The sequence below is a fragment of the Eleutherodactylus coqui genome, chromosome 1 (genome assembly GCF_035609145.1).
Source record: "Eleutherodactylus coqui strain aEleCoq1 chromosome 1, aEleCoq1.hap1, whole genome shotgun sequence".
In the NCBI taxonomy this organism is placed as follows: domain Eukaryota; kingdom Metazoa; phylum Chordata; class Amphibia; order Anura; family Eleutherodactylidae; genus Eleutherodactylus; species Eleutherodactylus coqui.
Genome location: NC_089837.1, coordinates 52,939,087 through 53,001,390, shown reverse-complemented (window position 1 = coordinate 53,001,390; position 62,304 = coordinate 52,939,087). Strand labels below are relative to the sequence as shown.

Here is a 62,304-nt window from a genome sequence, read left to right as displayed (position 1 = left end):
ATATTAGGCTTCAAAGTGCTTTGGTTCACGAGCTACAGGTCTTTATCTAGGGGGTTGTCATGTGATTACAGCGCGCAACCTGAAAAAAGTGGCGATTTCAATCTATTGCCAAGCCAGTTCTAATGACTCTAGAGCAATGAAACTTCACACACTAGAACTTTTGGTGCTGAATTCAGCTAAGCTACTCAGACTGCCACTCTTATCATCATTCTGCCACCACTGCATGTCAAAGTAGCTGAAAAATTCTATCGCGCAAAATAAAATTCATATTTTAAGCAGTAATAACTCATAATCAATGCAATCCAACTCAGCTATGAATTTATCGATGTGTACTCCATAGAAATGGTTCTCATTATTCACATTATGGACCCAAAAGGATGCATAGCTCTTAAGATACAAGGAGTCAAAAATGGCAAAAAATATTTTTATGCAAATTTTTACCTTTTTTCAGAGGCAAAAATCGGAATGTACTCCATTTTTTTTTAAAATTATTTTTGCTCTATTTGAAAGAGAATTTTTTGCTCTACAAGATTCGATGTCTTTCATTTTGTTCCCAGACCTTCTAGATGGGAAAATATCAATGTCTGTGAAAGTCCTATGTACTCGTGGAAATCAAATAATAAAATAAGTGTAAGTTTTGCATGGATGTATAATTAGTTTAGAAATCGTGAGAAGGTAAATTATTTTTGGAATGAGACAACTTTTTGTGCTCAAGAAACTTATGTGATCAAAAATTGCATGGCGAGTTCAGGTGAGCCACAAGCTTTGGCCTAAGATGGTCAGAATATCATTGAGTGTTGCATAATGATTGTGGTTAGAGATGAGCGAGCACCAAAATGCTCGGGTGCTCGTTACTCGGGACGAAATTATCGCGATGCTCGAGGGTTCGTTTCGAGTAACGAACCCCATTGAAGTCAATGGGCGACCCGAGCATTTTTGTATATCGCCGATGCTCGCTAAGGTTTTCATTTGTGAAAATCGGGGCAATTCAAGAAAGTGATGGGAACGACACAGCAACGGATAGGGCAGGCGAGGGGCTACATGTTGGGCTGCATCTCAAGTTCCCAGGTCCCACTATTAAGCCACAATAGCGGCAAGAGTGCCCCCCCCCACACTGTCAGCATAAAGATCGTTCTCCTCTGCCACAGCTGTAACAGCTGTGGCAGAGAAGAACGATGTTAGCCCATTGAATTCAATGGAGCCGGCAATACAGCAGGTTCCACTGAAAGCAATGGGCTGCCGGCGTGCGTGGGATGAATTGTCGGGAAGGGCTTAAATATAGAAGCCCTTCCCTGCAATTCATCCAGAAATGTGTAAAAATAAAAAAATATATACCGTATATACCGGCGTATAAGGCGACGGGGCGTATAAGGCGACCCCCCAACTGTCACCTTATACGCCGGGAATACAGCGGAGCAAAAAATAAAAATCATTACTCACTTCCCCCGGCGTTCTGCGGCGCTGCTGCAGGCTGTCGCTCCCTCCTGGTCCCCGGCAGAGCATTGCTTTCTGGACGCAGGGCTTGAAATCCCCGCCTCCAGGAAACACACGTGCCTTCAGCCAATCACAGCCAATGACAGTGATGTCATTGAATGGCTGTGATTGGCTGACGGCGTGTGTTAGCTAATCACAGTAGCTTTCTGGAGGCGGGGATTTTAAGCCCTGCGTCCAGAAAGCTGCCGCCTTATATGCCGGTATATACTTACCTTGTCCCAGCAGACGGAGTTCAGCGCGGCCGGCCTACAGTGGGTGTGAAGGAGGTGTGAGTCAGAGTCAGAGTCAGTGAGTCTTTTTTGGCATTATTCTCTTCATCATCAAGTGAGTCTGAATCCCCTTTACCCCGAGAAGGCATCCAAGAATTGCCACTTCAGAGAGCTGTGATTTATAAGGCTCAGTGGATTACCCCAGAAAATTTCAGATCCCAGATCTGCTGCATTAAATTGTTTCTCTGAACTCTCAGTAAAATCAGAGGGCTCAAAAAGGTTGACTTTTTAAATAATTTTTTGTTGATTTTATAGCCCACATTGTCAAACTAATATATACGACCAGAATTTCATCACCAAGAAAAGCACAACTCTAGTTTTGCAAAACCCCACAAATGGACCCCTGTGAATGCATCAGAAATTGCAAGATTTTTGGGCATTGTATTATGTATGGAATGGGGCACCCACTGCTGGACCATGGGAATCACCTACACCTGGATAGTTTTTACACCAGTGTTCCCCTATTCTAGAGCCTCATTTCCAGAAAAAACTGCACATGTGACACTGTTAGAAAGAAACAAAGCCTCCCTGTCATTGCTTGGGCAAATTCTCAGTTTGTGAGAGTAGGCACTATGCAGTGACAAAGTATTGTGTGTCAAGTATAAAGACAAGTGGGATGTCCTTATATTTACCACAATACACAGCAATAGTAGTACGCCTTGCCCAGTATAAGACCTGCAAGCCAAACTGTCTCCTTGACAATAGTACATGGAAGGGGTTAACCTGTCTGAGCAAGTGCTTGGGCCATACAATGCCATGCAGAAAACAAGGGTGTGATATAGAAAACTGACAGTACATATCTGTTAGGCCAGCTACCGGTGTTTGCCACACTCTTGCCATTCCTAGCAGACGCCAGCATCGCTCCACTCCTCCATGAATGGATTTTAACTTCTAATTTCCATCAGCACTGCAGGAGTTAATCCTGTCCAGTGCTCTCAGCTCAGCTGCAAGGTTATCAGCTATTACCTCCCTATTTAGCTGAGGTAGGGTTCCTGAGTGTTGGTGTTTTCTTGTTCCTGCTCCCAGCAAAGGTATTCCGTTTCTGATTCCCGTACATTGATCTCTGGATCTGTTATTTGGATTTTGCTTGAACTCTGCCTGCACCTACCGTTGGACTTGTGACCTGAACCTTGCTTGTACGCCGCTTATACACCACCTGTGTACTTCAGAGCTGAATACAGCCAGACAGATGTATGCATGTATGCACAGCTACCGTGACAGGTCCTGGTCCAAAAGGACCCCAATCGTGAATCAATGTAGAGAAGGATGGCAACATCCGTGGTGCAGTTAAACGTTGATTTTATTCCTCTAAACATTTCGACCCTTTGCAGGTCTTTTTTCTAGTATAAAATTTACCCCACATGCAACAGTTAAATACAGACATCAAGCAATCAGAATAAGGTTCATACCCATATGGTACCACCCTCTATGAAACACAGATATTTCTCATCAGTGATTACTGACCACATTACAATTTTCCACTGATGTCATCATGGCGATCTCCCGCTACAGACATCCATCAGCGCGTCCCGATCTTGTTACCGTGCATGCGCCAAGTTCCATCATTCACTGCACTATACCGGGACACAGCGGCATCTCTCGTTTCTTCACAGGGATCCATCGCGCATGCACAAGATTCCCCGAGACTTGACAAACTAACATCACCATGGATATCTCCAACGCATTTTCATGCATGCGTGGTACTCATCTAAGTCACACAGACTATTTTGGAACATGGCAGAACAGATCTACCTAATAGTATTTTTATATCCCCAATTTTCCAGTTGTCATTACCTTATTAGGTTATTTAGCATCTGATGTTTATAAGATGCTCAAAATTTCTCATAAAATCATGCATATAAGAGCATTCTCATACATATCTTTGTAAATGAATAGAGTTATATGATAATGGATTGATTAAATACAGATATGTATTGATTTTGATATATATATATATATATATATATATATATATATATATATATATATATATATATGTATACATATGCATGAGAATGCTCTTATATGCATGATTTTATGAGGAATTTTGAGCATCCTTTAAACATCAGACACTAAATCACCTAATAAGCTAATGACAACTGGAAAATTGGTACCTCTACACACAGCACAATGGAAATTTGATAAAAATAGGATATATCTGGAGAACATGTTGGAGCCATTCTAGATGAGAGGTGTTGTCTAAAACCTTGTCCATTTTCAGCTTAGCAGTATGTTAGTGTTAAACCTACTAAGAAAATGTCCTCATAGGTTCCTTCAAAATATGGTGACCATTAGATCGGTATGGAAAGTTTCTCTCTGCATTATTCAACTGATGGACGATGAGTTGGAGGACATTGGCTTGGATGAAATTTGCTTGGAGAATGTTGGCTTCGAAGGCATTGTCTCTTCATAAAAGAATTTTATGGATATCCTAAATTCATGCAAGTGCTCCTCATGCTTCTTAGGGATCTTTTGGCCAGCAAACCAACTAGAAATTGTGTACTTTTCACACTGTTATAGGGATATCCGATATAGTCCATTGCAAGAAGTTATATATAGATTGAAAACAGACATTGTGGACTTACATATGAATATCCACTCAGGATACACATTGTTGAGATTGTAGGTTCTTGTTATTGGTAACAAGCTTTTCCCTTTGTAAATATTTTACCTCTAACCTATCTAATCGCTGATTCAAATTTTCAGTACAAGTGACACTCATCAGTCACACACGAGGTATAGCACAGATCTTATGGGGCAACGGTTCAGCTGTGAATCCATCTGCAGGAGTGAGGTCTAATGTAGCCCCAGGAGGAGCCTGGAATGTGAAGTTCTGCAGCAGCTTTGTAAAAAATATGAAGACCTCCATTTTTGCCAAGTTTTCTCCGACACAACTTCTCTTACCTATAACAATGGAATATGATGTGAAGAGTGAAAATTAGTACTTTTCAAGGGTAAAGAGTAAATAAAATGCTATAGGCCTTCAACCTGGACTGTTAACATTTTGGTAGGTCCTGTGTTAAAAGATCATGAGTGGGTCAGCCTTTTCGGAACATTTACACAACCCCCAACAGTCAAAAACTGAAAAGAGGTACAATCATCCTCTCCTTGCACAGATGTGCCCAAGGCGCTACCACAAAGATGCCCTCTAGACTACTAGCTACAAATGCCCCATACAGATCACCCCAGAAGCATGTACATTCAGGGTGCCTACCTCAGATGCTCCTGGGTTGGACTGGGAATTTTCTGCATAGTTTGTCATTTGGTTAAAATAGCCATGCCCCAGTCATGTATTGGGGATTTATTCAGTGTCAGTGTGCTTATTTCCATAGTTGTTCCCTCAATAAATCTGATGTTCTCACTGACACCTTGGAGTCACCCTTGATAAATCCTACAAAATGGTAATCATGGCCACTATCATTAATCTTAACACTCCTTGGAGTGCTTCTGTTTGCCTTTTGGGAGGGAGGAGGTAACAAAGAAAGCAGGGGCTCCTACATTGAGCTCTGGACCCTTGAGGACTCTGAATGTGTTAAACTAGTTGGGCCCTGAATTTTGATACAAGTGAATCATTACATTTCTCAATTTAGTGGGGTTGATGGTGGAGTGGTTTTCTCCTTTCAACTCATTACTCCAACAACATACTAAAAGAAAACATCTGAGAAAACCTCTTACCAGCTGAAAAAGGCATGAAGGCTTCTTTCTTTACAAAATTTCCACTGGAATCCAAAAAGTGTTCTGGGTAAAACTCATCGGCTTTTACAAAATGGTCCTTGTCATAAAGTACAGAGCTCAGCAGCGGAATCACATGTGTTCCCTGGAGATTTGAAAATTGACATAAGTCATATTTACAGTGGGTATTAATTGATTAGGTTTATCATCTTACTAACAGGAAGGTAACAAATGTCTTCTGACACCAGACAAGAGGGGGAAGTTCATGGCAATTTTATTCTGAATGACCAACTTGTTAGTGACCCCTGTAATTTTACGGTTTTAGCCCATCTGTATGGAAATCAGGTGTGTGACCTTGGAGTGCAACATAAAATAAATGAGCACATTTTCTGTGGCTCAGTTTCAGCGTGAATCCACATTAGAATAGGTAAACTAGAGTAATCTGAGTGACATCCAATAAGGCCCAGTCATCTGTGCTAGAGTAGCCAGGGTTAGACTTACTACCAGTCTTGTGGGGTTTTATGATGCAGTGATGTTGAGAATGTACCAAGAATGCTGAGATCAAGAAAAAGCCTCCAGAGAGGGGATCCAGTGATGTAAACAACTTGCCATTCCTTAGCACAGATATGCTATAACGGCAGATAACTAGTTTGAGTGCCATTGCTGTCTGAGAGAAATAGAAATGCAAGACTCCAGTGGGCATAAGAGTGCAAAAATTGGGTCAGCGAGCAGTGGAAAAACAGAACCTAGACAAATGGATCCAGATTTTTGTTGCACCATGTTGATGGGAAGGTAGGAATTTGACACGAGCAACCAGAATTAATGAACTTATGTGTTAGGTCCTTGACTACCGACTTTCCTTCCTTTCTCTTGGTGGCAATCACAGCCCATGTGCAGTCATTGACAGCAAGATGTTGATCCTTCTCTGACACAGGGCATTTATCACTGCTGCCGTTAGAGTGTACACGAACCCTACTTTTCCATCCCTGGCCAATCCTAACAGGTTTTGGGTCATTTAAAACTCCCTCTGCCTCTAGAGAGTGCCTAAGCAATAAGTCTAGTGTACAAAGGTGCTAGATTATACTGACTGTTTCATGGTTTTGATCCGTGTCTTTATCACTCAAACTTTCTCAACATCTCCACTCCTGACCTTGACTTGTTTATTGACCATGTTTGCTCTGTTTGCTCCCTGAGCCCTGGTCTGATTCATCATTGTGCAAGAATTCTACCTGCTTTGACCTCAGCTCTGTTGTATGACCATGTCTGTCTGCTCCTCGGTTACCATAACACAGTAGCAATAAGCAGTTTACTTCAGCTAGCACATAATGGAGACTATATTTGGTGTGATAGTCTATGGTTCCATCCAGTGAGGACCAGATGCTGATTGGTGGGTCAAAGCATGGATTCCAGGGAATCCCAGGGTGCAGCCTCAGATCTAGCCCTAAGCCAAATCAGTTTTGTAGCACATCAGGTGCACATCTGCTGTCCTGGCATCTTGCCTGCCATGTGTCAATAGTTCAGGCTGGTGGAGTAATGATGTGAGAATTATTTTTCTGATACAACCAGCATCGTTGAACACCTGTGGATGATGTCAACAAATTTGCTTGGTTCTTAAGGCCAAAAATTGTTCGTTACGCTACTAAATGAGTGTGTCTAATAAAGTGGCCATTCAGCATATATGCATTAAACGAAAATGTAATGTATGGGCTGGACTACAGAATCTAACCACTTGTTCTTCCATGAGGCAGCATATACTCTGAGGAGCAACGAAAGATATGAGCCTTTAGAAGCCTCAAATCATCTTTTTACTTACTTTGGGCAGAAGATATCCCCTGAAGTTAACATCTTGAGTAGTAGCACGTGGGAAAGGGATTGGAAGAACATTTCCAAAACGCTGTATTTCATGGATGACGGCATCAGTATATGGCATCTGTTTACGATGAATCAATTGAGGATCAGCCAACCCAATAACTTTCTCTATCTCACTTTGGACCCTTCCTGTTGCCAACAAAAAAAATCCATAAACCCATATGTGAAACAAATAAGAAAAAGTTGTGTCAATGTAAATTGTAAAAAGTTGTGTCATCAGTTTTGATTACATTTAGATTGCAGATCCACATTAGCCTTTGATCACATGATGCACTTCATAATGTAACATATGCAGTTTATAGCAATTCTTACTTTGGATTTCTGGATATTTCATCATCAGTAGAAGACTCCATCTCAGGGTAGTTGAGATTGCTTCCAAGCCAGCCGCAAATAGGTCCGAAATGAGCGTTAATAAATTTTTATTGCTGAAGTATATTTGAGGTTTTTCCTAAGATATAAAATAGATCATATGAACATTAGAGTTATAATAATGAGATGGAATGTCTCTATGTAATAAGCCAATATACAAATCTCAATATAGGCGTATTGCTCAAATTGTAGAAAACACACTCTACCTGTTCACCATTGACTTTTAAAGAGGAGGAACAATGTTCTCATCATGTGCCCCTAGACCTCTTTTGATGCACCCCATGAACCTATTTGCCTTGGCAGCAGCTGCCTGACACTGCTTGCTCCAGTTAAACTAAAACCTTCAAGTCCTTTTCCATGTCAATGTTTCCCATTTTACTTGTAATGGTGATATGCATTTCCTCTGCCCATATGCATAACTTTACATTTAGCAGTGTTAACTCTTAGTTGCCACTCTTCTGCCCAAGCCCCCAGTTTATCCAGATCCAAGCAATCTCCTTGTGTACTCTCTTGTATTAATATCTTAATCTTTGTGTCATCTTCAAATATTGATATTTTACTGCACAATTCTTCTACCAGGTTATTAATATATAAGAATGAATAGGACCCAAAACCGGCCCCTGTGGTACTCCACGAGTAACGGTGACCCAATCAGAGTATATACAATTTATAACCATGTTCTGCTTCCTATCACTGAGCCAGTTACTAACCCACTTACACACATTCTCACCTTGACTAAGCATTATAACCAACCTTTTATATGGCAGAGTATCAAACAATTTGGAAAAGTCCAGATACTCGAGATCCAATGACTCTCCCCGATCCAGTCTAGAACTTAACTCCTCGTAGAAGCTGATCGGGCTGGTTTGACAAGAAAGATTTCTCCTAAACCCATGCTGATACAGAGTTATACAGCTTTTTCTCTTGAGGTACTCCAGGATAGCATCTCTTAGAAACCCTTCAACAATTTTACCCACAATAGAAGTTAGACCTACCGGCCTGCAGTTTCCGGGTTTACTTTGACCCCTTTTTCAATATTGTTACCACATTGGCTATGTGCCAGTCCAGTAGAACAGACCCCATCACTATAGAGTCATTAAATATAAGAAACATGGGTCTGTGTATCATATTACTTAATTCCCTTAAAACCCAGGGGTGTATGCCATCGGGACCCAGTGATTTGTCCATATTAATCTTTTTAAGATGGCTCTGTACTACTTCCTTGGTTAGACTAGTGACATTTAGTGGAGAGTTTACATTATCAGTTTGAATCTCATCTGGCATTTAATTTTCCTCTCTGAATAAACTGACGAAAAAGCTATATAACCCCTTAGCACCATAGGGCAGAAGTTTCCATCCTGGCTGTGGGATGTTTAATGCAACTCGACATAAGTTAACGTTCTGTTGATGGCAAAGGTTTATAAACAGAGTCCCTGCCATCATGCAGTTACTGATAGCCAGCCTCCTGCTGCAACAGCTGGGGTACACGAGGACAGTGACCCCTGCTGTTAACCCCTACATTCCACAATCTATGTAGATCGTGGTATGTTAAAGGTTGACAGAGGAAAGGCGCTGTCTCTGTAATGTCATCAGACCCCCCGCGATGTAATCATGGATGGTCGATGGGTTGTCATGTCCACAGGGTGCCAAATATCGGTGTCCCTGCTTGCCATTGCCTATGATCCCTATTACAAGCAATAACTCATTGCAGTACATAAGTTCTGCAATGCCTTATCAGAATGATCATACCTGCTATGGTTCAGGTCCCCTACAGGGACATAAAAAGTGTGAGAAAGAAAATGGAGTTAAAAAAAAAAAATAAAGAAAGAATTCTTTTTTTTTTCCACCTCTTTATACAAAAACACATGTTTGGTATCATGACCATAATGGCCGGTACTTTAATTTGAGCACACTATTACAAAACAGAAAAAATGCTTGTTTTGTTTTCTACCTCCCAAAAAGGGCAATACAATTGATCCAAAAAGCCATATGTACCCCAAAACGGTACAAATAAAAACTACAGCTCGTGATGCAAAAAACAAGCCCTTGTAGACATGGAAGAATAAAAACGTTATGGGGCTCTGAATGCAGCAATGTAAAAATAATTATAATTTCTAAAAAGAAAGGGGTTTTATTGTGCAAAAGTGGAAAAACCTAAAAAATTGTAACTCTTGATGTAATCGTACTGACGGTAGAAAAAAATGTATTGTCTCATTCATGCTGTATGATTGACACTGTAAAAAAGAAAAGAAAAAACAATGGCATAACTGATGTGTTTTCTCTCACTGCTCTAAAAAAAAAAATAAAGGTTTTGGAATACATTATATATACACAAAAATGGTACTAATAAAAACTATAGCTTGCCCTACAAAAAACAACCCTTACATGGCCATGTCAAAGGAAAAAAAAAGTTATGGCTTTTGAACTGTGGGGATAAAAAATACCCAAAAATCATTGCATTCTCATGGCCAAAACAAGTCATGTCCTTAAGGGGTTAATAGTTTTATTTTCTTCTCATCACCCTGTACAAGTTTTCCTAGATTTATTAAATGGCCAACACTTTGGTCTTTGGCAATAAGTCTGTTGGGTTGTGCTGCTGGGATCTGTTCCATATGGGTTTCCAGCAGCACAGCTTCATGGGTTGGGGATAATGGAGCTGGCTAGGTGTGGAGTTTCTCCAGCCAGCCAATCCCCACTGGTCTGCTGCACATAAATACCAGCTCCTCTGGCTAGAGGATGCTGGTCATTTTATTCTTTATGTATTATTACCGCTCAGAGCTTGGTGTTATGCATGTTTAGTCATAAGTTTCTCTCGAACCTTCCCTGAGGATGGTCTAAACACCTGTATTCCCTGTCTGCATTTTATGCAGACCCTCTCTTCCCTTCTTTGACAGGTGTGGCCTGCAGATGTCTGACGTGGTTCCCTTTATGCCAATTTGGTGTCTAACTCTTTCCCCTTGGTGTGAGGACACTCCGACTAGCTATTGTTTACCATCTGTATGCATGAGAGTTCTGAGTGGGGTTCCTGTTGTGTGTGTGGGTGTGAACAGCAACATGTTATGTGTGTCTATGCAGGTGGCCAGACATGAAGTGTGAAAAGACCTGTTCTGTATGTAGTTGTGAACAGCTACATGTTGTGTGTCTTTGCAGGTGTTGAGACATGAGGTGTGAACATACCTGTTCTGTGTGCAGGTGTGAACAGTGATATGTTCTATGTTTTGTACATTTCTCCAGGTACCTAATCAGGGATAGCTAGGTCCCAGGTGACGACCATGGGGCTGTCCTTATTAGGACACCTACCCCACTTAAAAGCAGGGGTTCCCCACTTCCCCATATTAGTAAAGGACAGGTTTCTCCTATCTTTGCCTGGTGTAGTGTAATCTGTCCTTGCAGATACTTTGAGTTTTGTTGCCATTTTGTTAGGACACCTTTTTGCGTCCGAGCTGAGTGGTGCACCTGGAGGACATAAAGTCTCCCTATCTGCATCTTTGCTACCTTTATCTGATTTTTACATTTATTATTTTCCTTATAGGTTTTTAGTGCTTCTTCCTTGCCTTCTTGTTTTAGTAGTTTAAATGCTTTATTTTTGCTTTTTTTTACATCTTACAATTTTATTAAGCTACCTGCTGATATACCCGGCTTCGCCCAAGTTAATTTGGTACTGGTGTTTATCTGGTGTTCTCACGGAAAATCTTATGAAGTCGTGGTTACTTTAGAGACCAGAGGAAATAAATACGTTCTCTATTTTGCATGGTTCTTCGCGTTACCCAGGAAACACCATGTGGAGGTAACCATGCAATGTTTCCTTTATATAAAATGACATCAGGAAGTGAGAGAATTAGATTACATACGTAAAATTTGGATGCTAATTCTTTTGCGATTATAATTGAATAATCAAGTTGGGACCCATTAGCTTTTCCTATTTATGACATAATCTATGCTCGTGCCAAATTTCAAATTTCTTTGACATTGGGAAGTTGAAGAATTAGTGGCGAGTCAGTCAGTGAGGGCATTAGTCTATATATTATATATATGTTTATTAAGCATATTGGTATTTTTTTTTACTAATTTTTTTATTCCTGTATGGTATGAACCTCTCACAGTAATTAGGATGTTTTTAACATTCCCCATTTATTGTCTGTACTCTTATCCTTGAGGACATTATCCCAGTGAATAAGGTTAAGGGCATCACTAAGCTGATCAGACTTGGCTTTTCTTCCCTCCACTAAGTCTACTTCACCTCTATCATCTCCGCACACCCTCACAATCCTAAACACCTTTGATACTTTTCACTCCCTTCTCAGCCCTAAATTGCAGCCTCCGGAGACAGATCTTAGTGCCGAAGAGCTGACTGCTTACTTCAAAAGGAAAAAAAATCGATGACATCCATCAAGAAATAGTCTCCCAATCCAAGACTAGCCCCGATTCCACTCTTCAGTACTGCATCCAGCTCTTGCTCACTGTTAAAATCGAGCTACGATTACTCCCTAATTCTTTTCAACCTCTCCGCTGCATTTGACAGTGTCAACCACAAACTCCTCCTCAATATGCTTCGCGCCATCCGCCTAAAGGCCACTGGTCTTTCCGGATTCTTCAACCTATCTGACCGCTCATTCAGCATATCGTTTGCAAGATCTACCTCCTCTCCTCTTCCCCTTGCTGATCAGTCCTTGGTCCACTCTTTCCCATTTACACAGCTCCTATTGGACGAACCATCGGGAGATTTGGCTATCAGTACCATCTCTAAGCAGACGACATCCAGTCATACACCTCTTCCCGTGACATCACAACACCATTCCTTAAGAATGTCACCGACTGTCTGCTGTCTCTAACACTGTCTTCTCTATCAAAACCTCTCAAAAACTGACCTGCTGGTGTTTCCACTCTCTGCTAACCACCTTCATCTTCACATCTCCATCTCAGTGTGTGGCACCACTTTAACTCCCAGATCGCATGCCTGCTGTCTTGGGGTTTTATTTGACTTTGATCTCTCCTTTACCCTACATCCAAGCTCTTGCTTAACAGGTCATTGGCACTTAAAGAACATCGCAAGAAACTGCCCTTTTCTCACCATGGACACGCTGAAAATGCTTACTGTTGCCCTCATCCAATCTCAGCTCAATTATTGCAGCTAACTGCTGATTGACCTCCCCAGCACCAGACTCTCCCCTTTCCAATCCATCCTGAATGCGGCAGCCAGGGTCATACTTCTGTCCAGCCGCTGCTCAGATGCCTCTGCCCTGTTCTAGTCATTGCACTGGCTGCCCGTCCAATACAGAATTCAATTCAAACTACCATCATCCACTTTTAAGTCTGCTACCCATGTCTGCCCTCCTCTTTTGGCTCCGGGCAGACACAAGCATTGCTCTGCTCCGTCTGTGTGTATGGACTGTCTTTTCTTCCAGTACTGATAGAGTTAAGCAGTTATCTGGCTCTCAGCCCAGCTGTGGGGTTAATAGGCATTACTTTCCTATTTAAGATGGGCTGAGGTACTTCTTCCTTGCCTGAGAATTGTTGTGTTAGTCTCTCACACCCAGCTTTCCCAGGTCACCTGTTCCTGTCTCTGTTGTCTGTTTAATCCTGTGCCTGTATCTGTATTTGGTTTTTTACTTGCCTTCCTGTCTCTGCACGCTATCCCATTTGTGTGTTTGGCTGTCATCCTGCATAGCCTTCCCATTCCTGTCTTCTCAGTCGGCCCTTTGTCTTGTATGTTGGCTGTGTCCTGACGTTTGTTTCATAGCCTGTTGTGAGCCTGCTCCAGTCACTCAGCTTAGGCATCCTGTACCCATTCCTGTGTGTTTGTTTACTGTCTCATCCTGTCCCTGTTCTTGCTTGTGTCTTTGTGCATGTCTGCTGCCTAATCCGGACCTAGTACTGTTCCCAGTTCAGTAGTTAGTACAGCATTGTCCTGTGGCATTGGTGTGTCCTGTGCCCAGTACTTTTCTCCTGTGTCCCGTTAGGAATAGTCCAGCCCAAGAGGAAGACAGTGGGTTCATTCCCCTCAGGACACCTACCCCTCCTATAGGCAGGAGTTCTCCCATCTCTGTTACTAACAAGGGGCTAGATTTCCCATCTGACCACCAGGGGTCAGCTGCCAGCCACTCTGGGAGTATCCCAAAAGCCAAACCGGTTGGTTGGTCCAGTGGGTCTACACTCATATGTAACATCCACAAAGCTCTCCAAAGCACTGGCCCACCCTCTATTGCATCCCTTATATTAATCCACCACCCAGCCCATGCCCTCCAACAAAATCATTAAGGGCACCTTTAACTCGAACCTCCCATTCCCGCCTCCAAAACTTCTCCAGAGCTGCAGTCCTCTGGAACGCACTACACAAAACTATCTGGGCAAACCCCAAAACTTCAGGCGTGCTCTAAAAACACACCTCTTCAGGGAGGCATACCATATCTTCTAAACCAAACCTTCTGAACTCCACCTTATAACATGCTCCCTGTCCTACTGATTGCAATCCCTGCTAGCTGCAATAAAATGCCCCCTGTTTTGTAAGTACTGCGGAATATGTTTGTGTTATTTAAATCAAGATTTTTATTACTACTAAAGTTTAGTATTTTTGCAGCTGCTCTATAAAATTGTCTCTTGAAGGACAAGTTGAAATGTATTATATTATGGTCCCTCTTTCCCAGGTGCCTCTCCAATCTGCACCCGTTAATCTTTTAGGTCTATTGGTTAGTATTAAATACAAAATGGCGGTCCCCTAGTCGAGTTCTGTACAAGTAAGGTATTTATAATAATCTTTATTTGTATAGCGCCAACATATTCCGCAGCCCTTATATAGACAGGGGAAATACAGAAAGACAAAAGTACAAAAATTACAGAACTACGGTTACATAGTAATCAGTTGATGAAAACCATAGGGGTGAGGGTCCTGCTCTAGCGAGCTTGCATACTACAAGTAATGGGGTGATACAGAAGGTAAAGGGGCTGGAGACGTGCACAGTATGGCGAGGTGGAGAGTGAGGGATGCTGTACACAGAAAATAGTCAGACATTTCACCATGTGACAACAGAATCGTTATGACTGCAGGGGCGGTTTATGATGGCTAGCAGGGATTGCAGTCAGTAAGGCAGGGAGCATGCTATCAGGCGGCGTACAGAGGAGATTGTTCAGGGAATGCGGTATTCCTTCCTGAAGATTTGCGTTTTTAGGCCACGCCTGAAGTTTTTCGAGTCCTGGATTGCCCGGGTAGCCTTTGGTAGTGCGTTCCAGAGGACCGGTGCTGCTCTGGAGAAGTCTTGGAGGCGGGAATGAGAAGTTCGAATTAGAGGGGTGCACAGTCTATTTTCGTTAGAGCAGAGTGCCTGGGCTGGGTAATGGATTGAGATAAGGGAGGCAATATAGGGTGGCGCTGCGCTGTGGAGGGCTTTGTGCGGATTCTTGCGATGTTCTTGAGGTGCAGCTGACATGTTCGGGTAAGAGATTGGATGTAGGGGGTAAATGAGAGATCGGAGTCAAATATGACCCCAAGGTAGCAGGCATGCTGTCTAGGAGTTATGGTGGTGTCACACACTGAGATGGAGAGGTCAGGATAGGTAGTGCAGGGGGAAACACAAGCAGGTCAGTTTTAGAGAGGTTTAGTTTTAGTTAGAGAGAGGACATAGTGTTAGAGACAGCAGACAGTCAGTGATGTTTTAGAGGAAAGGTGCAGAGATGTCACGGGAAGAGGTGTATAGCTGGGTGCCATCAGCATAGATGTGGTATTGGAGGCCAAATCTCCAGATGGTTTGTCCGATAGGGGCTGTGCAGATAGAGAAAAGGAGGGGGTCGAGGACCGAGCTCTGGGGGACCCCAACAGCAAGAGGGAAGAGGAGGAGAGGTAGAGCCAGCAAAGGAGACGCTGAAAGAGCGGTCAGATAGGTAGGGGGAGAACCAGGAGAGAGCAGTGTCCTTTTGGCCGATGGAGCGAAGCATACTGAGGAGGAGTTTGTGGTCAACAGTGTCAAATGCTGCGGAGAGCAGCTTTATGAGATCCGCAGGTTTCGGCTTCCCAGTTTATATCCGGATAGTTAAAGTTCCCCATAATATTCACCTCATTATGATTTGCTGCTTCATCAATATGTTTCAATAGATTTTCAGTAGCTTCTGTTATATTTGGTGGTCTATAGAAAACCCTTGAGGATTTTATTGTTTTCCCTCCATGTATTTCTATGCATAGAGACTGCACATGTTAATCTACCTCCCATATATCTTCCTGTAATATGGGCTTTAAACAGGATTTTATAAAAAGACAAACCCCTCCTTTCTATTTTTTATGAACCCTTCTGAACAGATTCTAAGACTTAAGTTCACCGCCCAGTCACAGCTTTCTTTCAACCAGGTCTCCGTTATTCCCATTATGCTGCAGTTTTCCTCAGACATTACTACTAGTTCATCTACGTTATTGGTCAGACTTCTAGCATTAATTAGCATACAGTTTAGAAGGTTTTGGTTATTTTTGATATTACCTGTATCCCTACTAACTGTTCCAACTCTATTAACCCCTCCCACTGTTCAATCCCCATTTCCATTACTTAGTCCTTGGTCACTGTTTACATTGTCTTCATCTCTCTGGTTGCCATCTTCTCCAGTCACTAGTTTAAACACCTCTTTTAGCCATCTTTCTTTAGCACAGCTGCATCCTTCCCATTGAGCTGCAGCCTATTCCTACGGTAGAACCTGTAGCCAACAGCAAAGTCAGCCCAGTTCTTCAAGAACCTAAACCCCTCCTTCCTATACCAACTCTGGAGCCACTTGTTTACCTCCCTAATCTCCCGCTGCCTTTCTGGTGTAGCATATGGTACAGGTAATATTTCAGATAAAACTATTTTAGAGGTCCTTGCCCTAAGCTTATATCCTAGTTTCCTGAAATAATTTTTAAGGACCTTTTACCTACCTCTAACTTTATTATTGGTGCCAATGTGTACTGTGATCACTGGATCCTTACTAGTTACTCCCAGTAATTTGTTGACCCAATCTGCAATATGTAGAACTCGAGCTAAAGGAAGACAAAACACCATTCAACAAACTCTTTGTAGCAGATTGCCCTGTCTCTCCCCTTAATAATTGAGTCTCCTATAACCAGGACCTGTCTAGCCTGCCCTGCACTCCTATTCTTCTTACTGGAGCATACATCCCCCTGGTGGTCAGAGGCCATATCATGCAGCAGTACTAATCCTGCAATGGCATCCCCCCTCATTTGCCAAATTTGGCTTGTTGGGTTGTGCCAGCTCAGAACCAGCCTCCCTGGTTCTCTCATCTCTACTCCTCCTTCAAACTGTCACCCAGCTAGCTGTCTGCTCATCCTGCTCTCCCAAACTACCATCCTCCCCCAAATCTACCCCAGCAAGTGCCCGCTCAATGAGCAAACTTCTTTTCATGTTGGTCAATGGATCTCAGTGTTGTAAACTGTTCATTTAGATCCAGAATCTGGGCATCCAAATGCGCAACACGCTCACATCTCATAGGCTGTTCAAGGACTGCATACATGGCACAAGATATACACTGGGTGGAATTGTTAGTCATAGAGCACATTCTAAATGGGGACCGTACAGATAGATTAGATGAAAGTAGTATATGCAAAAATTCAAATAGATAAACAGTAAACACAAATGAATTTCCCCAAGTCCCTGACTCCAAAGTCACTAATCAAGTAACACTTACTTCACAGTACAGCTATGTCAGCCACTCACACACACTTAGCTTGCAGGCTCACTTAGGTTTGGATTCATAGAACTCTAACTTTCAGTGCTTCTGTTCCTCCTCTGTTTCCTCCTCCATAGTAAATCATATGCTCTAGACTATCGTTCAAAGTTCATACTCAGTTAATTCTATCATACGTCTGTAAAAACCAAAATTTAATGACAAATCATAAAATACAATAAAAACCAAAATTTAATGACAAATCATAAAATACAATTAAAACAACTATCAATCGACAAACTGCAAGAAACTGATATTCTTAATATACTGGAACCACTATTCTTTATGAAGTGTCTCTAGATTCTTATGAGCCGATCACCCATAACAGGTTTGCACACCTATGGAGTTCCTTCATTAACAGAAAGTCAATTTCAGAGAAACACCCATCATTTGAAATAATCCAATCTATTTCAGTGTTCACCTGCCGGGTTCCAGCACTTACCACCTTTTTAAGACGGCGGAACCTCGTAACTCTAAGCTATAAATGCTGAGTTTTAACTGTCAAACATATCACCGCGTATTGGTATTCCCTGCACCCCAGCTACTCAAAGTCCTGTCACTGCTAGGAAGCAACCCGCAGATTGACCAGTGGAGTATCCCATTAGCTGGCTGAAACCTGTGGTACCAAGCACATATGCACTCGTATCAAGATATTTCTGCACCACTGTGTTCAAACAGCTCCAGGTCTCCTCATCTCTACAGACAATATGATGGGTGCAAATTGATAAGTAGTGGAATTGAGCAGGAACAAGTAACATTTATTCCAAGTATGATTAATCTCATTAACCCACAGCTATTTGTTTTGCTGCAATCTTTTATTGTTAGAGTTCCAGGACCGCCATGGGTACCACATTCGCTCCAATTATGCAAATTTGTTTATGGGGTTTGGGAACATAAATTCATATGTCCCAAACTGGGCACTGACCTGGTCATATGGCGGTTATATATTGACGATATAATTTTTGTTTGTTCTGGTACCCAAGAAAAATTGGATAAATTTATTTCTGAGATTACTGTAAACAATTAGAACTTACAATTTATGGCCATTATTGGAGTGAATAGAGTTAAGTATTTGGATTTGGAAATCAAGTGTGGTGATGGTAAGGTTGAATGTAAGGCCTCACGTCCATGGGTGGATCAGATTTTGCATGCGGATTTCCGCAACAGGAGACATGCGGGAACTATTTGCAAGAGATCGGGGATGTAATGGTTTTCCGCGCGGATCACTGCGGAAAAAAAATCCACAACCCCACCTGCGAGCCTGTTCCCCACCTTCCTATTTGATTTTAACCTTGAAACCTGCAGTGCATCCGCAATTCTATTTGCAGATGCACTGCAAATTGTCCGTACCTATTAACCTCTATTGAGCCCATCTGCACTGAATCTTCACTGAAATGGAGCATGCTACGATTTGTTTTCCGCACCAACGGTCCGTAAATCAAATCTGCATGCATAAATTCATTTCAGATGTTAATGCTTTCCCACAAAGGGCACTTTGAATTGTGGATCTTCTGCGTGAGTAACGTGGGTGTATTCTGCAAATCAAATCCACCCATGGACATTGGGCCTACTGTTTAAAGTGCAAACGTACTAGTGAGCGGGTCTTTGAAACTGATGCAGAAAATTTAACTAAAACAGTTTGTAGAGAAGCTATATCCTGAGAATATTTTAGTTACCTCATTGGAAAAAAAAACTAGGGGTTTGGATAAAACCTTGCTCTTTTAATAAGTAAATCAAGTTTAAAGACTTGATAAAACAGAAACGTTTAGCCAAACATATTTTAGAAGGGTTATTTATAGGCATTGGAATCTGTTGGGAGAAAATACAATGTTGGGTCTAATATTACCAGAGAAACCGCAATAGTATTTAATAGAGCCCCAAATTAAGTTTAGTGATAGCAACAACAATGAAAAAAATTGAGGGAAATTAAATCTACACCTTGGTGCTATATGGAAACTTTTTTTGGTGTGGCAGATGTGTAAATTGTAAAAAAATAAATATAGTTTTCAGAGGATAACAGCAATTGTTAAATCTATAGTTAATTATGAATACTAGGGAGTCTTATGCCTCCAGCCTACCTTCAAGGCTGGAGATTCTGCTAGGTTTTTATTTCATTTTATTTGGTTCTTTTATCAAACATCTGAGCACCTAAGGGTTATGCTGGTTCCATATTATTTAGGGACCGTGACTGGGCACTATTGTTGATTGCTAATAGTCTGCTTCCAGCATAAGATTAATATAGGGATTCTTGAGGCGGGAGACTGTTCTAGGACCATTCTGTTGCTGGTTATAGCATTGGGGATCTTTGCCTATGCACTACAGCTGAACCATTAATCCTAGCATTGATAGGCATTGTCCCTGTATGGAATAAGAATATAAAAAACAAATCAGCGCCTACTCGTCCGTAATGAATTTAAAAAATTAAACGTGAATACAAGTACTCACCTGGTGCTCGGTATGACCCCCTGCCAAGAGGGTCCACCGGCACCTAAATCCTTGTTTGCTCGTAATAGTTTCCAGGGATTCTCTATCCGGATTTACGGGAGAGCGATCATCAGGGTAACAGCCCACACCCGGCTGTTTGCATGAACACGTTCCAGAAGCCAAGAAAATATCCCCAGCGCTTTTGGTCTCCCAGGATATCAACGGACACGGAGGTCCATATAATTATATTTTATTTAATAATTGCTTTAGTAGTTGCTACGCGTTTCGGCGGACTGAACCGCCCTCTTCAAGCATAAAGTCAACATTAACAAGACAAACATTTATACATTTAGTTAACACTCACATGGATCCGCGGACGCCGCTTGTCGGAACCATCTTGCGGTCACGTGGGATCATACGTAATGGTCACATGCTCTACACGTCACTATCTACATCATGTCATCTTTCCCGTTACTACAACCACATTCATTCATAAAAACCGGCATTTGTTTTTCAAACTGTTTGTTATCCCCACATTACTTATTCTTTATACGTTGTTTCTTTTTACCTATTTGTTTTTGTAAAACGTTATTCGAACATCACGTGATTTGCTTTTATACCTAAATTCTTATCCATATATATATATATATATATATATATATATATATATATATATATATACATACATACATACATACATACACACACATATATACACCTACACACACAAAATTATTACCTTCACATCTAATCTGTTTAAACGCATAATAAAACTTCTAAATTTATCCATATTTTAACCTCCAATCAAATATAGGCATTCATAAAAATTCCTAAAAACATATATCATTAAATATGCATAGAAAATTACCATAGAAATATTTACCATATTGAAAGTTATATCTACTAGAGATGAGCGAACGTACTTGTCCGAGCTTGATACTCGTTCGAGTATTAGCGTGTTCGAGATGCTCATTACTCGTAACGAGTACCACGCGATGTTCGAGTTACTTTCACTTTCATCTCTGAGACGTTAGCGCGCTTTTCTGGCCAATTGAAAGACAGGGAAGGCATTACAACTTCCCCCTGCGAAGTTCAAGCCCTATACCACCCCCCTGCAGTGAGTGGCTGGCGAGATCCGGTGTCACCTGAGTATATAAATCGGCCCCTCCCGCGGCTCGCCACAGATGCATTCTGACAGAGATCAGGGAAAGTGCTGCTGATGCCGGAGCTGCTATAGGGAGAGCGTTAGGAGTGATTTTAGGCTTCAAGAACCCCAACGGTCCTTCTTAGGGCCACATCTGACCATGTGCAGTACTGTTGAGGCTGTTTTTTGCAGTGTTGCACAATTTTTTTTTTTTTGTATATCGGCCGTGCAGAGCATTGCGTCCAGAGCATTGCGTCCTGCAGTAATTTTACATAGTCCACGGCCAGTAGTGGTGGTGAGGCAGGGACAGTGAAAGACATATCCAGTCTATATACGCAGTGGGCTTTTCCAAAAAAATTTGGGAAAAAAAATCTATTTGGGCTGCCTGTGACTGTCCTGACTGTACTGCGTCTCTGCTGGGGGTAGTTGTCCTAATTCATACGCAGCCAGCTAAGTGTTACAGCAGGCTTGCGCAAAATTCTTTCCTGCCTCTGCTGTGCATTCCGTAAGCGAAGTCAGCCTGCAACCACAGGCCAAAAAGCGGCACATTTAATTACAGCATTCTGTTTCTGCACTACTGGTAACACAGCATGCAGAGGGGTAGGGGTAGGCCTAGAGGACGTGGACGCGGGCGAGGACGGGGAGGCCCAAGTCAGGGTGTGGGCACAAGCCGAGCTCCTGATCCAGGTGTATCGCAGCCGACTGCTGCGGGATTAGGAGAGAGGCACGTTTCTGGCGTCCCCACATTCATCTCACAATTAATGGGTCCACGCGGTAGACCTTTATTAGAAAATGAGCAGTGTGAGCAGGTCCTGTCGTGGATGGTAGAAAGTGCATCCAGCAATCTATCGACCACCCAGAATTCTGCGCCGTCCACTGCTGCAACTCTGAATCCTCGGCTGCTGCTCCTCCTTCCTCCCAGCCTCCTCACTCCATTACAATGACACATTCTGAGGAGCAGGCAGACTCCCAGGAACTGTTCTCGGGCCCCTGCCCAGAATGGGCAACAATGGTTGCAAATCCTCTCCCACTGGAGGAGTTTGTCGTGACCGATGCCCAACCTTTGGAAAGTTCCCGGGGTCCGGGGGATGAGGCTGGGGACTTCCGGCAACTGTCTCAAGAGCTTTCAGTGGGTGAGGAGGACGATGACGATGAGACACAGTTGTCTATCACTCAGGTAGTAGTAATTGGAGTCAGTACGAGGGAGGAGCGCACAGAGGATTCGGAGGAAGAGCAGCAGGACGATGAGGTGACTGACCCCACCTGGTTTGCTACGCATACTGAGGACAGGTCTTCAGAGGGGGAGGCAAGTGCAGCAGCAGGGCAGGTTGGAAGAGGCAGTGCGGTGGCCAGGGGTAGAGGCAGGGCCAGACCGAATAATCCACCCACTGTTTCCCAAAGCGCCCCCTCGCGCCATGCCACCCTGCAGAGGCCAAGGTGCGCAAAGGTCTGGCAGTTTTTCACTGAGAGTGCAGACGACCGACGAACAGTGGTGTGCAACCTTTGTCGCGCCAAGATCAGCCGGGGAGCCACCACCACCAGCCTCACCACCACCAACATGCGCAGACATATGATGGCCAAGCACCCCACAAGGTGGGACGAAGGCCGTTCACCGCCTCCGGTTTGCACCGCTGCCTCTCCCCCTGTGCCCCAACCTGCCACTGAGATCCAACCCCCCTCTCAGGACACAGGCACTACCGTCTCCTGGCCTGCACCCACACCCTCACCTCCGCTGTGCTCGGCCCCATCCACCAATGTCTCTCAGCGCACCGTCCAGCCGTCGCTAGCGCAAGTGTTGGAGAGCAAGCGCAAGTACGCCGCCACGCACCCGCGCGCTCAAGCGTTAAACGTGCACATAGCCAAATTTATCAGCCTGGAGATGCTGCCGTATAGGGTTGTGGAAACGGAGGCTTTCAAAGGTATGATGGCGGCGGCGGCCCCGCGCTACTCAGTTCCGAGTCGCCACTACTTTTCCCGATGTGCCGTCCCAGGCCTGCACGACCACGTCTCCCGCAACATTGTACGCGCATTCACCAACGCGGTTACTGCCAAGGTCCACTTAACAACGGACACGTGGACAAGCACAGGCGGGCAGGGCCACTATATCTCCCTGACGGCACATTGGGTGAATTTAGTGGAGGCTGGGACAGAGTCTGAGCCTGGGACCGCTCACGTCCTACCCACCCCCAGAATTGCGGGCCCCAGCTCGGTGGTGGTATCTGCGGCGGTGTATGCTTCCTCCACTAAACCACCCTCCTCCTCCTTCTCCTCCGCAACCTCTGTCTCGCAATCAAGATGTGTCAGCAGCAGCACGTCGCCAGCAGTCGGTGACGCGCGGCACGGCAGCACACCGGTGGGCAAGCGTCAGCAGGCCGTGCTGAAACTACTCAGCTTAGGAGAGAAGAGGCACACGGCCCACGAACTGCTGCAGGGTCTGACAGAGCAGACCGACCGCTGGCTTGCGCCGCTGAGCCTCCAACCGGGCATGGTCGTGTGTGACAACGGCCGTAACCTGGTGGCGGCTCTGCAGCTCGGCAGCCTCACGCACGTGCCATGCCTGGCCCACGTCTTTAATTTGGTGGTTCAGCGCTTTCTGAAAAGCTACCCACGCTTGTCAGACCTGCTCGGAAAGGTGCACCGGCTCTGCGCACATTTCCGCAAGTCCCACACGGACGCTACCACCCTGCGCACCCTGCAACATCGGTTTCATCTGCCAGTGCACCGACTGCTGTGCGACGTGCCCACACAGTGGAACTCTACGCTCCACATGTTGGCCAGGCTCTATGAGCAGCGTAGAGCTATAGTGGAATACCAACTCCAACATGGGTGGCGCAGTGGGAGTCAGCCTCCTCAATTCTTTACAGAAGAGTGGGCCTGGTTGGCAGACATCTGCCAGGTCCTTCGAAACTTTTAGGAGTCTACCCAGATGGTGAGCGGCGATGCTGCTATTAGCGTCACCATTCCTCTGCTATGCCTCTTGAGAAGTTCCCTGCAAAGCATAAAGGCAGACGCTTTGGACTCGGAAACAGAGGCGGGGGAAGACAGTATGTCGCTGGATAGTCAGAGCACCCTCCTGTCTATATCTCAGCGCATTGAGGAGGAGGAGCATGAGGAGGATGAGGAGGAGGGGGAAGATACAGCTTGGCCCACTGCTGAGGGTACCCATGCTGCTTGCCTGTCATCCTTTCAGCGTGTATGGCCTGAGGAGGAGGAGGAGGAGGATCCTGAAAGTGATCTTCCTAGTGAGGACAGCCATGTGTTGCGTACAGGTACCCTGGCACACATGGCTGACTGCATGCTAGGATGCCTTTCTCGTGACCCTTGCGTTACACGCATTCTGGCCACTACGGATTACTGGGTGTACACACTGCTCGACCCACGGTATAAGGAGAACCTTTCCACTCTCATACCCAAAGAGGAAAGGGGTTCGAGAGTGATGCTATACCACAGGACCCTGGCGGACAAACTGATGGTAAAATTCCCATCCGACAGCGCTAGTGGCCGAAGGCGCAGTTCCGAGGGCCAGGTAGCAGGGGAGACACAGAGATCAGGCAGCATGTACAGCACAGGCAGGGGAACACTCTCTAAGGCCTTTGACAGCTTTCTGGCTCCCCAGCAAGACTGTGTCACCGCTCCCCAGTCAAGGCTGAGTCGGCGGGAGCACTGTAAAAGGATGGTGAGGGAGTACGAAGCCGATCGCACGACCGTCCTCCGTGACGCCTCTGCCCCCTACAACTACTGGGTGTCGAAGCTGGACACGTGGCCTGAACTCGCGCTGTATGCCCTGGAGGTGCTTGCTTGTCCTGTGGCTAGCGTCTTGTCAGAGAGGGTGTTTAGTGCGGCTGGGGGAATCATCACAGATAAGCGTACCCGCCTGCCAACCGACAGTGCCGACAGGCTTACACTCATCAAGATGAACAAAGCCTGGATTTCACCAGACTTCTCTTCTCCACCAGCGGACAGCAGCGATACCTAAACAATACGTAGGCTGCACCCGCGGATGGAAGCATTGTTCTCTATCACCATCAAAAACGTGGACCTTTTAGTTTCATCAATCTGTGTATAATATTCATCCTCCTGCTCCTGCTCCTCCTCCTGAAACCTCACGTAATCACGCCGAAAGGGCAATTTTTCTTAGGCCCACAAGGCTCAGTCATATAATTTTTTAAACAATTTTTATACGTTTCAATGCTCATTAAAGCGTTGAAACTTGCACCTGAACCAATTTTTATTTTAACTGGGCTGCCTCCAGGCCTAGTTTCAAATTAAGCCACATTAACCAAAGCGATTAATGGGTTTCACCTGCCCTCTTGGTTGGGCATGGGCAATTTTTCTGAGGTACATTAGTACTGTTGGTACACCAATTTTTTGGGGCCCTCGCCTACAGTGTAATCCAATTAATTTTTTGCCCACCTGCATTAAAGCTGACGTTACATCAGCTGTGCTGGGCACTGCAATGGGATATATTTATGTACCGCCGGTGGGTTCCAGGGAGCCACCCATGCTGTGGGTCCACAGGGAGTTGTAACTGCATGTGTCCACTTCTAAAGAACCCCAGTGTGACTGGGGCATGCAGTGTGGGCCGAAGCCCACCTGCATTTAACATGACATTACCTCAGCTGTGATGGGCAATGCAATGGGATATATTTATGTACCGCCGGTGGCTTCCTGGCACCCACCCATGTTGTGGGTCCACAGGGAGTTGTAACTGCATGTGTCCACTTCTAAAGAACCCCAGTGTGACTGGGGCATGCAGTGTGGGCCGAAGCCCACCTGCATTTAATCGGACATTACCTCAGCTGTGATGGGCACTGCAATGGGATACATTTATGTACAGCCAGTGGGTTCCAGGGAGCCACCCATGCTGTGGGTGCACACGGAATTCCCATTGCGGAGTTGTACCTGCCTGTGACTATTTATTAAAAAAAACGCGGTCTGACTGGTGCATGCAGACACCTTGACAGAATGAATAGTGTGTGGCACATAGGTTCCCCATTGCTATGCCCACGTGTGCAGCTCTTGATGGCGGTGGCACAGGATTATATTTCTCATTGCTTCTGTACAGCATTGTGGGCTATCGCCCCGCCCCTTTTAAAGAGGGTCGCTGCCTAGCCGTGCCAACCCTCTGCAGTGTGTGCCTGCGGTTCCTCCTCATGGCAGACGCACTTATAAATAGACATGAGGGTGGTGTGGCTATGAGGCCAGCGTGTGGCATGAGTGCAGCTGAAGGCTGCGCAGGGACACTTTGGTGTGCGCTGTGGACACTGGGTCATGTGGGGGGGGGGTTGGGCAGCATGTAACCCAAGAGAAGTGGCAGCGGAGTGTCATGCAGGCAGTGATTGTGCTTTGTTGGAGGTAGTGTGGTGCTTAGCTAAGGTATGCATTGCTAATGAGGGCTTTTCAGAAGTAAAAGTTGTTGGGGGGGGCCCACTCTTGCCGCTATTGTGGCTTAATAGTGGGACTTGGGAACTTGAGATGCAGCCCAACATGTAGCCCCTCGCCTGCCCTATCCATTGCTGTGTCGTTCCCATCACTTTCTTGAATTGCCCAGATTTTCACAAATGAAAACCTTAGCGAGCATCGGCGATATACAAAAATGCTCGGGTCGCCCCTTGACTTCAATGGGGTTCGTTACTCGAAACGAACCCTCGAGCATCGCGATAATTTCGTCCCGAGTAACGAGCACCCGAGCATTTTGGTGCTCGCTCATCTCTAATATTTAACATTTCTAGCCAAAAATTATATAAAAATGATATTGAATTATTATCAAAAGGGTTATCGTTTTGCCCCAGTAGCAATATAAATTTGTTTGACATATTTGTAGACCTCCATCAATTTTTGAGAAAAATTACCTTAAATAGATATTTTATTTTAAATAAAAATAACCAACTAGAAGAAAATGTCATAGAATTTTATTTAGATGAACCAATCAAAACTGACCTCAAACCTGTGAGTAATTTTTATCCAGTAGAGAGTAAGGGTCCTTTTATAGAGATTTTTTATAATAATGTTTTAAAAGATTTAACGGATCTAGAACGGGATAGCAAAAAACAAAATACTAAAAAGAATTTAACCAGACAACAAATTAACACTATAAACCGTTTTAAAAATAATAATGAATTAGTAATAAAGAAAGCAGACAAGGGAGGAGGAATAGTTCTTATGGATTTAGCTAGATACAATAAAGAGAGCCTAAATATTTTGGAAAATCAGGACCAATACATAGAATTAAAAATAGACCCCACGAATAAGAAAAAAAGCCTTAGATGCATTAGTTCAGGAAGGCATTGATAATCAGGGCGTTACAAAATTGGAAGGGAAATACATAATGCAAATACAACCTGAAATCCCATATTTTCACCATCTGCCAAAAGTTCCCAAAAATAGTTTAGACCCTCCGGGCAGACCCATAATTGCGGGAATACAATCTGTCACAAGCCGACTCGGAGAGTACATCGATAGGCAATTACAGAAGTATATGCATAGCTTACCCACATATATTAAAGACTCGGGACACCTAAAAGAAACACTTAAAGACATTAAATGGAGAGATACATATATTTGGTGTTCCCTTGATGTAGAGGGACTTTATTCCTGCATCCCACATGACAAAGGCATACAGGCAGTAAAAAAGTTTTTAGAATTAGATCCATTAATGCCGGCATCCTAAGTACAGTTCATATTAAAATCTATTTTATTCATTTTAGAAAATAATTATTTTACTTATAGTAATAGATATTTTAATCAAATACGGGGGACAGCGATAGGCAGCAAATTAGCACCAACCTACGCAAATTTATACGTTGGTGCGTTTGAAGAAAGCAGAGATTTTTAGATAGTAGGATTATTTTACATAAAAGATATATAGATGATGTTTTAATTATTTGGGACGGGGGAGAAAAGGAATTACAGCAATTCACCCATGATCTTAATATAAATGATTATAATTTAAAATTTACAGTCAACGTTGATAAGAAAAAAATGACATTTTCAGACCTAGAATTAAATCAGGAAAATAATGAAATTTTTACCCTCACTCATTTTAAAAAGGTTGACTGTAATAATTATATAGATTTTAATAGCTGTCATGCCCGCCATTGGATAGTCAATATTCCATATGGACAATATAAAAGAATTGGGCGTAATTGCACAAAAACAACAGATTACATTTTACAATCAGAAATTTTAAAAAATAAATTTTTAGAGAAAAATTATCCAAAAACTTTGATAAATGCTGCCCACAATAAAGTGTTAAAAGAGAGAATATGCACAAAAAAACCCCATAGAAAGCAGTAAAAAAGATAGAGAAAGACAACAAAAATAATTTTACTAAAAAGTCGTTTTTTATAACAAAATATAATAATCAAGCTAATAAAATTAGAAACATTTTAAAAAAAACATTGGTCAGTGCTACAAAGTGATCCTGTTTTCAAACCATTTTCAGAAACAGACCTGAGATTAGTTTTTAGAAATAATAGAACACTAGAAGGGTTAATTGCACCATCCAAAGCAGAATTAAAGAATAAAAATAAAAATAAAAACATTCCCATTAACCAAATAAAAATAAAAAAAATTTGAAAAAGGAGTATTTAAATGCCGTAAAAGTAGATGTAAATGTTGTGCTCACATACAACAGCAGAAAGACACACTAACATTAAACATAGAAGGAAAGGACATCATTGTCCAATATAACAATAGAATTGACTGCGATAGTACAAATATAATATACCTCCTTGAATGTGAATGCGGTTTGAAATATGTAGGTAGAACAAAAAATGCAGCCAGAGCCCGTTTAGCAAACCATAAATTTAATCTAAAACGAGGTTTCAGCAATCATAGTGTGTCTAGACACTTTGCAGAAAAGCATAAATGTCAGTCCCGATCTCTAAAAATTACACCGCTAGAGCAGACATTCAGTAAATCTATAAATGAATTAAAACGAAAGGAAATGTTCTGGATTTACAGATTACAAACATTACAACCATCTGGGCTGAATGAAATTTTAGAAAAAATATAAATAATGTTTTTTTTATCTATTGTTAGTGCATTAATTTAACGGACATAATAAATGAATAGGAATAAATTGTATGGATAGGACATTAATACAAATATGATGTGCAATAAAAGGATACATTTATTAACTAATTTTAGTTAGATAATATCAGTTATATTTTATTATTATGATTGATGACGTTTTTTATGTATATTTAATTTCAGATTCTACGGTATTAGTGGGATAAAAATATAAATATGATGTGCAATAATAGGATTAATTAATCAACTAATTTTAGATAGATAGTATCTGTTATAATTGAATTATGATATATATTCTATGACGATTTTTCTATGCATATTTAATAATAATAATTTTAGGTTATATGGTATTAGTTATAATTTTTAGTAGATATAACTTTCAATATGGTAAATATTTCTATGGTAATTTTCTATGCATATTTAATGATATATGTTTTTAGGAATTTTTATGAATGCCTATATTTGATTGGAGGTTAAAATATGGATAAATTTAGAATTTTTATTATGCGTTTAAACAGATTAGATGTGAAGGTAATAATTTTGTATATAGATCTATATCTATATCTATAAAGACAAAAGGACTGACTGACTGGCCAAAAATTCTCCAACTTCCCGATGTCGTAGAAACATGAAATTTGGCACACGCATAGATTATCTCCAAAATAGGAAAAGTAATTGAGTCCCAACTCGATTATTCAATTCTAGCGCAAAAGAATTGCCGTCGAAATTTTACGTACGTAATCTAAATCTGTCACTTTCCAATGTCATAGAAGCTTAAAATTTGGCACGAGCATTGATTATGTCATAAATGGGAAAAGTTATTGGGTCCCAACACGATTATTCAATTCTATGCACAAAAGAATTAGCGTCCAAATTTTACGTACGGAATCTAATTCTCTCACTTCCCGATGTCATAGAAACAGGAAATTTGGCAGGAGCATTGATTATGTCATAAATAGGAAAAGTTAATGGGTCCCAACTCGATTATTGAATTCTATGCGCAAAACAATTAGCGTCCAAATTTTACGTACGGAATCTAATTATCTCACTTTCCGGTGTCATAGAATCGTGAAATTTGGCAGGAGCATTGATTATGTCATAAATAGGAAACGCTAATGGGTCCCAACTCGATTATTTAATTCTAGCGCAAAAGAATTGGCGTCGAAATTTTACGTGCGGAATGTAATTTTTTCACTTTCCGGTGTCATAGAAACGGGAAATTTGGCACGAGCATTGATTATGTCATAAATAGGAAACGCTAATGGGTCCCAACTCGATTATTCAATTCTATGCGCAAAAGAATTAGCGTCCAAATTTTACGTACATAATCTAAATCTCTCACTTCCCAATGTAATAGAAACATGAAATTTGGCACGGGCATTGATTATGTCATAAATAAGAAAAGTTAATGTGTCCCAACTCGATTATTCAATTCTATGCGCAAAAGAATTAGCGTCCAAAATTTTACGTACGGAATCTAATTTTCTCACTTTCTGGTGTCATAGAAACGTGAAATTTGGCACGAGCATTGATTACGTCATAAATAGGAAAAGTTCATAGGTCCCAACTCGATTATTCAATTCTAGCGCAAAAGAATTAGCGTCCAAATTTTACGTGCGGAATGTAATTTTTTCACTTTCCGGTGTCATAGAAACGGGAAATCTGGCACGAGCATTGATTATGTCATAAATAGGAAAAGTTAATGGGTCTCAACTTGATTATTCAATTCTATGCGCAAAAGAATTAGTGTCCAAATTTTATGTACGTAATCTTATTCTCTCACTTCCTGATGTAATTTTATATAAAGTAAACGTCACATGGTTACCTCCCCGTGGTATTTCCTGGGTAATGCAGAGAATTATGCAAAATGGTGAACATATGTTTTTCCGGTATCTCTAAAGTAAGCACGACTTTATAAGATTTTCCGTGTGAACACCAGATAAACACCAGTACCAAATTAACTCGGGCGAAGCCGGGTATATCAGCTAGTGTATCTATCTATCTATCTATCTATCTATCTATCTATCTATCTATCTATCTATCTATCTATCTATCTATCTATCTATCTATCTATCTATCGATAAGAATTTAGGTATAAAAGAAAATCAAGTGATGTTTGAAAAACGTTTTACAAAAACCAATAGGTAAAAAGAAACAATGTATAAAGAATAAGTAATGTGTGGATAACAAACAGTTTGAAAAGTGACGTGTAGAAAACAGTTTGAAAAACAAATGCTGGTTTTTATGAATGAATGCAGTTGTAGTAACGGGAAAGATCACATGATGTAGATAGTGACGTGTAGAGCATGTGACCATTACGTATGATCCCACGTGACCGCAAGATGGTTCCAACAAGCGGCGTCCGCGGATCCATGTGAGTGTTAACTAAATGTATAAATGTATGTCTTGTTAATGTTGACTTTATGCTTGAAGAGGGCGGTTCAGTCCGCCGAAACGCGTAGCAACTACTAAAGCAATTATTAAGTAAAATATAATTATAGGGACCTCCGTGTCCGTTGATATCCTGGGAGACCACGAGCACTGGGGATATTTTCTTGGCTTCTGGAACAGGCATTGTCCCTACTACTTTAATATCTAGAGATTTTTTTGGTTCATTTCCTTCATTTGTAAAGGAGGCTATAGGACCAGTACATTTATGGTTCTAGCACAGGGGTTTTGTACCCTTGTTTTATAGCCAAACCATTGCTCTACCACTGATAAACATTGTTCTGAACGCTCAAATATTCGTTTGAGGGACAAAACCTTCTGGTCCCTTTTCATATAGAGCTCTTGACAAAGTCGCATTTTGCGACAAATGCATCGAGCCATTTAAAACATCAAGTGAACTTAACATCTAATCTTATTTGACCTAATTAACATAGATCAAAGCTGGGGTAGGTCTATATGGGCAATTGGATCTATTTAGAACCAAAGTACTACCTCTTTTGTGACAATCTAAGCATACAGAACCAACTCTTTGGCTACACTTTGGCTGTACCACTTTAATAGTGGACAAGCCAAGTTTTTTTTGGATGGAAAACTATCGATTTTAATTTCTTAGTCTTTGGCACCAGAGTATCCTGAGAGCACAAATCATAAAAAAACATGAATATCTATACCAACTAGAACTGTGTAATTGCTCCTCGAGTGCCATCTGTGGGCCATCTAAGAAAATTGAAGCTGAGCAAAGCACAAAAAAAAGGGGGGGGGGGGACTCGGCGCTCCACAAAACCAATCCATAAAAGTTATAGAAGTGATCCCAATAGGACCCGTTAATGTAACATGCAACACGTTTCGTCGCGGTAAAGACGAGACTTTATCAAGCATGAAAAAGTCACGTCTTTACCGTGACGAAACGCGTTGCGCGTTACATTAAAGGGTCCTATTGGGATCACTTCTATAACTTTTCTGGATTGGTTTTGTGGAGCGCCGAGCCCCCCTTTTTCTTTTTTGTGCTTTGCTCAGCTTTACTTTACAAGTCGAGCCCTTTCCTTAGGGATACGATGGGCTGAGGCTTGCTCCCCCTGTGCACACGGTTAAGCTTAACCATACATTGGATTTCCATCGGTTGGATTGATTTAACGCCTACTGGGACATGGAGGTGCTGTGTCGGAGCCCATCCACTTTGGGGGATTTTCCCACCCGCACCGGGTAAGTTCCATATTTTTATTTACATTTGAATCTCATTGAGTCATTTGAATATTGAAAACATTTGAAAACGTTACTATAAAAAGTGATTTCCCTGCGGCTGTGATACCCTAATATTAGTGAGTTCCTCACCTGAGGTGTTGCAGAGTCCAATAATACCCACCCAGGCTGTTTCTTCAGAAAGCAGACACATTGTACCGGTATATGTGTTCAGTGTAATAATTTCCCAAGACTGAACCAAAGACAAAAGAAAACCTACTCCTTTATACAATCCACAAAAAAAGGCTGCATGCACACAGGTAGGTCAGATTCTGCATACGGTATTCCATAGTGGAATCCGGCTCTGGCAGCAGTTGTGTCTGCGCGTATCTGCTTTCTTTTTCTTTTTGTATTGTGAAGGGTCTGCACAGCTCACCATCGGACATGCACTATACAGTTTTGTTTTGTTTTTTAAACTCCTTTTCCCGCGGAATCCGTGGCCCGTCTGCAATGTCAATTGTGGACAAGCTGCGGGTCGGATGACTTCCATTGACTTCAATGTAAGCTGTCCGCATGGGATCCACAGGAAAATAGAGCATGCTGCGATCTTTCATCCACGAGTGGAAACTGCAACAGGTTTCCGCTCATGTGCATGAAGAATCATATTTGCATTGCATGCTATGGGCAGTATTTGCTGCGGAATCCGGAGACGGTTGTCCGCTCCGGGTTCCGCAATTCAAGTCCTCCAATGTACATTCACCCACAGACATTCCTTCATTATCTAAAAACAAACTGGTTACATTTCACTACAGTATTGCACAGCTGCAGTAACTAACTCTACAATTGCTGACTCATCTCCTGCCCTGAAATAGGCATACTTCTGCTCTCCTTTTTACAACACCTACCATCTTAATGGCATTAATTCTTTCATAGCCAAATCCTAGCTACCACAGTGGTAGTGAGAATGTTATATATTTAAGTGTCTTTGTTGTTTCAGCACAACAGAAATATCTTGATACGAGGGCATACGCACATAGAACTAAAGGTCTCGGCTGGCTGGCTAATGACATATCCTGCATTCATCTACTAAGCCCGCTGGACAATGAGTGTAGGTTCCCAGTAGTGATGACATTTGAGAAGCTGGAGTGTGGAAAATACCAATGCTCGGTGATTATATATTGTAAAGCTCAAACTCAGTGCTTATATTTTAAAGAGTAACGATGTGCCGCTGTCTTAAAGAGGTGGCAAGTGCTGGAGTCCAATATATGTACACTGAGAAAGATTGGATTATTTTTCAAGTAATGGGTGTTTCTCTGGAAGTCACTTTATCTTAATGAAAGAACACCATAGGTGTGCAAAACTGTTGCTGGTGATTGTCTCATAAGAATCTATAGACACTTCATAAAGAATAGCGATCCCAGTATATTAAAGGGGTTGTCCCGCGCCGAAACGGGTTTTTTTTTTTTCAACAGCCCCCTCCGTTCGGCACGAGACAAACCCGATGCAGGGACCAAAAAAAAATCCGCACAGCGCTTACCTGAATCCCCGCGCTCCGGTGACTTCTTACTTACCTGCTGAAGATGGCCGCCGGGATCTTCTCCCTCGGTGGACCGCAGGGCTTCTGTGCGGTCCATTGCCGATTCCAGCCTCCTGATTGGCTGGAATCGGCACGTGGTGGGGCGGAGCTACACGGAGCCGCTCTCTGGCACGAGCGGCCCCATTGAGAAAGGAAGAAGACCGGACTGCGCAAGCGCGTCTAATCCGGCGATTAGATGCTGAAAATTAGACGGCACCATGGAGACGAGGACGCTAGCAGCGGAACAGGTAAGTGAATAATTTCTGATAACTTCTGTATGGCTCATAATTAATGCACAATGTACATTACAAAGTGCATTAATATGGCCATACAGAAGTGTATAGACCCACTTGCTTTCGCGGGACAACCCCTTTAACAATAGAGTAACAGTATGCAAGTCCGGAAAAAGGCAAATGTTCATCCGGATCAGCTTATTACCCCTCGATTTGATCCAGAGGAAGACAAAAAAAAAGTCCAAATGACGTAGAAGCCAATTAGTTTCTTTTGTTTCCACAAGGCCCCCCCGGTTTATCGAATTATAGTTTTCTTAATTGTATTTATGATTTTCCATTAAATTGTGGTTATATAAATATGATAGAATGAAGTATGAGCTTTGAACAGTACAGTCTAGAGGATATGATTTATTACTGTGTTTGCATTGGCTGCAGCAGTGACGTCCCACATACACACATGAAAGCTGCAACCAATCACTGCCCATTTACTAGGGAAGTAACATTATTACATTCTTACAGAAGTGCAGATGTAGCAGAGCCAAGTATGTAATCTAACAGTGCTTTCTATGCACTATAGTTACTTATTGAGGGGAACCTTGAATCTCCGGGGATTGAATATAAAATCTGAAACAGGACTCCTACCTATCATGTGCAGACTAGAATACTGGTGTCTTATGTGGCTAAAGAATTATTAGGCTCTTTCAAATGCCAGGATATAGGTGCTATTTCTGTCTCTGTACAAGATATAGCTAAAGCCTTGAAGCTAGTATAGTAAAGAATTACTTGCAGCTCCAATAGCACATTGTGATGTCACCCAGAGTTCTCCTCAACTGCAAACCCAACTCTGCTCAGCAGTTTCAGTGTTTAAGTACCTCTTGTTGTTTCACCAGAAAAGCGTCAACAAGATTCCTCTGGTCATTTACATCCAGTTCTTTCCTCTGGTTGGTGAAGGTCTCTCGAATAAACTCATGCAATACTTTCGTATTCTTGGTCAGCTTTTTTTCAATTGTAGAACACCAGCACATCACAGATGGAAATGTATTATACAGCTGCAGTGGAAAAAAAATACATAACTGAATATAAAAGAACTTAAAAGCTTAAAAGTTTCCTAAATGCAAAATAAAGAACTCTAGTCTTTATTCAAAGTGTTCTAGTATTTTTCTGCTGCAAAGTTTGTGCAACCCCTGTACATAACTGGTTGTGCTGCAGCTTAATGATCAGGTACTGGTTTGGAGTCCCTAGTCGTAAGCGAGGTGGGCAGTTAGTGTAGTCAGGCAAGCCAGAGGTTGTGACATGGGTAGTATCTATTGCAGTACAGAGGACCAGGCAGATAGAGTAGTCAGGGAAAGCCAGAGGTCAGTACATGGGTAGTATCTATTGCAGTCCAGGTAAGCAGGCAGGTAGAGTAGTCAGGGGAGGCAAGAGCAATTATCTTTTGTAAGAGGAACAGTCAAGTGGAGGAGCTTGACTTGAGTCTGGAAGGACAATAATCGCGCAAGAAGGGAGGGCCAGAGAAAGGTTTATATAGGGAAAACACATGGTGGAGCCAGTCAGGGAAACACAGAAGCATGAAACTAAGCGCAAGGAAAAAGGGCAAGGTTTTGAATTGGAGCTATCCAGAGAACTGATCGCTCAATCAGAAGAGACACCACCTAGAGGACAGGTGCTCATTAGAGATGAGCGAGCACCAAAATGCTCGGGTGCTCGTTACTCGAGTCAAACTTTCAGTGATGCTCGAGAGTTCGTTTCGAGTAACGAACCCCATTGAAGTCAATGGGCGACTCGAGCATTTTTGTATATCGCCGATGCTCGCTAAGGTTTTCATTTGTGAAAACCTGGGAAATTCAAGAAAGTGATGGGAACGACACAGAAACGGATAGGGCAGGCGAGGGGCTACATGTTAGGCTGCATCTCAAGTTCACAGGTCCCACTATTAAGCCACAATAGTGGCAAGAGAAGAACGATGTTAGCCCATTGAATTCAATGGAGCTGGCAATACAGCTGGCTCCATTGAAAGCAATGGGCTGCCGGCGATTCATCCCGCGCTCGCCGGCAGGCCATTGCTTTCAATGGAGCCGGCTGTATTGCCGGCTCCATTGAATTCAATGGTCAGTGCTCGTTTAATCGAGACGAGTACCACGTGGTGCTCGTCTCAAGTAACGAGCATCTCGAGCACCCTAATACTCGAACGAGCATCAAGCTCGGACGAGTATGCTCGCTCATCTCTAGTGCTCATATGTTCGAGTCCGGACATCAGTCCCCTCCTTCCAAGATGGCCACCGGACATCCCACGAGCCAGCTTTCCCAGGTAACTCCAGTGAAACTCCCCTGTGAGCCTGTGGGCATTAACATTAGAGCTCAGCTGCCAGGAATGCTCTTCAAGACCATATCCCTTCCATTGGATGAGATATTGCAGTTTACCCTTAAAATGTCCTAGAATCCAGAATTTTCTCAACAAGGTTCTCCTCCTCACAATGCACTTTTACCGGTGGAGGAGGACGTTGATTTTTTCCCGGAAAGGTGTTTTTTGAATGGCTTTAGTAGTGACACATGGAACACCGAATTAATTTTCAGGTTGTCAAGGAGGAGTTTCAAATGGAAGGCCACCTGGCCAATCTTCACAGCAATCTGGAATGGTTCCATGAATCTTTGTCCAAACTTTGGAAAGAATTCATGCATTAAGATTTTTTTTTGTAGATCACCACACTTCATCTTCCACCCGAAAAGTAGGAGAGACTTTGCATTGTCAAATCAGGAATAAATAAGGGCTATAAGACAAGGTTATCATAAAAGGGGCTTTGAGCTGTACAGCTACAGTATGTTTGAAGTTGTTTTAATTAAATTCTGCTGTTGGTAAGTAGTCCACCCAATCATCCTTGAGATAGGAAATAAAACAGCAGAGGTATTGTTCCAGAGTCTGGTTGGTCCTATCAATCTGACCAATGGACTAGGGATGAAAGACAAATTAGTAGTAATCCTTAGGGCCATGCAGAAGTTCTTCCAGACTCTTGATGTAAATTGAACAGCACAATCAAAAACTATGTTATCAGGAATCCCATGTAGCCTAAATATCTCCTTGATCATTAATTCCGAAGTTGTTTCAGCTGTGGGAATCCCTTTGATGGGAATAAAATGGGCCATTTTTGTGAGTCGGTCCACTACAAGGATTGCAGTAATTTCTTTTGAGGGTGGGAGGTTCACAATAAAGTCCATTGACATTGATCCCCAAGGTCTGGATGGAACTGGAGTTGGTTGAAGTACCAAAGGAGGTAATCGTGGAGTTTTATGATCAGTAAGGACTATTACAGGATGATTGGCTCCTTCCAAAAGATATTTCCATTGATAGAAGGCAAACTCGATGGCTAAAAGTTCTTTATATCCAATGTCATAGTTTCTTTCTGCAGGTGACAAAGTATGACACAAAACCGCACATGGATGCAGCTGTATTTTATCTTTAACTCATTGAGACAGAATATCTCCCTTTATGAATCTTCTGTAAAAAATTTTCAAATCCTATAAGGAGTTGATTTTTTCTTGCTGCAGACATCACTGAATTGCTGGTTCTAAGATGGCATCTTCTTACAATTCTGATGACAATCCTCAAACTTGTATATTTTTAGGGTTGGACAGAGTCAACTGACAATATTTCCTACAATATTCTAAAGTAAAGGTCATAGCTCTTGAACCTTGGTTGAAGGATTATGGGTAGAAAACCAATGGATTCCTAATTTAGGAGAAGAAATTAGATAAAAATTGATTGTTTCATGGTGACTAGGTTCAATACTGATTTCCAGTTTACATGTCTCCTGATTTACTGGCCCTGAAAATAAAGGTGATCCAGTCACAGTTTCCATATCACTTGGCATGGGATTTGTTTTATTTGGAATGTTATCAAGAGCGCATTTTAAGTCCATAAAATTCCCTCCTGCTCCCAAATTTAACATAGCAGAACATTGTATTTTTTGGCTTCCAAAAAAGACCTGCATGGGGATGACAAAATGGACGGATGGAGGACGGATTTTATCTCCATCTTGTGTTACTAATGGAATAGCCTGCATGACAGAACCCAACTGATTAGAAATGTCAGTTAGTTGTGGTCTTGACATTTGTAAAGGCAATAGTCTTCTAGAACTTGCTAGGACAGTTGATAGCATAATGTCCTGAGTCCCCGCAATAGAGGCATAAATTCTCAGTATGGCATCTCTCCTCAGCTGTGGAGAGGGGCTTGCAGATGACATCGCACTGCATGGGTTCAGGTTTAGTTTCAGTCCTTTGCTGGGTGTTCAATGCGGGTTGACTGAAGGAATAGGTCGGGTTGTTTCCAAGAACCCATAGCTTCTCCTTTCTACATTCTGTAAGTCTCATCAATTCAGATGCATAGCTCAAGAAGTTGCCTTTGTAAGTTGTCCATCCCCTTTAATAATTCAGAAACTTTCCTGGTAAGAGGCACAAATCTCCTAGAGCTCAGCAACCTGTTTCCTCAGGGAGGCTACAATGGACTCCATGTTGGATATGATTATTTTGTAATGATCAGGTTCCGGTTCGGAGTCCCGGGTCATAAGTGGTGTAGGTGGGTAGTGTAGTCAGGCATGCCAGAGGTTGGTACATGGGTAGTATCTGTTGCAGTACAGAAGAACAGGCAGATAGTGTAGTCAGGGGAAGCCAGAAGTCTGTACACAGGAGCAATTACTTTTTGTAAGAAGAGCATTCAACTGGAAGCACAATAATTGTGCACATAATGAGGAAAAGGGACAGTTTTATATAGGGAGATTAAGGAAAGCATAGGGTGGAGCCAGTCACGAAAACATAGAAGAATGGACCTAAAAACACAAGAGGTACAAGAGAAAGATTTTGAATGGGAGCTATGCAGAGAACTGATAGCTCAATCAGAAGCACCGCCTAGAGCATGGGAGCTCCCAGGTTTGAGTTCTGACATGCAGCTTCTGGCTCTTCTGGCTCTTGGTGTTGGGCTAGCATGAGCTGGAGACAAGAAATCTAGGTGCGTGCACTGACACTTTCACATGTGGGTTGCATGCTCGCATGTATGTCTTACAGATCCATGCAGGAGCAGAAATAATGAAATGTTGCCAGCTGCACAGATAGGAAGGCAGAGAATGCTAGCGAAAGTGGGAGGTGAGAGTAGACGCCGCTAGTTGTGGCCATCACAGAAATACTGACAGACATCTATTTTATGCTGTGCCTAATGCATGGCTTAAGCACCATTTACAAGCAATGATTATTGCTCAAAATTTGTTCAAATGATGGCATATTAGCGATAATCATTGTGTGTAAATACTACCATTGTTTACTTTTCAACTGAGCAATGATTTCAAGGTATGATTTTAAGCAATGATTTGAAGCTTAAAATCCATCTTCAGCCAGAGAGTAGATAACGCAGAATGCACTCTATGTTCTGCCTCCAGAGTCGGAGATTATATTGTATTCAGCACACAACCCTCACAAGAATAACGGAGCTGTGTGCAGAGCTCAGACCACCTGCTGAGCTCTACAAACAGCTCCCAGAGGCATATTTACACGCAAATGGATATTCTAAAGTACTAACGGACATTAGCACTTTATGCTAAACAATCACTAAAACTGTCAATCTTTCATTCCTTTGAAAGATTGTCTTTGCATGTAAATGGGCCTTTTAATGTTGCAGCAATGAGGGTGTTTCTTATTCCTCTGGCTGCCATATTTGTGTGCCAGCCCCCTGGGATTGCATTGCAGGATTGCTAGTGATGTGAAGATAATTACAGCGCATGCACTTTGTTTTGAAATTTAGGTGCTGTGGTTTACCATGACATCTAAGGGAATGAAAGGCCAAGGTCAGAGTGATCTCCAACCTAGGCTACTAGGTAGGAGATGAGCTGCTAATTACAGCCATCCTTCAGCAGGTGATGGCGCAGGCACAGCTTTTATGGCCGTGTCATTGCTATACTGTACATCTATGAAGGCATAGTCCAAGTTACACTAGTTTTACAGCTCAGCATTATTCAAATGAATGTAGCTGCAGTACCACATATATCCTCATTGATAGGAGTGGCACTGCATTGAGAACTCTCATCAAGGTAGATGTAATTCTTGAACAAACTCCGCTGCAACTTTTTTTTTGCAGATTGTTGAAGTGCATTAGGCTCAGACCCCAACAAATCACATTGGATAGTAAGTCAATGTTAGTGTTTCCCAGAAAACCCTTTTAAATATAACATGGAATGGAGATGCTCACCACAGCCATTGGGTGTCCATATAATTTGACATTTTCATGAAGAATCTTAAGCAGCTTCTCGAGTGTGGGATCTTCATACGCAAATCGATGACTCAGTAAGATGGAGACTATTATGTTGGCTACAGCAGCATTTATTATTTTGAGGTTATCAAAAGGCTCATCTGCAAATTCAAGGGTCAGAATGTATTAATTACATCATCTGAAGTGTGTAAATCTTCTCAACAGGCAAAATACAACATGTTCTAGTGTATGGAGTTAAGGCCCATTACATTAATAGCAACAACCTATCCTGTGCAACCGCTGAAAAAAGCTGATTGGTCTTTGCCAATAGAAAAGTTTCATGGCCTTTTGGCTAGTGCTGCTGACACATCAATTTAACCATTAGACGGGGCAGGAATATATCTTATGTAGGGAGTATAGAGGTAACAGTCTCATCCAGGCTTTGGTTGCCTAAGTTGGGCCAAATGGTCCTCTGACACCAGTATTAGAAGTAGCATATGTTGTATATTTTGCTTTGGAGTCAAGGAGCTTCAAGATACATCTGAGCAAGGTCAAGGTGGTCACACTTACACTGATTGGACATTGATGGCATATCTACATGCTACTATTATCCGATTTGCCATCAATGCATTTGTTAAGAGAAGTAAACATTGAAAATGTGGATGGTGGCACTTATTTACAGGTTGGTGCATGTCTCAAAGGCCTAATTAAATTGTAATCACTTATGAAGAAAAGTTCTGATAGTACATTGGGGTGCAGGATATGGTCTAAAAGGAGTTTTCCAGCTTCACACTATTGATGATAGAATAGACCTGCAATAGTAGATTGGCTTGGGTCTACTTTGGTGGCTGGGTCCAGACCTTAGCATGGTCACAGCAGGGACCAAGATGGTTGTCAATGGTGGCTCTACTGTCCCTCCCTGGAACATCCAGACGTGGCCTAGCTTGGCTGCGCACAGTGGCAAAAATAATGATAGCAATGCTGAATTATATAGTTTAAATGTTCTCATGATGCTAGTTTGAGTCCAAACCAGACTTAAGTAAACCAAAAGGTACACAGTTCACTCCATGATTGAAAAGTTAACGGTTCACACTTTGCAGAATTCTTAGTTAGCATTAAATTCAACAGTTCCACTTAAACAGAAAATACATGCACATATTTCTTAGCTTCTTCTCTGTACAGGAAGATGGACCCACCAGTGTAAGTTATCTGGAGGATTCTTCCAGATGGGTATTTGTGACGGAATTAAGGGAATCCGACTGACTGCTTTAGCTTAGTTAGACTCATGCTTGATAGACTCGCTTCTTGGTTCCGAAGGGTCTCCCTTGTCTAGACTTCCTCTCTGTAGGAAGGATGAAAGGCTCCTTGCACTCTGGCCTCCTGCACAGAGCTTGACCAATACTTTAGGCCTGACTAATTCTGGTTTAAGCCCGACTAGGTTAAGCTCCACTTTTCAGCCTCCTCACTCTCCTTCATTCTACAGCCAACCACCTTACTCATTAACTACTACACCAACTGCTGCCCAAAAACTAACCTCTACAGTTATATGTACAACTATAGGGTGATTTGCTCAGCCAATCCCAGGGCTGCTTAAGATGACTGACAAGACACACAAGGTTAGGGTCAGTTCTGGACAGTCACTCAAGATTAGGTTACACAAACAGACAAATGAACTTACATTGACCCAGACAAAGCAATACACAATACACAGTCTACCACATTTAACAGTACAAACACATACACACCACAGAAAGTAGATAAAGTGCTGGAGTGTCCCTACTCTGGGACACTACACTATCATCTGGGTCCCCCAGTGATTAGCTGTTTGCTGGGCCACTGCACTACTGTATGGAGCTGCTGCATTGCAGTGCTGAGAATAAAGTTGTGCGTTTCTGGCAAGACATGAACTACCAACAATAGTGGACTGGCTCGGCCAACAATTGATCACCTGGAAACCTTTGCTGATCAACTATCTTCCATAGTGTAAAGATGGACAATAGCGTACAGCTGGGCAAACTTTTTTAAACATGCTGCACTCAAATGTACAATCAAAACTTTCTCCACGAGTATGACCCAGTGTGGTAGTGTCACCTGTACTGAAATACTCTCATACACTGCAGGCCAAAAGTTTTAACACTTCCAACGTTTCTAGATATTTTTAACATTAACACAGTTTAAGTCTAGCAAACAACATGAAATGATTCAAAAGGTTCAAAAATAAGTTAACCTAAAAAATATTCTAAAATTTTAACCTGAAATGCCACAATATTCTGAATTCATGATTTTAACCAATGGGGCTTTTCAGGGAAAATCATCAAAAAGCAAATTATGGTTTGAAATTGGATACAAACTATTCCTACCGGCATCTCAACATTTTTAGATTACTTTCAAACCCTTTGATTATATATAACCATTGTTGGAACAGACTGCATTATACACTGTAGGGTAGGATATGGACAGTGCTGCTCTTCAGGACAGACTGCATTACTATCATAATGGCAAGAAAAAAAATCAATTAACCAAAGACAGACATTATAACCCGTAGGAGTGTAGGTCTGTTATACAGAGAAATTGTGAAGCATTGAGAATGGGGTAATAAACAGCGCAGGAAATATAAACAAACGAACAAACAAAAGATGTACCACACATGACTGCCTGCATAAGTACGCAGTTATATACAGTACATTACATGACCGTATCCAGCTGGGATCTGCTGCGGGTCTCTGTAATTCTTACTTAATTTACAAAAAGTCCCCGGCAATACTTCTCTTCCTGCATTTCCAGGAGCAGCTTGTTGAGTGCCTTCTGCTCTGAGACCACTGCACCTCAGCAAGCTTACATGTCAGAGGAGGTGTGCAGGTTCACAGAGCACCACGTTCTACATCCCATCTCTGTCATTGAGGTCAAGAAATAACCCCCCAAAAAGTGTTGGGTTTGCAGCAAGCATGGGCGGAGGAAGGATACCCTGTTTTATTGCCCCATGTGCCCCTATTTTGACAAATACCGCACAGTTTTACATTACTTTTATCTAAGATTTAGCGAATGCCAGAAAGGTGGAAGGGGGGATTCTTTTTAGAGTGTCAATTTTTTTCTGCTCAAGTGAGCAATGGTGCCTGGAATTTATTCAGTTGTGCCCTGAAAGGCAAAAGAGTATTACCTCCATTACATGCCTAGTTATGTATCCAGTAAGCAGATTAGGGCCACAATGGGTATGTTTCTGAAGACAGGACTAACCAGCATATCCATTTTGCAGTACAAGTCTTCATTCATATGTATGCTGTATGGAAAAACCTTGTTTTTAAAATGACAATTGCGAAAAAATTTAAAATCAAAATGTTTTCCTTCTGCTTTGCTTAGTCATTGAAAACTGAGGGTAAGGGGGTGCTCAAAATACACAGTGCAGCCCTAGATGAATTCAATAAGGGGGTTTAGTTTTCAAAATAGGGTGGGGGTTCTCAATTGTTTTTGCAGCTCAAGGGCTCTACAAGTGGGCAATGGAGCATGAAACACCTTCAAGCAAAATCTGTTCTGAAAGCCACTGGCTCCTCCTTTCGCTTTGGGCCCTGTTGTGCATAGAGACATAAGATTTTGCCACAATGGGTATGTTTCTAAACACAGGACAAAGATGGGTATCTGTTTTGGGGTGCACTTTAGACTAAAAACTGTCTTTAAAATGACATTTGCAAAAATATGACTTTTATCCTCTAAATTGCATTAAAAACGTGGGCTCAAAATACTAATGAGACCCCTCAGTGAATATATTAAGGGGTGTATTTTTTTAAATGTGGTCATTTATTGGGGTATCATTCCGACATCTATGAGCCTTTGCAATCTTGGCTTAGCTTAGAAAAACAAATGGTTTCTCAAAATTGTGATAATTAATGTTAAAGGTGTCTCCGAAATGGTTTTAAAAAAACTAAAGTTTTTTAATTGTGATTCCAGAATAAAGTAAACAGTTGGAAATATATGTCTTATCAAAAACTTGTACAGTACGTTTGCACATATTTCAGATATTGCAGTTTATAATGTAAATGACAATTTCTTTTTTAATTTTCCCAAATTCTATCTGTATTTTTACCACCTAAATGAAGTACAAAATGTGGCAAAACAACAATGTCAGAATTACTTGGATATGCAAAACCTTTATGGAGTTGTTCTATGTTAAAGTGACATGTCAGATTTTGAAAATTCGGCCTGGTCATTAAGGCGCAAACAGGCTTGGTCTCTAATGGGGTAAACTTGAACTTTGAAATGAAAGCATAAAATAAACATCTGAAAATTAAACTGTAACTATCACGTAAAACTGAAATAATTGGTGTTCCAAAACTTTTGACTGGTAGTGTAGAAGTCCCGCACCATAGTAGGTTTTGTTTGGGTTTTTTGTTTTTGTAAACACATCTTATGGACTAGAGTGGCACTATCTAGGATTGTAGTTCAGCTCCATTCAAAAGCAAATGGTTTTTCTACCTCTGGCCAATTCTTTTAAGAGCAAACTAGCCTTATTTAAAGGTGGTCTTGAACGTGAATCCAAATAGATCACTATCAAGAAGACTGATACATCATTGCTTATCGCCCTTTAACATGGGATGACAGTCAGGTAAATGACTGCACCAGGACTGAGCTCACCGCTAAGGTCATTAGCGCTCCTGCAGAGTGTTTAGACTGACAGACTTCACTGCTGGATTGTGGACTTCTGGCTGGCTATTCACTCAGCGCTTCATCTATGTGAAGTGATGAGTGGGGAGCGTTTACACGGAATGACAAGGCTGCAATCCTGCAACAGCTTTCCTACTGACAGAAAGTACGCGATGAGTAATATACGAATAGTAAACAACTTTTTTGCATTTACATTTTATCGATCAGTTTCGTTCGTTTGAATGAATTTTGAGCAATAATCGTCCCGTGTAAATAGCCAATTAGTAAATACACTGAAAGACTACTAACAAGATTGCACTGGTGAACTAGAGGATTTTCAAAGTGTTGAGTACTAATGTGATAAGACATCTGCCATAATAAGGCCCATTAGAAGTCATAGCCATCTGAAAGTGACTATGCAGTAGATCATGAAGACCTCAGCTGGATGGTGGATCTTCAGAAAAATCTCCTTTGCTGGACCCATTCTACCCCAGATAAAATTAACATAGTGACATAGTATGTAAGGCTGAAAAAAGACGCATTTCCATCAAGTTCAGCCTATTACCCCCCCCCCCCCCCCCATGTTGATCCAGAGGAAGACGAAAAATTCCCATTCAAGGGAAAACAAATTCCTGACTCCAATCTGGCAATCAGAATAATTCCTGGGTCAACAACCCTTTTGAATTTATCAAAGATAACATAATATTTTATCGGTCCAGAAAAACATCCAGGCCCCTCTTAAACTGTTTTATAGAAATTGCCATCACCACATCCTCAGGCAGAAAGTTCCATGGCCTCACTGCTCTTACTGTAAAGAACCCCCTTCTATGTCAGTGGAGAAAACTTCTATCCTCTAGATGTAGAGGGTGCCCCCTTGTTACAGTCATAGTCCTTGGTATAAACAGAGCATTGTAGAGATTTCTGTATTGTCCCTTGATATATTTATACATAGTTATTAGGTTGTCCCTCAGCCATCTTTTTTCTAAACTGAATTATCCCAATTTTGATAACTCTGGGTATTGTAGGCCATCTATTCTGTTTATTTCTTAGTTGCCTGCCTTTGTACCCCCTATGCAAGTTCGTGCAGAATCTGGGAAAAAAAAACTTTCAGAGGGAGAGAAAGGATTATTACGTGGTAATTTGAGAGTATCCTTAGACAGTGCAAAATTGTTATTGTGTACAGGAATAGATCAATGGTTGATGCTTGATTCTTGAGAAGCTCCGATAGCCAGCAAAGTGGAATGCCACCTCCGCACCCCTTTGTCCCTCTCAGCCAGACCGTCCAGTGGGAAAAAGGGAGGGGGAAATGTGTGTTGACCTTCTAATGTAGGAATTTTCGCAGCGGTACGCATCTTACATTAATGGAATAGAGACTTGTAATGAAGTGAATTACTGTCTTTATTATAAGTTTATGCAAATAGGAATGTTAATTAAAAAATCATCAGAAAGGGGATTATCAAGTTTTAGTGAGTTTTTGACAGAGCATAATCCAACATGATATAGCAAATACATAGCATTCTGAAGTCGACCCAAACTGGGATGCTAATAGTGACATTAGAAGAAAGTTACAGCGCACAATGGCTGGAGAACAAAGGACTGTTTAAAAATTAAAAAGATGGCCTGCAGCAATCCAGTCAAGACAGCCAAACCCCCCTGCAGCACCCGAAACAACCCCCCTCCTTCATATGTACAGAAGGGTGGGCCCCAACACCACCCCTTTGCTGGAGATCAATGCAGAAGGTGCATGAAGCATGCTCACTGGAGTAGAGACTGCCCCCTTACTTCCTCTACTCATACAGGAAGAGAAGGAGGAAGGGGCTAGGACCAAAATGGCAACCAGAGATAAGCACATGGCAGAGCCACTGAGGCCCGCCCCCACAACTTCCATCTTGTTCTACTCCTATTGTTCTGATGTATGAAGATAATGCTGAATGAGGATGACCAGGTTCCTATCTGCTGGGCCCACAGGAAGCTATGGTCAGAGTAAATGTATGGGGTCATTCTGTGAACTTTATGGTTGATACCGAAGCTGAATATTCAGTTATAACCCAAAGAAGTCACTGATCAATTCCTGTATCCACTGGACTGTCCAGTACCAAAATTGGGATAGAATATGATGAGAAAACTACAGGCCCAAGTGTCCTTTGAACCGGAAGGACAGATGTCTTTACAACTTGAAAAATATGTTCCAACTACTGCCCACATCCTTTCATCCACAGTGCCTCAGGAGAAAGTATGCAGATTGTTTGCTGTCATTCATGAGCCAGATCACTCCAGTCCCACCCTGGACCTAGTAATGAAACTTCTAGGAGTATGGGCAGAAGAGGATCCACCAGGACTAGCTCAGAATTGTATGACAGCTTGTGGCTGCTGCTTCTACAGTGATCTCTGTTGATACTAATCTCCAGTCTGCACCTTCCAGATTCTGTTGCCTACTCTCACCCTCAATCTCTGTTCCTGTTTGATACGAGCTGATCTGGTGTTAGGGTCATGACAGGGTTAGTCAGCGCCCAGGTTCCAGCTTAGGACCGTTGTCAGGACGATGAACCTGCTCTGTTAGGCAAGGATTTCATACTCTTCACCAGTGCAGGGCTAGCTTAGTCCTAGTTTCCACCTCTTACCAAGCTATGCGCGCTAAGGAGTGATGTTCCGGTCTCTGGGTCAGCTGTCAGTTTCACCAACTGGTTTTTCTGCCCAGGGGGACCATACAGTGGTTCTACATCTGACTACTTAACAAGAATATACCTCCAGTCGCAGTGCAGCTGAAGCCAGGAGCACAACCAGTGTCAATCAAACAATACAGTCTACCATCTGCGACCGGCCAGGGCATCGCACTGCATCTAGAAAAGTTTCTGAAGCATGGTATCCTAAAGAGATGCCAATCACCATGGAACACACCTCTTTGGCCTGTAAAGAAACCTAGAAGAGCAGAGTATCGCCTAGTTCAGGATCTCAGAGCAGTGAATCAAGCTGTGATTACTTTGCATCAAACCGTGCCCAGCCCGTACACACTGCTTCGACTGATACCAGGAGAAGCAACTCACTTCACTGTGCTGAATTTGAAAGAAACTTTCTTCAACGCGAGGCTGACAAAGGATAAGCTTATCTTTGCGTTGCAACGGGAAGCCCCAAGAACTGGAGAAAAGTACCATTTGCCCCAAGGGCTCAAAAACTCACCCGCACTCTTCGGAGAAGCTCTTGCTATTGACCTAAGAATTCCCAGCCAGGCAATGTATTGCTACAGTATGTGGATGACCTCCTAATAATTGAATCTACCTGTGAACGAAGTCTGCATAACACTAAGACAATGCTTCGTTATCTCTATGAAGCCAGATACAAAGTCTCAAGGAAGAAGTCACAGATCTGCCAAGCAGCTGTTAAATACCTGGGACTTCATATCTCAGAAGGGAAGGTACAACTAGCAGTTGAAAGTAGGCCTTCTGCAATATCCCTGTACCAACCACCAGAAGAAAAAGTCAGAGAATGCCTTGGAGCTGACGAATTCTGCAGAATATGGATACCTAGCTTTGCTGAAATGGCCAAACCCCTTTATGAAGTCACAAAGGTAGGTGAAGATGCCCCCTTCTGCTGGAAGCAGGAACATACAAGGGCCTATGACAATATCAAGCAAGCTCCTCTAAAAGTACCTTGCCTAATCCGGAGAAAAGAAACTACTTATTCTGTATGTTCATGAGAAGGGACTGGTGATTGGCGTTCTCACCCAGATGATGGGATCATGGCATTAACCTGTTGCCTATCTGTCCAAGCAACTTGATAATGCAGACATGGGATGGCCTTCCTGCCTGAGAAGACTGGCAGCAACAGTGGCCTTGGTTATGGAAGCTGACAAGCTAACCCTGGGCCAAGATCTTACAAACCATAACTGCTGTGAGGTGATGGATGAAGTCAGCAGCCATCCGGATATGACACACACTGCTTGAAGCTCCTGATGTTGAATAGTACACAGCTGGTAGCAGCTGCATGGAAGAAGGCATATGCAGTGGTCACCCTACAGGCTACTACAAAAGCAGAACTGCTGCCCAAAGGAACTTCAGCTCAAAAGGCAGAACTTATTGCACTTCTCAGAAAAAACCTACAGCTGGAAGCTGGGTTGAAAGTCAATATCTTCACTGAATCGAAGTATGCCCTCCTCCCCCTCCATGTTCATGGGGCCCTGAAAAAAAAAAAGTCTGACCCCTTCAGCGGGTCAAGAAGCGAAGCACGCTCCTCTCATTCCGGAACTGTGAGAAGAAGTGTGGGTCACTAACTGCAAAGGAAAACAGAAGGGAGACTCACTCGTTGCACAAGGAAACAGAGGCAGATGTTGATGCCAAGCAATCTGCCACTCTCCAAAAAGCCGAAAGTTCTTCGAAGGTACAAACTTTTCCTGGTTCCCCTCAGCAACTGGAAGCCCTGCCACAATCAAAGTGAACAGGTGTGACTAAAGACAGAAGATGGAAAATACTTCCCTGAGGGTTGGTTCATTCCCTCGGATGGAAGAAGTGTGGCCCCAACAGCACTAGCAACGGATATCATTAAGATATCCACTATGGAAGATCTAATCCAAGATGCGCTGTACATCCCAAGATTTACCAGGCAAAAACCAGAAAATGTGTCATTTACGCTGAAAATAGCCCCAGACAAGGACCTCTGAAGATGCTAGGGATACAATCTTATGGAGCTGCTCTCTTCCAAGATGTACTAGTGGATTTTGCTTGAATGCCTGCAGCTGGCGGATAGAAGTATCCCCTGGGTCTATGTCTGCACTTACAGAGTGGATGGAGGCCTACCCCACTAGGACTGAAAAATTGACCGAAGTGGCCAGAGCACTACTGAGACAATTCCAAGACATGGCCTATCGATGCGGATTTGGTCATACAATGGACCAGCCTTTGCTGCAGAGTTCAAGCAAGAGCTAGCCAGCTGCCTCACGATCAGATGGAAATTGTACTTTGCACACAGACCTCAGAGCCTAGGAAAGGCTGAGCACATAAACTGGACTTTAAAACTTGCCTTAGGTAAGCTCTGTCGGGAGACTCACCTAAAATGGTCACAAGTCCTACTTGTTACTCTGCTCAGAATTAGATCTGCCACCATCAAAATAACTGGCTATTTCCCTCTGAAGATTATGTAGGGTAGGCCTAGACAAGTAGAGTTGGGGATTAGAGCAGACAACAAAATAGTGGGAGAGATAAATCACCAACAGATACTTGCCCTGGTTAAGACCATGGCAACAATCATCGAAAGAGCAGGAGAAAGGTTACCTACTTGTTTGACTATTGCTGTGCAAAAGTTACCTATATGTCTGGATATTGCTGTGTACTTTTTTCATCCAGGGTAAAACGTCTGGGTGAAAGATTGGCACCAGCGGCCTCACAAACCAAGGTGGAAGGGTCCATATACCGTTATGCCGTCTACCCTGACTGCTGTTAAAGTTGCTGGGATGGGATTTTAAATCCAGACCAGAGTCAAAGTGGCCTACACTGATCATGCCTGCTTTGCACACCTGACGGATCCCCTAAAGCTCACCTTAAAAACCTCTAGAAGTGCTTTAGACCCAGACTGAGACCGTGCTCCCCCCTGGAAGCCCAGGAGGCACCAGCAAACAGAGACCCCCCTCCCCCCCAGAAATCTAGCAGAGGGGAGAACTACAGCTGAAAGACAACAAGAGGAAGGAAGAACCTACCAAAGACTGTTGGGGGTCGTGGGATTACGCTATACAGGAAATTTGGACTTGTGCCAATAATTGTGATAAATGTATACAAGTTAGAATGTGTACACGCATCACAGAAACATTAGTGTACCATACTAACTACACGGGTAAGGGGAGACAAGTAGGGGGATTGCACATACAATAAGACCACCTACTACATATATGAACATGGTTTACAGATCATATGCTATAATCCAGTATATTATCCCTCTAAAACATTGATAGACACTGATGAAGCATGGAATACACAGGCTATACTCAAGTCTATGGGGGCATAGACCACTAAATTAGGATGATAGGCTATAAGCCAGTGATAGCTATTAAAGGGAGGGAAATGAGGTACGAGGACATAGAAAATTTTATGTACTTTAACTGCTATTGGCTCTCTTATCAGTAAGAGACCTGGAGTATATTGTAAGTCTTCTCTGCTCACACTGTTCTAATTTGATACTAAGATTGCCCACATTGCATTCCACCCCCCCCCCCTTTGTTTGACACTTTTCTCCTCACCATGCATCTGTATCTACAAAGCGGGTGTAAGAGATAAGATAAACCAATATACCAATAACCAAGTGTTAGCTTTTTATAAGCCTGCCCATACTGTATAAGTCTGTTAGAATCCTATTTTTAAGCACTCTAGGTGAATGATGTTAATCGACCAGAGCCTGTGCGCACATACAATAAATAAGTGTTTCCTGAGAAGATCCTGAGTTCTGTCAAATATCCTATTTCACAGTGACTCTCCCAAGTTCATTCTAGGACTTACCTCCTCGTAGATACTGATCAGGTTGGTTTGACAGGAGTGATCTCTCAAACTCATGCTGATATGGATTATACAGCCATTTTCCTTGAGGTCCTCCAGGATAACATCTCTTAGAAACCCTTCACATATTTTACCCACAATAAAAGTAAGACTTACCGGGCTGTAATTATACATTATCTTACTAAAAGTAATTGGACACCTGAACAAGTATCAAAAGTAATATTTACTTACATATGTTTATACTTATGCCATTAGATACTCTCCATGGCACACTTTCTTGTAGCATCTGGTACACTTCAGCCGGTATTTCTTTCCATTTATCCTGCAAACATCTTGCAAGTTCTCTCAAAGATGGATGCTGTTTTTATTTCCTGACCCTATGTTCCATTTTTTTTCCAAAGGTGTTCAGTAGAATTTAGTCAGGACTTTGTGCAGGCTGCTCCAATCAAGGAATACCTATATTCTCAAACCAACATAAAACCGCATTGGATTTGTGACAAGGCGCATTCTCTTGTTGGAAGTATTGCTGACCATTCTCAGAGTATTGCCACATTGTCAGCAGCACATTATTGTCTTCAATATCAAGGTACACCTCTGGGTTTATGGTTCTTGTCACTACAATGAACGAACCAAGACAGCGCCACATAAAACATCCCTAGATTATAACAGAGCCTCTACCATACTTAGCTGTTGGCACTCAGAATAGAGGCATTTCCCAGGCTCCACCACACCGAAGTACATCCATCTGATTTGAAGATTAAGTAGATTGATTTGTCACACCGTAGAACATTCTTCCATTGCTCAACTGTCCAAAGACGACACTTCTTGCACCATTGTAGACAGGCTAATGCATCTTCTTTGATAGAACTTGCAGATGTTTGCAGGATGAATGGGGGAAAATATCAGCTGAAGTGTATCAGCCATTAGTAGAAAGTTTGCCGTGGAGAGTATCCATCACTAGGGCCAAAGAAGGCCCAGTAAGTTTTAACATATGAAAATAAATACTTTTGATTCTTGCTCAGCTGTCCAAATATTTTTGGTAGGATAGTGTAGTAATTGTAATTGCAATTCACAAAGCACCACACACAATACAGTATGATTGAACCGCTCACCAACCTTTATAAGATCTGAACTTATTCACCAAAAAATCGCATTCTTCGGTAATCTTGTTTTCAATGGTTTCCTTCCCCATTCCAAAATCACGAAGTGTTGCCAGAGTGAATCGTCTCATCACTTTCCAATTATCATTGTGAGCGAAAATAACGCCTGAGGACATGAGGAAAAAAAAATAGACATACAAGATGGCGACCAACATTTTCCCTACAGATCCAATAGTCAAAAACTTGTCTTTTCAGCTTTAGATATTTTAGAAGAAAGCCACACTGGTGTTCCTGGTATGGGAATTTCTAAATGTTACCCCAATGGCTACCATCATTGCTGTTTCCTGTTGTAGGATTATAGATTCTTAATAAAAAAATTATTCCTTATGTCAATCCCAAATCAGCAAGTCGCGTGTGCCTATGCTATCTGTAGAAGTTCATATTTGTTCTATTGCAACATCAAAGTGCTAACACACACTTGTCCATCAGTCCGTGTGTCCTGTGTGAGTTACATGCTGAGCCTGACAGCAGCTGTGATGTCACCATCATGTAATCAGTTACCAGCTCTTAGCTCTGCCCCTGATCACATGATGGTGATGTCATCACAGGTCCTTTATCCTTGTGCACTGAATGATGAATTATGGGTGGACTACATCCCCCACAAACCTCTGCAGCATTTGTTGCTATGGATACAGCAGTACCCAGTCTAGAGGTTTGTACCTGGTTGTGAGACTGCCGCACACCTGTATGGAAACTCCAAAAAATGGCATCTCACATACACATACATAGCTTGTGTACTGACTGCACTGGTGGTTATGTCACTGTCGTGTGATCAGTCACATGGTCTCTGAGCAGAATGAGGGATTACAGCCGGACTACATCCCCCACAAACCTGTGGCCTCAGTTGCTATGGATACAGAAGTACTTAGTCTGGCAGTTTGTAGCTGCACACCTCTGTGGAGACTCCAATAAAGGACACCTCACAAATGTCCACATGAATAGCTGGCAGTGCATATTGACCAGCAACATTAAAAAAACAGTCCTTCACCACTACCTTCACATTTCCTGAACTAGAAACACTGGTACTATAATTTCCTATTACTAGTCATGATATATCCATTGGTGGGAAAGGATTACAAATGCTTATCCATTGAACATTTACTCCAAAAATTAATCTTATAATTTTCCTGTGAGCAATGATGCCAAATATATACACATTGTAATACAACATGCAAAGCTGATGCTGTAACACTTAGATCAGATGTTCCTGCTTCCCGAAACAGAGGGTGACGCAAATCTAGTCTAGAAAACTGGGGGAGGAGTTTCAGCCTGGACAGATAAAGTGTTGTGTAGTGAGAGTGTCCAGAAGTGAGACGCGCAGGTGTTAGAAGAGCGAGAGCGAGATAGTTGTGTGCAGCCACCAACGATCACTTGAAGTATTCCTGGAGTAATACTGCCAGAGATGGGTTAAGAGTAATTGGCCATTTACTAAAGTGGCGACACAGATGAGACGGCAGCCTATACAATACCTATACAATACTCCCACAGATCTTTCCCATAAATACACCACAGAAGGGGAAATATAAAAACATAAAAGCAATCACAGAAAATGGCCATATACTTACTGACTAAGGAATGCATATGGCTGCATCCTCTCACTATGCAGGTAGCAGACTACCAAATGAGGGAGCTAATTGCACCTGTGAGGGACACCGATGAAAGTGGCTGTCCCTCACAGGTGCAATTAGCTCCCTCATTTGGTAGTCTGCTACCTGCATGGTGAGAGGATGCAGCTATATGCATTCCTTTGTCAGTAAGCATATGGGCGTTTTCTGTGATTGCACAGATCTTTCCCAGGTCTAGGAATGTCCTGAGATAGCGGTGTCTGACCCCCTCTATTTGGAAAAAAGTTACCAAAACAAGGATTACAGAACTAGTATTCTAGTTTAGTTTCCTAAGAAACATGTGTTTAGTAGTAACACACATCTTAAGGCATTAACATATGTTAATCATTACAAACTAAGCCAATCATGAGTACATATGATTCCAGGTGGTGTGTACTTCTGCTACTGTGTCATATGGAGTATATCTGTACCGTGATGTTAATAAACCAGAAGTGCATCGATGAGTGACCAGCGCTGTGTTACTGTCAGTTACTTTACATGCATGCACTTCTAATCAATTTGGAGCAGTACAGTGAAATCAGAGGGAAACCATTGACAGAACCCAGTAGAAAGCTCCTCCCCAGTGAGTGACTCTCCCTGCACCACCAATGCAGGCTGTTATCTCATGCTGCTGCTAAGCGCCCGACTCCTCACTGGCAGCATGTTTTCAGTGGAGAAATTAGGCGATCAGTATGAGATGGTAAGGTACAGATGACTGCAGGCTGTATGGTTTAGGAGTGGGTACAGGTACAGATGACTGCAGGCTGTATGGTTTAGGTATGGGTACAGGTACAGATGACTGCAGGCTGTATGGTTTAGGCGTGGGTACAGGTACAGATGACTGCAGGCTGTATGGTTTAGGTATGGGTACAGGTACAGATGACTGCAGGCTGTATGGTTTAGGTATGGGTACAAGTGCCAATGACTGTAAGCTGTATGGTTTAAGGTACAGATGACTGCAGGCTGTATGCTCTTTGAATGACTGCTTGTTCACAGTGTCAGATGTTAAGAGAAATAGTTACAATAATAAGTTAAAAAAATGACAGGATAAAATAAAAATACACATAAAAAAGAAAATGACCCACTGCCTACACCAACCAAAACCATCACCATATGTGCCCTGTAATCCAAAGCTATACATATTATATATCAAAATGAGAAATCCATTCCTTTACTTTAGCATAAATATACTAATTTGAAAAAACTAAGTTAAAAAACAAACTTTTCAACTTTTCTTAGTTTTTTTTATAACTAAACTATAACTTATTACAACTAAAAAAAACAAAAGAAAAGAAAGTAACTTTTTACAAAAATGGCCCAGAATGTTACAGGAAAAAAATGCAGCACAAGTAATCTTGGTAGGTGAAGAAAAAAAACACAAAAAACAGGGCAGTAAAACCACCACGTGGGTAAAATCCCTAAAAGGTGACTTTTCCTTAAGGGCTTAATAGCTTTTCATTCTTATTCAGTTTACAGCAACATTGCATAACTGGAATACCCCTTTAAGAATCGATACAACCACTGCAGTAGGGATTTGGGGTTTAAGATTTAGTTTCAAAAAGCTTGTTATATGCTTTAGTAAGCCAGGTAGAGCATACAAAGTAGGGGATGGCTGTTCCCAAACACTCAGACAACCACTTTTCTCAGTAATACAAGTTTTTGTTGGAGCATTCTAAATTGGAGCCCCCACCCTCCCCACAATCGAAGGCTTTCGAAAAAGGACAACCTTTCAGAACTGAAAAGATAAGACTGATAAATCAATTCACCAATCAGTGTTAACAACAAGATATTTACCGTATCCCTTTGCTACTTCATCAAAAAGTGGCAGTTTTGCTCTTCCCGAAAATTCATTTGCATGATTGACAAGGGCGTCTTTCAGTACCTCGTATCCACAAAGTACAATAGCATTCTCTTCCCCTAGTTTGATCGTGTACACTGGTCCATACTTCTTAGAGAGCTGCAAAGTGAAGTGGGATGAAGCCATCATTGTGGGTTTAAGGCCGGGATGGTGCACATAAACATATAGTACGTTTGGCAGCGCTCTAAGTACCGGTAAGCAGTGGAGCCCATCAAAAGTTTTGCCAAAAAACCCTTTTAATTCATGAGTAGACTTGTGGCACCAATAGCATTAGATCCTTGAGTGGTCCTGATAGTGGGACTTGCATGAACAGTTACTCACTTGGAGAGGCTACTCTATTCAGCAATTAACTATATAACTTTACAAGATTCAAAGTAGATCTAGAAGTCTCTCATCCAACCTCTTTGCGTTATAATCAGCACAAGTACAGGAGATTATGATCCCTCTACATGGCAAGTAATTTTTCATAGAGATCCCACAACAACTGTTAGATGAAGCACCCACCCAGCATGTGTTGTTCAGCTATAATCTACGTCAACCTTATACTTGAACATAACTGCAGTATATGTCTAAGAACCTGGTGCCGTGGGCTCATTTTAATGATGAAATAGTGCTAATTGTATTATAAAAGAAATCTTCATTGAGAACCAGCAGGTGAATGCATTTTGATGTTCAAAACCTCTTCGTCAGGCAGCTGGACAAAATATGTTTTCAATATAAAAAATATATAAGTGATTTAATATGATATAAGTGTATATTAGTGTGGAGTAAGGATAGGAATAGCTAATGAACATGAAAAGCATAAAAACACACTGGTTTCCTCTGAGTATTGACCTGGACAAAGATTGTAGAGCAGATTTCCAAAAACTGAAAAAAAAAAATCTCTGCTGCCCATAACAACCAATCACAGATCATTTTCATCTAGCACACTATTAATAATTAAAGCCATGGGCAACAAAGTTTTTGTTTTAGACAGTTTTATAAATCTATGTTTGTTGCACTATTACACCTTACAGCGAAGTGAACTTCATCAATGACATCGAGATGCGACCCCCAAATAGACGATTGTGCCAGAAACATTCAGCTGAACAGCGTGTGTTTCCTGTTCGTGAATACTGGAGAATAGTTCATTTAAACAATGTCCAATTGCATTTCAGAATACGAATGGTGAAGGAAGTACCACCACCATCCTGGATTCACAAACTGATGAAGAGTCCGATAACAGATGATGAATTAATGGGCCATGTGAAGGTATTACTGGTTACGCGCCAAAGGTGCAAAAGCTTGTTCATCAAGTGATCACATAGTTTATACTGCACAAACTATTGTTGTTAGTACAACATCTCCTATTGTAAACGGGGATGTCAATGATGAAGGAACTCTATGAAGGACAAATGTTCACATGTTCCCTAATAGTCTGAATTGGCTTGTGTGAAGGTCCGGTAGATGAGCACCATGCTTGTTGATCGACACTCGTCATTACCAACAATTCCATGTATGTATAAGGACCCTAAAAATGGCTGCAGTTTCTTGCTCTGGAGGACCCACCGTGTACATTTTACACCCATTACATGGAGGTAAATTTCACTAAAAACATTGCAATGCTTCCTTTTCCCTCTGGTGGCGCTGCAAGGAAATTAAGCACTTGTTATTAGGCTCCATTAGTTATTACAGCTGGGAGTTATAGCTGCAAGACCCTTTGATCAGCTTGCTGTTGTCTGGCTCTTGTATCAAAAGTTATTGTACTCTATATAGTGGACAATCACTATAAATATTTACTCTCTATACTGTATGCAGCTTATTATATTCCCCTGCCTACTGAACCCTTCAGGATACAATAGTCATACAATCTGAATGTTACCTGGTGAAGTGTTTGATACGGTTTCTTCAGGTCCAGAATGTGCAGATTTCCAATGATGGGTAGCGGTCTGGGTCCGGGGGGCAGATTATATTTACCACTTCTTTTCCGTCCATAGAAAATTAGGGCAACAAAAAGGCACAGAATGACCGACAGAACCAACGTGGTGAGATCAGAGAGGTCCATGGTGCCGGGAAAGGTTTCTATGGAAAGACAAATATAAATATGATTGCATAATGTAGGTAACAGATGACATCTGATGTAACTGGAGCAAGTTCACAGAACAGTTACCAAGATGGTGAGCGGTCTGCAAATCCTGTCCTATGAGGAACGGTTAAAGGATCTTCGAATGTTTAGCTTGCAAAAAAGAAGGCTGAGAGGAGACTTAATAGCTGTCTACAAATATCTGAAGGGCTGTCACAGTGCAGAGGGATCAGCCCTATTCTCACTTATTCACGGAGAGACCAGAAGTAATGTGATGAAACTCAAAGGGAGGAGAGACAAATTAGATATTAGAAAAAAAACTTTGACAGTGAGGGTGATCAATGAGTGGAACATGTTTACACAGGAGGTGGTGAGTTCTACTTCAATGGAAGTGTTCAAACAAAGGCTGGACAAATAGCTGTCTGGGATGATTTAGTAAATCCTGCTCTGAGCAGAGGGTTGGACCCGATGACCCTGGAGGTCCCTCCCAACTCTACCATTTTATGATTCTTTGATTCTATGTATGTAGAGGAGCAGAGCTAAGTTCATCATTAGGTATAACCCATTTCAAAAGCATTTGGTTCTACATAGAACTGCAGGTAAACAGACTATTATCTCAGTGAGTTATAATGCACTAACAATAGTTGGTCTATCACCTCTCTTATACCTCTTTGTCTTACCTTAGCTCCTGCAATTGTCCCAATGAGAGTTCTCTTTTAGCCCTTGATGGTGTTTAGATTGTGACTGGAAGGTAGACTGGATCCAGCTCCTCAGGTTTATTTATCAGTTCTAATTTACATAGTTTTAAATCAGAATTGTAATCAAATAGGAGTATGCTATGCAAATACTCAGTCCATTAAGTCTTGCAGGAACGAGAGTTTAACAGTGTGTCACCATTAAGCACTAACAGGATAAAGAAAATTAAATGTAATCATTGGTGAAATCCTCTGGAATCAGTTCGAATGATAGGATTTCAGTGGACAAATAATTGAAGAGGTATTCCGGGTATTTACTATTGATAACTTATCCTCAGTATAGGAAATCAGTAATTAATCAGCAGGGGTCCGTCATTCAGGATCCCTATCAATCAGCTGATCCTCCGGCCTGCTGTCAGTGCCGCGAGTCAGATGTCTGCATTAATGATCAGGGCAAGAAGTGTAATCTGGGATGGTTTTAAACAAAGTGTGGCGCCAGAAGAAAGCTGCCCAATTATTTGAAGATTTCTTAAACTTTGTATAGGTTTTCTAAATGTAATTAAAAATAAGAACATTCTACCAACACTATGTTGAATTCAGTAAATTCAGGATGAGATGTGCAGAGTGCTGCAACATAGATTTCAACCGCTTTCTAGGTGCACTAGTAGTGTATTAGAAGATCAGCACAAGTCCAAAGGCATACTGTATCACCCCCTCACACACATAAAACGTTATATCCATTAATCACAGGTGAGGTTTTCTCCAACTGAAGTCATTCAGTTTCCTTTTTCTTCATCTGGTCCAGACCACCATATTGATTTCCCCCGACTATAAGTTATCTCTGACGAATGTGATACTCTCCCTATGTTTTTCATACCTTCAAAGAATTTCCCCATCTATAATTCTCCAGATAGTAATAATGTCACCCATAATTATAATTGATCAGCTGATCCTCTGGCTTACTGTCAGTCGGATGTCTGCATCAGTTGTTATGGCCAGAAGTGCAATCCTGGATGGTTTTAGACAAAGTGTAGCCCTGGGCAAAAATATACGTGTGACCCCAGAAAAACGCTGCTTAATTCTTTAAAGATTTTTCTATACTTTGTATATGCTCTCTAAATTTACTTTAAAAAAATGAATGTTAAAGAAAAAAAAGTGGGCACCTAGATACAGAAATATTCTACCATCATGTCACATTCAGTTAATTCAGGATGCCATGTGCAGAGTGCTACAGCGCTGATCCCAACAGATTGCCAGGGGCATTGGTAGTGTAATAGAAGATCAATGGCACAACCTGCCTCTGCTGAATCTGGCACCCAGAGATCTTTGGCTCGTCACTTTTCCAGCACTTTTCCTATGTTTGTCACACTTCCAAAGAATTTCCCCATTTATAATGCCCCAGATAGTAATCATGTCACCCATAGTGTCCTATACAGTAATAGTTTCTCCTCTTTTGGGCTCAATGTAGGCTCCTGTAAGTGTTGCTTTTAGTGCCCCCCCCCCGAGTAAAAATGCCCCTTTTATGCTCATAATAATGGCCTCTGTATTTTCACTGAGTAATAATGTCCCTTTTATGGCCCCAGTGAGTAACAGTGCCCATCGCATGGCCTCACACAGTAATACTACCCCTGTATGATCCACACTGTAATACTGCCTCCATGTGGCCTCACAGTTATATTTCCCCTTGTATGACCCCACAGTAATGTTTCTGCCTGAATGATTCCACACAGTAATATCACCCTCTGTATGGCCTTATATAGCAATACTGCTACCTGTATGGTTCCACAATATAACATCTTCCCCTGTATGGAGTCACACAGCAATACTGACCCCTGTATAGCCCCATACTATTACTATTGCAAAACTGACCTCTGTATGGCCCCACATTAATACTGCAACTCTGTATGGTATAGCACTAATACTGACACCTGTATGGCTCCATACTGTAATGCCACCCCTTGTATGGCGGCACATTAATAATCCCCCTGTATGGCACCACACTGAAAGAAAATATCCCGGAGCTCTGAATCAGCTCACACACCACAGTAGGTAATTATACATCAAAAGTTTATTCCAGGAAGCAGAGACAAGACAACATGTTTCCAGGTTTAGACAAACCTCTTCCTCGGGTAAATCACCACTGAATGCCATAAAGCACAATATCCACCTTTATAGTAGCAAAGCCCACCTCAGCAGGGCCAAGGGTTATTCTAGGCAATTCCACAAAATAAATGTTCTCATTTCACCTTATTGTAAAAATAAATTCTTCTAACTTATTTCTGCATAAAGCTGATCACAAAAATTGCATAAATGTGTGGTAATGCAGAACACGGGATGGTCTTTAGGGGCTTCAGAAACAGGCATGCTGAGAAGTTGATTAGAAGGGAGAGCTGTATGGGTGTGCTTGAAGGAGTTAAAACCTTCAGCCACACTACTGCAAGTGAAAAAAGTTAGAGAGAGATAGCTCTGGAGGAGCTGTGAGGGCTGCAAGCCTGAGGTCCGGTGCAGACCAAGCTGTGAGCCACAGGTCTGACAGGGGAGGACGCCCCTAGACTGACACCCTGGTTGGGTATGGTATTGCTTTGTTGTATGGAGGTGATAGGTCTCTGTGATAGATAAGCCTATGTGAAGTTAGTTTTATCTTATTTAATACATGTGTACTGTGACTAAAACAACAGTGTGAAGACTTACCTTTGTTTCCATTATTGCTGCTAAAATAAATGGGCTTCCTGAGTTTTACCACCTGTTCTGGTCTGGACATGGGTTTCATCTACCTTAAAGGAAAGATATCCCCAACTTGCCAAAATAGGATGTCAGATGCGGGCATGGAAAATGGTGCACAACCTGGTTGTGTTGTCCTGAGCGGCCAGAAGTTCGGTGACATGGAGAAATTGTCCATTGGTGCAAGATATGTTGCATTAAAGAGCCAGTGTGTCTGAAGAGTGACTGCGACTGGATGTGATAAGTCTGCTGTGAGCATTGCAGAAATTTAAAGGACTAGAAGGCCAAAATTCCAGAGACAGTCCTTACTGCTGTTGGAGTGAGCTATGGAAGAACTCCTCAGGCCGATGTTGCAGATGAATGCCAAGCACCAGGAATTAAAAGATCAAATGGAAATGAATAAGAATTTCCAGTTGATGAATGCTCAAATAGAAATGGATAAATGAGAAAATCTGTG

At 42.1% G+C, this 62,304-nt stretch overlaps 1 protein-coding gene and 1 long non-coding RNA gene across 2 annotated transcripts; both read right to left on the bottom strand.

The window, feature by feature from the left end:
- Nucleotides 1–3,798: 3,798 nt before the first annotated feature.
- On the bottom strand, nt 3,799–58,678 carry LOC136620948 (cytochrome P450 2K6-like). Its single transcript, XM_066596061.1, has 10 exons — nt 58,519–58,678; nt 58,231–58,430; nt 56,306–56,468; nt 52,864–53,013; nt 40,637–40,797; nt 35,280–35,456; nt 7,617–7,752; nt 7,249–7,433; nt 5,439–5,580; nt 3,799–4,667 (listed from the first exon to the last, which is right to left on the bottom strand). The coding sequence occupies exons 2-10, from the start codon at nt 58,411–58,413 to the stop codon at nt 4,489–4,491; spliced, it is 1,476 nt and encodes a 491-aa protein (XP_066452158.1). The 5' UTR covers nt 58,414–58,430; nt 58,519–58,678; the 3' UTR covers nt 3,799–4,488.
- On the bottom strand, nt 19,447–20,400 carry LOC136621015 (uncharacterized). The gene is made up of 2 exons (XR_010791208.1): nt 19,815–20,400; nt 19,447–19,727 (listed from the first exon to the last, which is right to left on the bottom strand). It is a non-coding gene; the product is annotated as an uncharacterized lncRNA (long non-coding RNA).
- Nucleotides 58,679–62,304: the final 3,626 nt, after the last annotated feature.

Coding starts and splice junctions, on each gene's coding strand:
- LOC136620948 (XM_066596061.1), bottom strand. CDS start 58,413: ATGGACCTCTCTGATCTCACCACGTTGGTTCTGTCGGTCATTCTGTGC. Junction 53,014..56,305: donor TGAAGTAGCAAAGGGATACG/GTAAATATCTTG, acceptor TCATGTCCTCAG/GCGTTATTTTCGCTCACAAT. Junction 7,434..7,616: donor GAAATATCCAGAAATCCAAA/GTAAGAATTGCT, acceptor TGTTGGCAACAG/GAAGGGTCCAAAGTGAGATA.